At 31.0% G+C, this 72,089-nt stretch overlaps 3 protein-coding genes and 1 long non-coding RNA gene across 5 annotated transcripts in view; all 4 read left to right on the forward strand.

Moving 5' to 3' along the window:
• Window positions 1-7,839, forward strand: part of LOC114419028 (mitogen-activated protein kinase-binding protein 1) — a 15,405-nt gene extending 7,566 nt beyond the window's left edge. For both annotated transcript variants that reach the window (XM_028384605.1, XM_028384606.1), the window contains 15 exons: window positions 1-138; window positions 238-293; window positions 833-1,073; window positions 1,164-1,327; window positions 1,433-1,569; window positions 1,647-1,748; window positions 2,849-2,990; window positions 3,168-3,254; window positions 3,323-3,484; window positions 3,973-4,329; window positions 5,021-5,127; window positions 5,218-5,336; window positions 5,826-6,109; window positions 6,645-6,857; window positions 7,247-7,839. The exon at window positions 1-138 is cut by the window's left edge and continues 109 nt beyond it. In XM_028384605.1, the coding sequence (XP_028240406.1) occupies window positions 1-138; window positions 238-293; window positions 833-1,073; window positions 1,164-1,327; window positions 1,433-1,569; window positions 1,647-1,748; window positions 2,849-2,990; window positions 3,168-3,254; window positions 3,323-3,484; window positions 3,973-4,329; window positions 5,021-5,127; window positions 5,218-5,336; window positions 5,826-6,109; window positions 6,645-6,857; window positions 7,247-7,672 (2,735 nt within the window). In that variant the 3' untranslated portion in view covers window positions 7,673-7,839. The remainder of the gene's footprint in view (window positions 139-237; window positions 294-832; window positions 1,074-1,163; window positions 1,328-1,432; window positions 1,570-1,646; window positions 1,749-2,848; window positions 2,991-3,167; window positions 3,255-3,322; window positions 3,485-3,972; window positions 4,330-5,020; window positions 5,128-5,217; window positions 5,337-5,825; window positions 6,110-6,644; window positions 6,858-7,246) is intronic.
• Window positions 7,840-22,346: 14,507 nt separating this feature from the next.
• On the forward strand, window positions 22,347-22,997 carry LOC114420443 (protein OCTOPUS-like). The gene has a single exon (XM_028386336.1). It carries the CDS (start codon window positions 22,347-22,349, stop codon window positions 22,995-22,997), a length of 651 nt encoding a protein of 216 aa, XP_028242137.1.
• A 5,605-nt stretch (window positions 22,998-28,602) lies between these two features.
• On the forward strand, window positions 28,603-31,152 carry LOC114419029 (protein OCTOPUS-like). Its single transcript, XM_028384607.1, has one exon. The coding sequence runs from the start codon at window positions 28,860-28,862 to the stop codon at window positions 30,936-30,938; it is 2,079 nt and encodes a 692-aa protein (XP_028240408.1). The 5' UTR covers window positions 28,603-28,859; the 3' UTR covers window positions 30,939-31,152.
• Window positions 31,153-36,823: 5,671 nt separating this feature from the next.
• Window positions 36,824-46,053, forward strand: LOC114417758. The gene is made up of 3 exons (XR_003667907.1): window positions 36,824-37,096; window positions 39,357-39,465; window positions 45,753-46,053. It is a non-coding gene; the product is annotated as an uncharacterized LOC114417758 (long non-coding RNA).
• Window positions 46,054-72,089: the final 26,036 nt, after the last annotated feature.

Genomic DNA, 72,089 nt, shown 5'->3' on the forward strand with positions numbered 1-72,089 from the left:
TAGTATATTCAAAGACCAAAAAGTTTCAAGAAGAAAGCAATTCTGTTAGCCATACTATTGTCCCTGAACAGGATTTTGAACAGTTGCCTGCCCTGCCTGATGCAGTTGCCTGTCAGTTTTCAGCCTTAGAAAAGATTGGTGAGTGCTGAATCTTCAACTTGTCTTGTTAATTCACTTGATTGCATTTAACATAATCCTGTGTTGTGCATTGATGTATTCTCTATGTTTTCTCTACAGTGGTCATTTATGGAGATCATAGTCTCTACATCTATGACATACATGATGTGAATCGGGTAAATACTACATCTGATATGTTTTTCATTATGGTTGTTAGTAGCACATTTAACATGGTAAATATGTAAATAGTTGTTGCTAGAAATTAGGGATTCAATTACCACAATTTAGGGATTTGATCTATTCTTGTGTATTTATGATTGTTAGTAGCACATTTAACATGGTAAATATGTAAATAGTTGTTGCTAGAAATTAGGGATTCAATTACCCCACCTAGTGGGATAAGGCGTTGTTGTTGTTGTTGTTGTTGTTGTGTATTTATGACTGATTCTGTTGAACCTAGCCTAATTTGTGATTATAAGCGACTTGTGTGATCATCAACACAGAAATTCAGATATATTCCTTCTATAATGGTTTTTGTTTTTGATAAATTTGGTTAGCTATTCATAATAGATTAATGAAGTTGTTGCTACTCAAGTCTTTTGCTTGTAAATTACTGGATGTTGCAGCAAGCTTTATTCCTCATATTTTCTAGGCCATAAGGTGTTGTACAATTTTGTCAATGGTTAATGCGAAAACAAATGTCAATATTTTCCAGGTCACAAAGTGTTTTGTGCTAGTTTCACATTCCTCATGCATATGGGACATCAAGAATCTATGTTGTGAAAACATGCATGATCCATCTCATGCATGCACTGCTAGAGGTTGTTTGGGGGGAATTTCTTTTGCAACTTGCTCTGCTGATGGTACAGTTAGGATATGGGATATTGCTTTGCAATCTGATTTTTTAAAAGATGCTGAAGAGTTGAAGACTGAATTATTGAGTTCTTCATGTTTAGGTAACTCAAGATTGTTAAAAAAATTCTCAATTCTCCTCTTTTAAGTTATTTATTTCTCACAAGTTGCACTCTTCCTGTCTACTGTTGCAGTAACTGCTGGGACATTTGAACGTGATGCAGTTAAGGCAGATCTTACCAATCAAGAGTTTCGATCACTTGCTGTTAGTTCAGATGGAAATTATCTTGCTGCTGGTGATTGCAAAGGAAACCTTCATATATACAACCTTCATACATCAGATTACACATGTTTCCAGGTGAGTTTAGGCACCTGAGTTTATTTTAGAAATTACTGTGCCGTAAAACCATTTGAGGGTTCACAACATTTTTTATGGTAATTTATATCCTGCACTTTATTCCAGGGTGCTCATGATGCAGAGATTCTTACATTAAGCTTTACCTTGTCCACCCAAGATATATCTAAGGAAATTGCAAAAGACAATTACCTTCTTGCCTCAGGGGGACGAGATTGTATGATCCATCTCTATGATGTGAAAAGGTGTGCTTGTGCAATTTTTAAGGATAAACTAGTTGATTGGTTATGCATTTCAATGACTTTTTGATTGTATGTGGCAGAAATTTTGATCTCATTGACAGCATTGATGATCATTCGGGTGCAGTGACTTCTATCAAAATTAGCAGCAATGGTTGCAGGATCCTCAGTTGTAGTTCTGATAGGTATGCTAGTAGAGATTTGGCATTACAACATCAAACAAATTTTAAACAAAAAGGGAGTAAGGGGCTCTGTAGGTTTTGCTTAACAATTGAATAAGAGAAAACTGAAAAAATTTAAGGTTCTGGTTCTGTTTGGGAAGAAAATTTTAAATAAATCTAATTTAAGTATTACCAATCTCTTATGGAAAATGACTGGAATTAGGAAATACTGTCTAGCAGTGCCTTCCAATTAACAAGTATTACTGGAGTGGAGTCAAAATGTACTGGAAAGACAGTTATTGAAGCCAAAACAAATTTAATTGGTTTGTGTATCCCATTTGCTATATATTGGACCAATGCACACAACGTAAAGTTGTGTCTTGGTAATGAGTTGGTCATGGGTTTGAATTTGAAAATAATCTCTTTGCATATTCAAGGGTAAGACTGTGTACAATGACCCTCTCCCATACCTTTGCATAGCGAGGAACCTCCTGGCAATGGGGTATTTTAGTTTTGTTAGTTTTTTTAAGTTAGTAATGTGTGTGGTAGTCATAATTTCAAATTTTAAAATTTTAGCTGTATTTCTGTATGCAAATTACAAAGAACATTAGGATTGTAATTTTCAGTTGATCTGAAAGCTGATCCAGGCATCCAACCTCTTTAAAAATGAAGCTGAGAAAGACAGAGTGAAAAGTAGTTTTTGCACTCAAACATATGTTCATAAAGTTTCTATTGCAGCATACTCTACAAACTATAAAATATCATTTGCTTTTATCCTAATTTGTGTTTTTTAGGAAAAACCATTTGAACAATCAATTAATTCCTCGCTAATGTTGAATGTTGTTCTATGAAGCAGTTTTCATAGATGCCAAATGCAGACCTATAAAATCTGCAGTTTGAGATATCCTATGCTTTGCATGGAAATGGCAACTAATTTATTTAGAATAAGTAATTTTTTGTTAAGTTTTATCATTTGATGGTTATGTGCTTAATCTATGCGGCTGTCGCATTTCTGATTTTCAAATTACTTTATATAATACACTAGCCAGTGAACCCAACATTATTTGTATGACATTGTTGAATGCTTTCCTCTATGATTGACAATAACATAATTCTTCTTTCAGTTTCCTGGTGCTTCGTGATGTGGTGATAGCAGATAGTGGCTATAAATTTTTGCAGCAACATCGTCAAAGGGCTTTACAACGTGGAACTGTCTATGACATGGCTGTGGATCGGACATGTGAGACTGTTGTCACTGTTGGGCAGGTGAAGTAGATGTCTGTTAACAGTGAGACTCCTCAAAATTCAAGGGAGGGTTGCCTGTTCTGGAAGACCTTCCAAGTGAATTCTATAACAATTAGTCTGTGCACGTATCAATTTGATAAGATTATAATGGCATTTGACATGGCTGCTCAGAAACTAATATCATTATCATTCTCATAGGATAAGAAGATAAAGACGTTTGACATGGCTGCTCAGAAACTAATTAGGTCTTACAATCATGATAAAAATTTTGGAGAACCTATAAAGGTGAGCTTCATTATTAAAAAAGATTGTGGATGTCAACCTTCTCTACCAGGAGCTAATATTGTTAACAGGTTATAATGGATCCTAGCTGCACTTACGTGGTCTGCTCATTCTCTAACAAGTCCATATGCATGTATGACTTTATCACTGGAGAGATGGTTGCGAAGGCCACAGGGCATGCTGAAATTGTTACTGGTGTCATCTTCTTGCCTGATTGCAAGCATATAGTTTCGGTGAGCTTCTTTCATGCTTACTGTTTGTTTCTTCTACACAACTTTGGGTTAATATGCAGTTTTAAAGTGAATGCTTTATAATTTATTTATTTATTTTTATGAAGTTAGTTATGTACATATAACATTAATTTAAATATACCATATTAATTTACAGTTTTATTTTATATTTCATAAAATATTTGATCTTTTAACAAAAAATGGAAAGAGTTCAAAATTAAGTAGAAAACCTAAAACTAAGTGATTGCATAAAAATATATTTGTCTATAAAATAAAGATAGATTTATATATAAAAAAATCAAATAAACATCACCTTTTGTGTTATCTTATATTCATCAACTAGTCCAATGACTAATTTTACCAACCATTTCTAATTCAATAAGCTAGCCTAACAATTTTCAGCTAAAAATGTTGGCTTTTCATATTTTAGCTAATATTGTTGATGTCCTATCTTTTGTAATTAATATTTTGATTAACTTATCCATATTCAGGTGGACGGTAATGGTTGTGTTTTTGTATGGAAATTGCCTGCTCCATTGTCTGCTAGAATATTGGAGAGAATAATGGAAAAAAATAATCCATTGTCTCCAAGAAGTTCTGTTCAACGTCCGGCTTATAATTATCTATCGTTTTGCAAAGAAGAATGCCGACATTCCAAGATCAATCCTGAGGATGTTTGGTCACTAAGGAACAACAGCCAAAGTGGGGATGGAATGCTTTATCCTGAAAGCAGTCATAGTGAGGCTTCATCTTTTAAATTTAGTGTTTCAAGACTTCCCAAATGGGCTCAAGCAAAAGTGACCAGTTCCATTAATGTCAACAAGAATCTTAATTGCAATTCATTAGAGGTACATGTACTCTAATATTTTTTATTATTATTTCTTAGAAACTCTTGTATTTTAATCCTGAACCCCTACCCACAATAGTATTTTGAAGATTCAGAAGCTTGTTTATATCATATTGGAAAACTCTTTGGAATATGGAGATCCATACTTGAATAAAACTATATGTACTGGTCAGCATGTTGAAGAACAGATATATCTCCATCATTGAAGAGTACAGGTATTATTTTTGGTCAGAAACTGGTGTTTTAGTGGACGTTTCAGTTTCAGAATGTGCAAGAGTTGTCCAGGTTCCTTGTCATTTGTAGGAGAGAAAATCTAGTCACTGTCAAACTGTGTCTGGTAATTAAAGTTTCTGGTATTGGAGTGTTTACAAAATCTGCATCTGCATCTGCATCTGATGGTTATTGTTATCTTTCTGGTGTAACAAGATATTAAGCCCAAAGCCACATCTGTGGCTTACTTTTTTGGCTGAGAATCCATGGATGTCATGATGGCATTGCATGAGAGCACAGCCAACTCCAGTTGAAGCTTATCCTGTTAAAGTATCAAGGTTTCAAAAATTAGGAGTCTATTGTACTGGTGTCTATAACATAGGTGCTACAATACAACGCAAAAATCTCTTAGCTCTTAATTACAACATAATAGTGTTAGGATTTTATAAGTCAACTGTAATATCTTTTGCATTTATGATTAGGAGTATGCTCCTTCATCCCCTGAAGTTCAAATTCCATCCGATCATGCTTCTCCATTGCCTGATACTCTGAACTCTCAAGATTCTTCAAGGTTTGGAGGAACTTATAGGTGAGTCACAACTGTTGAATTTCAAATCTCAATCATGAACTTTTGGTGGTGGCATATCAGTTCTTTGCTCATTAAGTCACTAAATTTCAGCAACATTCCATTGGACAACCATTGGCACTCTATTTATACTGTTTGTATGGAAGCACTTTCCTCCCCAGAGATGCAGAATTTATGTGAGACAAAGTTTCCAGAGATTCCCTTGAGTCTAAGTAAGTTGAACCCTTGTTCTCACATAATTTTATTTTCTCAATTTTCATCTTTATTGATGATAGCACAGAAGACCAAATCTGTCAACCAAATTCCTTTCAAGTTTGGTTTGAAGAATATGATTTTGACGAAAACTAGTGTAACTAACAGAAATCTTCAGGCTATACACTATTTTCTGTGTGTACTTTTTAACGCACCTGGGTAATTGGTATTTGGTATTGCAAGCAAAGTGGCTGATGGAATATTTTGGAAACTCAACAAGATTGTCTGGTTGAACTGATTGGACCATGAATTAACTGTCTCTGGTTCAATCATATGGTTTAATCACAGTTGAATAAAAAATGTAACTGGTGAAATCAATCAAACCATGGAGGTCTTTCTGATTCAATCTGTGGTTTGGTTTTTAAAACCCCACAATTTCAATAAAAATAAATCCATGACATAAACATAAAAAAATATGCTCTAACCTTTTAAATAATGGCTTATTGTAGGACAACATAAGGCTGTGATTTGTGAGGACCAGAACTCCTTTGGGCCTAATAACCTTAGCAAGAATGAAAAGAGGGGTGTTGCTCCAGAACATGTTGGCTGTAACAATAATGATGTTTCTTGGTGTTCTGAAGAAGTTTCTGAGAGTAAAGCAGAGCAGTTGTATTTAAGTGAATCTGGAAGTGTGTCAGAAACAACTACTGAAGGCAATTTGGGAAGTCTACCATCTGAAGAAGACAGTGTCATGTTTAAGCAACATTTTGGTAGCTTATCAAATACACACAAGGTTAGTGTTGTATGCTCGGAAGTGTAAAGGAATTAAATAATGAGCAAGTCTTGTTTCTACAACTTTGAATTAATCTCATGATTTTGTTTGTCCTACTTTTCTTGGAAAAATTCCTGTAAGCTTGCTGCTGTGAAATTTAGAATATAATTTTCGCAATAAAGCTGATTTATGATGCTAATTTCATTCAAAAATAAATATTTTCTTTTGCTTCAAAAATGTACTAGAATAGTATTTTAGATGTCCTCGACCAATGGATCAGATGAGGACCTGACAGTATTGAACATGTCATGGATTCAAGAAAAGTTGATTATTAAAGTAGTAAAAACTAATTTCTTGCAAAAGTAGAAAGTCTTAATGAGGAAATGTGACAATTTATGGAAATTAAGATATACCTAGATGAGGCAGAATTGCTCCAAACTTAAGTTTTAAGGGAGTAAGATATCATATAATTGATGTAGGCGACAGTTACTTAGATTTTCTTGAGCTTGTAATTGTTCATTTTCTTAATCTTACCCAGATTTTTATATCTGTGCAGGAAAAGTCGAGGAATTCATTAGTTAGAAGGTTTTCTGCAAGATATACTGTGCAATGGGATTACCCAGGGGATTGCAAGAAACTTTTTAGCAGTCCTGTTGGGAATAAAAGTGGTAGAAAAAGCTCTGAGGATAAAGGTGCAACTCATACTGTATCAGAAGACAGATCCTTGCAGGTTAAGGAAACTGAGGAAGTGACACATTCTTCTGAACAGGTATGTATGAGGGCGACATACTTTAAAACTATGCCCTTCCTTTTGCAATCGAACATGATGAAAGCACTTTGTGAAGAATATTAGGTTTGGTAGTAAAAAGAAAGTTATTGTTCTTTCAATTATCCTTTATGGGGTCATGCTCCATTTAGCATTGAGTCCACACAATAACATAGTTCATAGGCATTTTAAGTTGCATAATAAATATACTAACATAAGCAGTAGTACTTTAAACCTGTTTCCTTATATGCATTCTGACTCATTAAGTAATCCTTTCTGTTTTAATACTTGATAATGGAATTTGAAAAACCTGTTAATATATTATGAAAAGTAGCGCCATCAATGACTTAACAGTTAACTCAAATATTTGCTGCTCAAAATGCCTATTGTAGGACATCAAGAATTCAGAACCTTGTTCTGCAGATTCAACATGTGAACTAACTAAATTTCCAGTCAAAGAAAATTCAGTTGATAAAGGGAGTGAACTGGGAGAAACCATAGCCGCGTGCAAGGAAGCATTCGGTAGCTTGGATGCAGCAGCTGCGAGTGTGCTGCAGTTATTTTTAAAATTGGAAAATGTTCACGGCAAAGAGGTCGCAACGGGAGCTGGAGCTCAATTTTTAGACGAGGCCACTGAGCTACTTCCCCTAGTTGTTAATAAAGTTAATGCTGTTGCTAGATTGGTGCAATGTAGGAAGAACAGTAAGTGTGAAACTAGTAGACCAAGTGTCCAAGAAATTGACCAGTTTGGTAGATTTGCCGCAGGCAGGTATGATACAATAATGGAAACACCAAAGGACGATACCAGCATTCATTAAATATATTTCATTTATTTTCTTTTCCAAAGTATAGAATGTTGCTTTGGTTAACAAGTCAGCATTCTACTTCAAGTGGATATGTTAATTATCAAACTGGAAATTATCACGGTGAGTAGCTTTTGTCACTTTTCAAATGAAATTTTACATGCTAACGGGGTTTGGTTCTAGCAGAAGGGTTTCGTTGGTCACCAATCCATGGTTCGAATTTTTATTGGGAGCTATATATTATATTTAATATTTAATCATGTGTTGAGCGGGGTTTTTTAAAGGAAGATCATTGTGAAGAATAATATAAAAAAGAAGGAAATTCTATAGATTCTGTTCCACCGTACAGGGGCAAGGTAGTACCTCAACAGTGCATTTTTTAATCCACTTAAAAGCAAGTTGAAGTCCATAAGTATTTATAGAAGAAAAAAATTAAAATGAAAAACAAATGTATTTTGAACTACTCAATCCAAGATACATTTATGTGTATTATGAATTGAGTAATTTGTAATACATATTTGTATTCTAAATTGAGTAATCTGTACTAAGTATTTGTTTTTGGATTGAGCAATATAGAATACAAATGTATTTTGGATTATTTAATCTGTAATTATGAAACCATAATTCCAAAATGTGAAGAGGCTGTGTTGGCAATGTAGAGGCACAAGGGAAAGGATTGGTGGCGGCAACGAGAACGGGTGTTGCGGTGAAGAGGAAGATAGAGAGAAGAAGAGAGTGAGCGAGGGGAGAAGGGGAAGATGGGGACATTAAAATTTTTGGAGGTGCATAAAGCAATTTCCGTATTGATGATGTCTATATGCTTTTGGGAATTTGGCCCACAATGTGAATAGGCCCTATCCCAACCCAGGAATTTCTCCATTCGAGGGCAGTGGCTTTTGCTTGTTGGACTTAGTTCCCAATTGCATAGCCCATACAATCCTCGATATATATAACTCGAGAAATGTTAACAGTAATTTTTTTAATGTCAGCAATACGTTATTTAACACATTTTTTGAACATTTTTTTTGATGAATTTATTAAAAAAATATAACATTTTGTGGGTCTCGTTATCCAATAAATTTTACTCATCATTTTGTATTTTTTAATAGATTTTAACAAATTATAGAGTATATTAGAATCAACGTAATAGAGAGTATGTTACAAGCCTTTCTCCATGTAACATCATGTATCAAACAAAACAAAATTGTGACCAAAAGAAAAAAGCAAACAAAACAAAGAGCCGCTAGAGCAAGAAAGTGATTGTCATACATTGAACATGGATTTAGTAAAGGATAGCAAACGATTTCATAAAATGAAGAAAGTTCTTCCCATTTATGTCACTTTATCTTTGATTTTCTTCGATTACCCGGGTCCTATATATATCATGCTTAGGAAGAAAGCCAAAAAAGAAAAAGAAAGAAAGTAAAAAAGTATACACTGAAGTCGCAAATTAAATTACCTTGATTTTTGCTAGTCCAATCATACCTTTTCTTTTCTTACAAAATGACTTGCATAATTATGCAAATTAAGTTACAATGCAGTTCTTATTTTCTTTTTGCCCTTTTGCTTTGAATACTTATACAGATTTTAAAAATTGTAGCAAAACTAATATTTAATTTACATTGTATGTGCTGCAAAATTCACGAGGAACACAAGTCTCAAGACAAGAAGCTGTGTGAAGCTTAATTTTAGCCGAATCACCTTGGTCTTTGATATGCTATATATATTTCTCCATGTGGAAACGCTTTATTGTAAATCCTTTCAAGTACATCTTCACCAGTCTCCCTCCACTTTATCACAAAAAAAGGAAAAGAGGCAGGACCAAAAGCAAAGATCATCTTTTCTTTTCCTTATCCTTTCAACTTTCAAAAACCAATTTCACTGATGATTTTCATGCAATTTGAATACAAAACTGAAATACAAGTATACTCCCTCCTTTGTTTATTTCATCTTACTCTTTTTCTCCCTCTCTCTTTTGCATTTTCAAGGTAAGCACTAAGTAATGTGGCACTTGTACACTTAAAATAATAGATATACCCTAATTGTTATTGGAATATTTTATAAATCCCTAGGAAAGTATCCCTAGATATCTCCCTGTTGGTATGCTCCCTTTGCCCCTCTTTGTCTTGCTTTAGTAACATGCCAAACTTTACATTCTCCATTGGGATTCCTTCACTCTATACATACATGTGCGTACAACTATATATATCCCCCTCAATACTCAAGGGCTATGATAAGTATGAATTCGTGGATTTGAGGATTAAGTGTGGGTTTGGAAATGAGGTGGACCGCGTTGAAAAAATCATGATAGCCTTAAAGATATTCTATGGTGTAGTGAAAAATCGTGGTTTTTTGGGATTTTACTATCGATCAAAACATATTGTAAGTGTATATTTAGATTTGAGTTGGGAGAGCTCAAAAATATTTTTACTTTCAAAATAACAAATTCTTCCGTTCTCATTTAATGCATTAGATTTCACAAAAGTGCTTTCCTAATTTTAATCAAAATTAACATAACCTAAGGCTCTAATGTGTTCCATGACAAGCCAAAGCAAACCTTCAAGTGTAGCCAAATTGGCCAAGAAATGCGCAATCATAGCCATTTGAGGCACTGCCTCAAGGGCCATATATAGGTGCTAAGGAAGTTGTCTAAAATCTTCAACTTTAATCAAACGATACAAAGACAATTAGTTTGAGGTAATTAGAGTTTGATGGATGCCATGTGGAGTAATTAGCGGCAAAAAAAGAGGGTTTATTTTCTATTATTATGTTACACATGCATTGGAAACTTTTCCATATACGAGTAACAAAAAGCATTATCGTGGTTTTAATATTATTATCAAGTAAATGCTCCCAAAATAATGCAACCCCCATCATAAGGGAGAAAATGGCAAAATAGCAAAGAGGTTTTGTAGACATGTTGGGTCCAAGATGGAGGCTTTGTTTAAAGTAGTCTATCATTCTCTGAATTGGTATTTTATTCATAAAACCAAAAGGCCTCTGATTTATATGTGATGTATATGTTTTGTGGGGTAAAGGACCCTCAATTAGATTGTCCTTTTGCATCCAAATTTCCTTTGTAATGATGAGTTTCTTCCTTTTCCCCTTCCTTTTTTTTCTTTCCGTTCACACATTTAGGCATGGATTTCTACAGTGATTTAATATTTTGTTTTGTTGTCAGAGAAAATACCCACAAAATAAGAAAAATGACTATTTCAGCTAGTGCTGTGCAACCAAGAAGGATAACCTTTATTTCAATTTTTATTTTAGTTTATTGAATTAAGAAGAATAAGTTTGTGCGTGTGAGAGCACAAACAGTTTGTTACTATGGACAATAATTATCCAAACGTATACATAGATTATAGACAACATTATTGAATATAATGACCTAGGTGAAGATTAGTGGAATCTGTAGATTGGATGCTGACGTCTATATCTACGCTATTCTATTGATTGGCAATATAGCAGCCATCAATTTCATATCGATGTATGTATGATTTTATAAGACATGCGAGCATATTTATACTTGAGGATGTAAACAAGTGGAGCCAAAAACAAGTTTTTTTTTTTTTTTGTGTGTGAATAAAAAAAGTAGGTTAAATTTGGAAAAAAAATGTTAAAACTTTCTTGTTTTGAAACAAAAAAGTTAAAACTTAATCCATTTATTTAAATGAGATAAATTTAAAATTTAAATTTGACTTGATTAAAACTTCTAATGTTTGGATCTAATTTGTTTACTCATTTGGGACTTGATTAATTTTTAAGTTTAATTTTTTCCCAAATTTAGAAATTAAATATTTTTAATTTGAAAAATAGTTAAATTATTTAATTTTTCTTATGATATATTTATAATGTAAACAAAATATTACTAGTATTTTTTAATCTTAAATTCTTTTCATTAAGACTACATCATCAACAAATAGGAACAATTAAAAATATTATATAAATTGTCTATACATTTGAGAAAGAAATAATTTTTTTATATAAAATTCAATATTTCACATAATGTTTCACATACTTTCAAATATATTACTGATTGATTTGTTAAAGCCCTTATGAAAGTATGTATTGAACTGGCCCTATTTGTACCCTCTTGTGGCTCTATTTTTCGTTTTCATGACTGTGATTGGAAGTGCCTCTTCATGACCTTAAAGCCATGTTTGAATAGTGGACAATCATAAAGTCCTTTTTCTTTGGTCGAAAACAATCATAAAATCCTTAAACATGTCCTTTTCTGCAATCACTTGCTTTCAAGAGCTCCCAAGGTTCTTCACCCAATTTTTGTTAAATGCTCAGGTAAAATATTTGGAAGTGTCGCTTTATGGAGCTCTCGATTGCTATATAGTCAAATCTCAATTACCAAGTTCTCAATTGAAGTGTCAGTGAGTTTTGGCTCCGTATATATTTGTGTGAATGTCCTTGACTTTTTTCTTTTCATTTCGGCCAAGAAAAAAAATATGGATTAAATTCTTGGGAAACTTATGGAGGTGATGGTACACTTTAATATGGATTAAAATTAAAAAGTATAATTTTCCAACAAAAGTTAATCTAGTAATTAGCAATAAAAGAGTTCATATCTTATATAAAAACATAAGAACGTAAAATCTAATTATCTTTTTTGAGTCTAGACTCTGGTGAAAGTCTTGGAAATCAATTTAACATTTTTTTTACCAAAACAAAAATAGTGTTATTTTGCTTTCCAATTCTGTTGTTGTGTTTATCTTTTTTGTTTTCTCAGTCTACTTGCTTTCTTTGTGTTTTTTTTTTTATCTACCAGAAAAGGGAAATAATAAGGATGAATATGTGGAAAGGTGTTGTGTTGTGTTTTTGAGTTGTAGAATGATATGTATAGTGGAGTAGTAGCAGTATAAGGGAGGAGCATAAACGCAGAGATACGACAAGCTTGAGGTTCTGTTGCTCAATCTGAACATATTTTAGTTTTATTTACACATTTGTAAATATTTTTAATTTTTTAAGGACAATTGTGGTTGTTAAATTCACACAATTTAACTTACAAAATTATTACAAGACAAATACATTAGGGAATTAAGTTTCTATCCTTTCTTATACATGATTAACTTTCTTAACTTCTTTTTATATTTATTAAAAATGAAAAGTTGGATTTTAATTTCTATGCATAGTTAGTGTAATTTTTTTTATTATTAACATTTTAAAAATTATATTACTTACGATTTTAAAAATAATTATTATAAAAATTAACAAATTTATTGTAAGGATCCTTAAAAAAAGTAATTAGAATGCAGTGTAATTTTTTTATACGATCAGTATATTTAAATTGTATTTCAATTTTTTTATATATTTTTAATTAAAATAAAATTAATGATTATATATATATATATATATATATATATATATATATATATTATTTCTTCATTTTTAAAAAAATTTATCAGTCGTTGATAAATATTTTTCAGAATCTCACTTTCAGAAGTAACATTAAGTTTTAAGTCAAGTCCAAAAGAAAAACAAAGTCATATTTAAATAAGCTACGGAGTCAATTAATTCTTAATGCATGCCCATCCTTGACAAAAAGTCAAAAACACAAGGGCCCGTCCAACTCTTTTTGGCTGATTTTTAATTTGGATGATTAAATTTACGGTGATTAATATTTAATAGGTTATTTTTCTCACATATATATCAATCACACGTGGTTATATATTGTAATGCCCAATTTTCGAGAAAAAAAGCAGTATGTGTTTGGATTAGAGTTTATAAACATAATTTAAGCACATTTGATTTTGAAATTTGATTTTGATTAAAAATAAGTTTAGATAAAAAAAAATTATTATATATATGTTTATTTGTTTAAAAGTGGTTTTAAAATTATGAATGTTGTTTGAAATTTTAGTAGATATATAATTAACAATATGTACTAATTTTATTATTAATTTATTAAAATAGCAATATAAAATAGAGTTATTTTTTATTCATTTTAGCAATAGGTATAAATGAAGTTTTACTTCATATAAAAGCAATAGAATCTTGTTTTCACATTGAGTGGTTGAAAGGAAGTTTAGAATTTATATTTAATTTTGTATCGAAATTATTGTAAAACAATGCACAAGTCAAATTTGAAGTAAGATAACTAATCCTTTTCGCAAAAAACCAAATCAAATATATCATTATTTAAAACATTTTCCGATAATATATATATATACACACACCATCTTCATTTATTCAAAAATGAAATTCAGCAAAAAAACAAAATTCAAATATGAAACTAGGAGTTTCATAAGTTTTCCTTATTTCATGCTAAATTTTGATCTTTGGAAACACATTTGAGACAAGTATTAGTTTTCCTAATTACACCAGTTAATATGAGAGGTTTTTTCTATAAAAAATAAAATGACAGTACGCCTTTAAATTGTTAACTAGAATTAGTATAACATGAACTAATTGGTCGAAAGTGCTGTTATTGCCTGAACGGCTAAAATGCTATACTTAGGTCCAATCAATGGCTCATAGCCTAAAACCTCCATTAATTAGCTGAAGTAGGACACTTGCTACTTTTGACTAGTAATTTATCTTACACTTATAACACACTATCCATGAGTCAATTGTTAGGCTACCCCATTATACTCTTCTACTTATTCCATGTGAATATTCTGAAGAATATCTTAATTAAATACAACTGTTTACCATTAATAAAAGGATAAATAATTATTTTCATATTTAAATATGTAAAATAATAATAAATTCATTCTGAAAAATGAAAATTTAAATTTTAGTCTCAAAAATAAAAAAAATGTGACAAATTTATTGATCTGTTAACTTTCATCTGTTATCATTAATGAAAGAGTGTATATGATATATTTAGAGATGAATTTGTCAACACTTTATACATTCAAGGACGAAAATAATTATTTACCCAAAATATAATTTAATCTTTATCTTACTCTTCTTTGTTGTTACAAACATAATATTACAATAAATATTTAAAAAATAGAAAAACAAATATAAAATAAAACAAACATAATAATAAGTGTTAACAGATGAATGAATTTATAATATCTTTTTCACTTTCAGAGATTAAAATTCAAATATTTTTTTTCAAAAATAAATTTATTAACACTTTATCCATTTAAAGATAAAAATATTATTTACCTTGATAATAAAAAGAGAGTGCATTTCATTCTCTAACATTGCATTAAAGATAACTTATGTAGGTGCTGTCACTGTGATTTAAGCCTAACGTAAGATCCAAATTCAACTTGCTATAAATGCTCAGATCATAGCTAGAGTACCTATATTTATAACATAAAGTATTGGCTACAGATAGATTTTATAGCCCATTAATTTTATTAATAATTAATTATAATTTTTATTGGGGAAAAAACATAAAAATTTGAAACCAAGTTAGGTTTTAAGTTTGGGGCAAGAAATCATTCCAACATTAAGCCTGAATAAAATACGGCTGACCTTTAATTCAATGTACGTATAGGCGATTAAATTTAATTATTAAAAAAAGAGGAAGAAGAAACTAGCTATGGAAGATCAACATGAAATGATAAATAACACTAGTAACCTTTGACACCAATCGATTCCTTGCAACCTAGTTTCATAACATCATTATTAATTATAATTATGTAGTGAATGTTATGGCATTATAAAGTACTATGTTACCACGGTAATTTTATCATTGTTTTGGAACTATCAAGGTTCTGACACCCTGTTCATTTTCCAGTTTTCTAAGCAAAGCTCAAAATATTGAAACATTGAGAATTTCAGTTGTTCTTTTCAATTAGAAAATGACAAAATCTTAAAGAAGTATGGGAAAGCTCATTCTCACTGTATAAAGGCTTTGGAGGGGACAGAACCATTAGTCTGCTACCGAATCTTCAGTTTCTCACTAAAAAACAGAAAACAAGATTAATAAATTTGGCTCTCCAAATCACGAAGAGTTATCTTCCTGTAATCTTTGTTTTGCATGCTTGAATAGTACTAATCAACCACTTTCCATGTCAAATTAATAAAAAATTAGCACACCAACCTCCAATGCGCACAAATTCTCTGAAAAAATTATCATACTATACTTTACTGTAAGATACTGTTTCCTTATGCCAATATATTATTTTCCTTAAAATAATGGCATCATTATTTAAAAATTGGCAGTATAAAATTCAATATTGTGTTAATTTGCTTATATGATTAATTAGAGTTATATAAGTTAAACTTCATACCTATTATTGTCCGATCTAATAGTGATGGAAGAACAAATAGATGAAAAAAAAGTGAAATCAAATTTGCAATTTGTTAAATATTTGTGTTGTGTTTCATGTTTCCGCTCTCGTTGAGCATTTTTTTAAGAATTAATTAGATAATTTTTCCCTTAAAATTATATACGAAAAATTTATTATGAAATAAATATACAAAATTTATTTTGAAAAGGGTTATCATTAGCATTCCGAGGAATCTACCCATTTTATATCAAGTAAATTATTTTTCTCTCACATAAAAAAGTAGGTTCATATTCTTAAAAGTAAGAGAACTCAGTTACTATCATGTTCTGTGACAGCTATTATTTGAAATTGAAAAGTTCCTGTGATATGAGAGATTATGTGCATATCATAAATGAATGATGATGAAAAAAAATTCTAAACTATATTCATAATACACATGGTCATGTACATAAGTAGTCAAACTACGAGTCTATTATTGCACACAAATATTTGGAGATGTAACGTTGGTACGTAGCTAGACTTTGATGTTTGAAAGGATTGTTTGAAATGGGAAGGAGGCAACAAAACATAAATATGCACCCCAATGAAAAAGTGAACATGTTGAAAACAATGGCTCTGTGTTCCTTAGTGGAGGATAGATGATAGAGAAGTGGTGGCAATTTTGAAAGATCAAAGTAAAGATGGGGCCACAGCCTAAAGGGAAGAATTTTTGTCCCAAAATATAATACTTATAATATCTATCCCACCAAATACTACAACACATGCATGCTCTATCCACTTTAGATATAGGAATTATCTTATTCGGATCAACCAACCAAATTAGCTATAATTAAGCATAGAAAGAAAGACAGACAAACCAAACCCCAACCTTGGGGTGTGACATGGTTTGAGAAAGACAAAAAAATATCACAGACTCGTTTTGTTTGGTGAAAATTGTTATTCTTTGTGGAAAAAGAAAGGGTATAACAAGGAAGGGGAGAGAGAGAGGACAGGTGAACACTTTACGCCTCATTCCATTCCACACGTACCAATCAATATATACTGTCTAATCTAATCAACGCACTAGATGCATACGTTGGCAATTACGTCTTTGGTCAGGCCAGTTTCCACTCTCACATATTTTTAATAAAGGATATTATTATTATTATAAAACATTAAATTTTTTATAGACCACCTTTAAATTAGTTTGCCAAACAATTGATGTTATCATAATAGCTTTGAAATCAGAAAGAATTTATTTTTTGTCTACTATCGTTACAACATCTTAATAATTTTAATTAATTAGAAATTATACTAGATATGATTTTAAAATATTTATTATTAAATTTTAATGAATTTATTATAATAATATTAATATAAAAAACTTTTATACTATTAATATAATTTAATTAAAGAATAAAATAAAATTTTAGTCCCTTATTAATAAATATTAAATCAAAATTCTATTTTAACCTTAATTAAATTCAATCTTATATATGTTTGGTTATTGTAAAATACATCTAATTTTTATAATTATAATGATATTTTTTTGAATTATTATTGAATTTTATTGAAATTGACATTAAAATAATAACTTATCATTACCATTGATACCAACATTACAATCATCATCATTATTGACATCATCATTATTACCATTACTCGATCATCATTACCATTATAAATGTCATTACTATTATCATTAGTGTCATAATCATTATTGTTATCGCATTATTGTTAATTATTATTATCATTGTTGCTATCAACACCAACATCTCCATTTCTCCAACATTGTTATTGCATCATAATCTTCAACACTATCATCACTACTACCACAACCACAAAATCATTATCACTAAGGTTGTCATCAATATTGGCATCACCATTAATGACACTAGCACCACCAACATGGTTGTCATAGATGTAACACACAAATTCACTCTTAAACTAATTTTGATAGAATATAAATCTTTTAAAATAAATTTATTTTGAAACTAAAACAAAAAATTTTAAACCAAAAACTAGTTATTTTAAAATTTTATAAAAACTTATAACTAAGCACCACTCTAAACAACCTAATATTTTTAGGACAAGAAAAATACTAGTGATTATCTCTTTGACACTATATTTCTAACATTTTTTTAATTGACTAAAATTTATTAAAAATCATCAATTTTTATAAAATTTTATTTCTAAATCAAGAGAGAATCATTAAATAAAAAATTTGACCTATACCAAAATTGATGAATTTAATAAATTCCAGTAAATCATAAAGAGTGATAGAAAGTGTTGCCAAGATTTTTCTTAACACAAATATAAGCCAACAAATCTTGTCAATTTTACATTAATGAATTTCTTCCGAATCAATTTTAAGGTTTTTAACCAAATAGATTTTTTTTGGGACAGATTAACCAAATAGTTTTGGAAGAGATAAATCACACGCAAACAAAAGAAAAAAAAAAGATTTTGGGTTTTTATGGGTGGAAACGATAGTACTTTAATGGAATTATTTTGGTTATAATTAAATTTTGGATTACAAAATATAAACTAATTTTAGCAATTCTAAACTTATATTAGTATATTTTTTTTGAGAGGATTAATATTTAGTATATTTATTATATACACCATTTCACAAAATTAATAAGAATGAACTGCTTACAAAATGTATACAAAACATGCACGTACGCACTTAATACCATACCTTTTTTTCTGATGCCAAAACCTGCCCCGAAGGGTCCTTTCTCTCTCTGGCCACCTTCTTATTCAATCAATATTCATTGGTTAAATAATGTGCCACGCGTGTGAGTGTAGAAAAGGGAGGGTCACACTTGCATACACGGAGAGAGAGAGAAGAGGATATTAATGAGAACCCGTGATACGCAACTGAAAGCAAATGGAAGGAGGTTGCATTGTGCATAGATTTAAGGTAGAAGCTGAAATGAGCAAATCACTGAAGAGTGAATTGAAGAGCCAGCACACACATAGAGAGAATAAAATATTATAATAAAAAAGATAGGTAGTAGCATAGCATAGGAAATTTGTGATGGTTGAATTAGAAGTGTGTGGTGTGGACCCATCACATGTACATGTCTGTGAATGGCATGGGATCAGAGTATGGCAGGGGTGGGTAAGTTTTGGTTTGGTGGTGTTTGTAACGTAAGACAGAGCAGAAGGTTGCAGTGAGTGTGTAGACAGAAATACAGTTGCTATTGCGTGGTCGGGTTTTTCTCGTGACATAGCCGCGGACTCTCGGAAACCTCATGCCATGCTCCCTCATCGATTAATAATTTTCTTTGGGGCACTTCACAAATCCTCCAAATTAGGTCACTTTTATGGTAAAGTGAGTTTTTAAAGTTTTACTTAGATGATGAGAATTTAATGGATATATATTTTTTGTGTAATTTTTTTTATAATTAACTAATTAAAAATCAGTTTCAGTTGAATTTTAAGGTAATTAACATTAAAATCAATAAATTTGTCATGTAGATTACTAGTTTGACATGATAGTTACGTGATAAACTATTTTTGGTTAAAAATAGTTTATTGTGCGATGCTAAGATCTTGGTACAGTTTTTTTGGCGATGCAAAATCTCTAAAGAAGAGTTTGAAAATTTGAAAAAAAAAAAGATGAAAGAGGTGCGATAAGCAAAGTAAACAACCCACAATATACAAATTAGTGCCCATTGAACCATGATCTATAACAGAATCTACAACTCAAGGTAAGCAAAATCACAAACCACCAAACACATGAATTAAAATCCAATGAATCAAAACCCCCATCACCAAAACAATACCATAATTGTCTTGCATGCATCCACTCCAATAGAGTACCCCATGAATCAAAACCCTCATCACCAAACCACTACCATAATCGTCTTGCACGCACGAAATCATTGTCTTCCCTCTTCCTCTATTCGCTCTTTTCTCTAATGAACTAATTATTGTTGTCGAACCACCACCATCTCCATTAACAGAAAAGATCCTTCCTCTCCCTTGCATGGCTTCTTCTCACTCTATAGCTTCCTTCTCCTCCTCTGGTTTAGATGCTTCTATCTCCCTAGTTGTCACCTTGCTTTCTTTCTTCCATTTCCACCCTGTGTTTGCCTTTTATGCATGATGTTGCCCGTGGAGCAAAAGGTTTTATGAGAGCATGCATTTTATATGTTCATTTTCCAAGAAAATAGAAAATAGCAGTTATAATATGTTTGATTAAGATTTTGAAAATATTTTAAAAAAGAAGCCCAAATCTGAAAAAAAAATGACGTTTTCAATATTTTCTCTAAAAATGAAAACGCTGTGACATGGTTTGTAATTTGAACCACTTCCTTTCTTTCTCTTTTTTCCACCCCTTACATTTGGGAATGCGACGACGTGAAGGAAAAGAAGAGGGAAATGCTCCATGTATAACTGCTTATAGCGACGATGCCACTGTAAACAGGTGGTATCAGTGTTGTGAGAGAGAATGGGTTGGTGAATGGTGATGGCAGGTGGCAATGGTTCGCGACAAAGATGACAATGGTTCGCGACAAAGATGACGAAGTTCAGATTTTAGACTATTTTCATAAAATAAAATACAAATAGAAAATTTTGTTTCAAACCAAATGCCACCTAGCATTTGTTTGAGAAGTAAGGTTAAGGATTGGGGTTTGAAAGGGTTTAAAGATCAAGGGTTTTAAAGATCAAGGATTTGGAAAGTTGCATTCCTTACTTGTTTTATTTTTTTGGCACTCTTTTTTATTTCTCACGAATAATTTGAAATTAAATAATACATTATGAAGTACATGCATGTAAATTCACAAGTCACCTTTCGAATTTGTGTTTCATATTTTACCACCTTATTAATTCTCATGACAAACTAATAGTCCATCTAGCAAATCATGTTGATACCAACATGGTTACCACATATGATACTTGACGAGAAATACTAATAACAATGATGAGCAATAGTTGAAGAATTAAAGTCAGTCAAAAAAATTGTTGATAGACTAAATTTTTTTACCTTTATATTAAATATTTTAAAATTATATTTATGATTATTTTTAATTCGTTGTGAGTGTAACTTTTTATATTAATAATGCATAAAAAAATTAACTATTTAAATATTAAAAAAAAGTTATGATAATTTTACTATTACAATTACAATTAAATATAAATAAATTTTACTTATAACTACATGTTTTAACTCATTTCAAACACCTTTATTAAAATTGTTAATTTTTTTTAAATTTATTTTAAAGGTCATTTATTGTCGTTCATTTTGTAATAAAAAAACAATAGCCACCAATTGATATATACACAATAGGAATTAATGAGATAATAATAGTTCATATACTTAACGTTACAAACATTTAATAACACAGTATATATATATATATATATATATATATATATATATATATATATATATATATATATATATATATATATATATATATATATATATATATATATGCCTTAGAATATCTTTTGTAATAAATGTTGATCTTCCTTTTAATAAAAAGTTACAAACAAGAAAAAAATACTAAAATATTCAGATACATCCGAAGAACAAAAGCCCCCAATGAAAAAAACTGTTAAAAAATCACTTAAAATCGAACCTTCTAGTTTCAATATGAATTTCAATAAAATGTTTAAAATTAAAATTAATTTAAAATTATATATAAATAGATTTTAATGATATATATACAGATAATTTTATTAGAAACAATTTAATTTAACTTTAAAACATTGCAAATTTTTAATTTAAATAATATTGAAATGAACTTAATCTTAGAAAAATAAGCACTGATTCTGTAAATTTTATTAGTTATTTATTTATTTTATATAAATTTAATTTTTATACATTATTAATATAAAATTTTAATTCTATCAAATCATTAGAAATTATTTTAAACACAGTTTTTAAATATTATTATAAAAACAATATTTTGAATACATAGTAATCCATAATAAATGATGCATGACTTTTTTTAGATTATTAATATATTTTACTCTAATATATTATTTTTTTATTACTATAATAAAGACAGCAATATAAAAAAGAATAAAATAATCTTTGTATCAATTAATACCCCTACAATACGTTTTTCTTTTCAATTTTATATTTTCCTCCACCCCCTTCTCTTTCAATCACTACACATTCTGAGTTTGTTGGAAGTAATTAAGCATTTCCTTTCTCTCCCTCTATCGATCACTCCTTTCTCTGTCAAACACACACAGACAAGGCCATGCCCATAATCGACTTTCATCTTTCTTTCCCGCAAAGTAATTAGCTCACATTCACACCCTCACACTTTCTTCTTCATAGCCACACTCTAAACCATAACACAACACCATGTTAAGAAAAACACTTATTTTAAGTTTTATATTTTTCTAGTATGATTATCTAAACTGTTTTTATTTAAAAAATAAATTTTATTTATTTATTTTAAAAAGAAAATTTTATTTATTGAATAATTTTTTTGATAAAAAAACTTATTTTAAAATTGTTTATTTTAATTTTAAACTTTATGGATCCTGGTCTCGAACCTCACCATCCCTCCGGTTATTGTGATCGCCACCCTGAGGAGCAATTCATCGGTTATTGCCCTGAATGTCTTTACGAAGAGCTCACAGTTCATGATGAAAACTCTTCCACCTCCACCCAAGTGGAGTCCCATGCAACTTCCTCCATCATTTCTTCCACCAAAGCTATTTTTCAACCTTTCACTGCCATGTGTGGACCCAATCGACCTTGCTCCTCCTCCTCCTTCCTCCTCATGCTTCGCCGCACAAAGTCTTTATTTGGCACCTTCAAATCGCAAAGAAAATCCAACAACTTTCCAACCCACAACACCTTATTGTCTCTCTTCAACCAAGATGATGAATACAAAATTCCCAGAGAGGAACCAGAAGTTGAAATGCTTAATCTCGCTTCATCTTCTTCTATCGTTCAAGAAGTTGAAGAAGATAGAGGAACAAGAGAAATCAAAGGAAATGAAATCATAGAGGAGGAATTAGAGGTGGAGGCAAAGGAGACACCAGAGGCAATGAAGGACACCATGGATTTGGGTTCGCAAGCGAACAAGAGTTATGGCCATGATTTGAAGGGAATATTTCAATTTGTTTCTTTGGTTTTCAAGAAAAAGCTTCAAAAAAATGGAGGCAGAAACAAAAGATGAAGAAGCATGGGTGAAACAACGTTGTTGTGGGGGTCGGGGACACTTTTTTGTGTGTGTAAATAATGCTTATATAGTCTTACTATGTTATCTTATGATTTGAAACTATAAAGCTTTGATTTTTAATATTTACTCGTGCTTTAAAGTTTAAAAATGGAACCTTGGAGCTAAGACCCCATTTTGAGACACTGGACAGTGAGGATGGACCCAAGTTGCTAGAAGCAAGTGTTAATCTTGGACATAAAATCCTAATATATCAAACAACCCTTCATCAAGAGAAAGTTTGGTTAAGAAAACTTAAGGAAAGTGCGAGTTTTGTCTAAGGCAATGGCTTGCACCAGATTTTTTGACCTTAGACAAATTTGTTAACTTAATTTTCATTATTAAAAGCCATTCTTAAATAATTAACAAGCTTACGAAAAAATTAAGTTGAAAAAAACATATCTAGACTAGTTTTGGTGCTCAATTTAAAAATCAGGTCAAGTCAAGTTAAAACGATAGTTTCAATATTTAATTAAATTAATTGATTTTATTCAAGAGAAATGTTAACGATATCCATAATCTATTTTTAAACCTCTCTATGATTGGTTGCAAACATCATTAGTACCATATTATAATTATTTTTTTATGGAAAGGGGAATTAATTACTATGTTGTTATATTGGATGTGGTTATTAAATATTTACTATATACTAAGTTGGCAATAAATGTTAAAAATATATAGCCATATCAATCATCATATGAAAACTTAAAGTTTAAGTAGTTACTAAAATAAAATAGATGTCATAATAATCTTTATATTTATAGCATATTATTGGTGCTGACATGTGTTGTTCAACAATCTCTACAAGATCAAACATAAACAAAGGTAATTTTCCTACACAATCGACTTTTCTTCTTTCTTGATTTCTATATAGTACACATCTCCATGTTATGCATGATAACATAATAATTGCAAATATATATTTTCATTAGAAAAATGAATACATAAAGTATAATTGCAAAATAAAATTTTTAATAACTAAATAGGCATAATTAATTAAGCACTTTTCCCTTTCTATTTGTGAGCTGAGTAAAAGTTGTGATAATGTGAAAGCTTTGTATCCAAATTTATGTTGTAATAAAATGCATGATTAAATTCCTAGCTTATTGGCGTTATAAAAAGCCTGAAGGCTTGACACTAAAAGATTACGTGAGTTAATGCTAGAATGCTAGTGAAAACAATTAGGTGATTTTTTTTAAATTACCAAAATGGATAAATTTTAAATTTATTAATTAAGTGGGTATAGACAAATCGTTGTTTTAAAGAACTTTGTTTTTAAAAAAATGATTTTGTACAAATTTTTTAAATCTAAATTAACAACAATTCCCATTAGGGACTTTATATATATATATATATATATATATATATATATATATATTTAAAAACAAAGTCGTTCTTTGAACAATAAATTTTATATAAAAAATAAAAAAGTTGAAGTCGTCTTTAAAGACACAACTTCTTATAATTTCAGTAAATAAAAAATAAAAAAATACTAAAGTCAATTTTATAAACATAACATCTTCAATTTATTTTAAAAGTGATAAAAATAAAACCATATTTTAAAACATGACTTCTTGATATAAAATCGTATTTTAAAGTATAACTTGTTCATGTCCCATACTAAATTCAAAATCGATCTACATCCATTTTGGCAATTTATTAAAAAAATACTCCTACTTAGTAGAAAAAAAACCAATTAGGCAGAAAAATTTCTATTCCCAAAAGTTGAAATGGATGAGTTTGGCATTAGGGAAACTAGAGTTTTATTTTTATGGATAAAGCATGTTTCCTTTTGAAGTCGAGGGATAGTGGAGAGGAGCTTGTGTTGTGGCCTTTCACATTATGCTTTGAGGGATATCATTTTTGTCTTTTAGGGGTGGGACTTGGTTTATTAATTTGTCTAGTCTTTATGGTCTCCTACGTACTCTGTCTTGCCAAATGTAAAAAGGCAGGCCAAGCTATAGCCAATCCCCACCTCATGTCCCATTCTTCAACCCAATCAGGGGAAAACATCTTTGACAAAACACAAAACACTTGACCAAAGCTATGGAAATTTCTGCAAATACATTTTAAATAGATAAATTAATTTTACAAGCATAAAAAATGATTTTAAATGAAATGAATTTTATATTAATTTTGAAATGATATAATTTATATTTAAACATTTTTATCATAAAAGCAAATCAGTAGTAAAACTTAAATAAATTTTTTTATCTAACTAATTAAAAAGTTATCTAAATTTTTTTTAACTCAAAATTAATTATGAAATCATAATTAATTCCTCAACATCAAATTAAAATATGTGAAAATTGACCTATAACAACATCTGAATTATATGGCTATATAAGCCGTTGAAAAATATATAGGTAATTTTAAGTAAAATCACAATTGTTAAAATATATTATTCAAAATAACTTATGTGTTTTTCAACTGAGGTTTATTTATCATGTCTTTATGTTTAATTAAGTAGTAGTACTTGCTATGATTTTGTTGTTAGAAGCTTATCATATACTCCAATACTAGTGACAACCATCTTAATCTCGCTAGAGTTAATCTTTTGAATGGTCTAGATCATGTGATTAAAGTCTTTTGAGTAATTAAATGCATCATTCTCCGTTTCACTTTAAAACTATTTTTGGTATGGTGTGAGGTGGGGCTTGGTTTATGTACCTTTGTGTTTGGGATACTGATGGAAGCACAGTTGTTTGCTTAAGAAGCAGAACCATGTGGGAGGGTTAATTGGGAGTCGTATGGAGAAAAAGAAAGCCGAAAAACAAAAAAGGAACTTGAAACAGGAAAAAGAAAAAGAGAAAAAGGAAAGTGAAAGATAGATTAAAAATATACGAGAAAAAGAAAGAGAGGGAGAGAGAGACAAGTGTGAGAAAAATAAGAAAATAAAGACTTTTTTCTTCTTCTTTTCTCTCACTCAAAATGTAGATAAGAGAAAAAGAAGAAGATAATTTCTACAAGTCGACTTTCAAATTTCTTAACAACGGAAAGGTACATAAATCATGTACAAAATTACTTAAAGTAATATTCATACAAAGGACAAGTTATACAAAGGAAAGTAATTGGTATTTAAAAAAGAAGAAAAATACCTTAAATGATAAGTAAATTTAGTATTTATTACATTATATGAATAAACTTGAGCTGCAATATATAAAAACATTACTATATAAAAACATCATTTTAAAAATTACTTCATAGGATAAAATTACTTAATGTAATTAACTTAGTGAGGATAATAGTATCATGTTTTTTTTAGGTCTCATAATAGTATCATATATGTTAAAATTTCATTGATTGAATCATAATATAAACTAAGAAAATCATCCAAAAAATCTATATATAACTTAAGTTTGACAAAATCAATATAAAAAAAAGGACCTGAATCATTCCAACCACTAAATTACAATCTAACCAGTTGGCCGGTTTAAGTAATACCTCTATGCTTGATATATAAAAAAAGAAGTTAGAACATGAATAGCTTCATCAAGTAAAATATACATACTCGTTACAAAAAAAGTAAATATACATACATTTTTTGCTGACATAAGGGAAAAAGCCCAAGGAAACAGAAAAAAACAAACCAGAACATAGGCAAATTGCCTACAACATCAGAAGCTAAACCAGCAGCAATACAAGGAAGAGGATCATCCAATATAACAATATGATGTCCTAACTGCAAGGCATCTTTAGCAAGTAGTAAACATACATACATTACACCAAAAAAGTATACGTACGTATATAATTGGTATAAATAGTCAATCTTAATTGGGTTTAAATTCTATTTACTGTCGATATAAAAAAAACTTAATTGTTGATTAATTAGAAATTATTGTTCATATAGTTTTTAAGAAAATTAATGTCAACAATTTTATCATGTATAACAATTTCTAATTTATTAACAATTAACTTTTATCAAGTAAACATACATACATTACACCAACAAAGTATACGTGTACGTATATAATTTCATAATACATCGTGTGGTTATTTTAGTTTTTTTTTAAAGTAATATATAACTTATTTTGAACTTTTTAAGAAAGTTTTTATAAATGAAATTATTTTTAAATTAAAAAAATTCGAAACTTCATTTAAACATTAAAAAATGAATTTAATTTAAATACAGTAATAATGTGAAGTTTTTTTACTACCATTTAATAATAAATTATTGTAAATGATACGCTTATTGATTTTATATAATTATTTTGAAAAATATTTTAATTAGTTGTAAGTGAAAAAAATCTTTACACCATCATCACATCACATAAAAATTAAAGGATACTTATTAACATTTTTTACAATTCATTTTTATTATATTTTTCTTCTTATATATATATATTTAAATTTCTCATTATATATTATATCATATCTATAACTTTCTCTCTCTATCTTTATTTTTTTTTTCTGTCCTTAATCCCATTCTATCACAAAATAGGATGAGCATTTGCAGTTTCTCAGAATTAAAATACTTTGTTTAGGAGAAGAATTAAAATACTTAAAGAGTAACATAAAAGTAAAGCTATGATAATTAATTTATTTTTTAATTAAATTATATATTTTAAGTTATTTGAAACTCTTTTATAATTAACACTAATTATTTATTTAAAATGTATTTTAAATGCCATTTATTTTCTTTAATTTTTCAATAAAAACAAAACTTAACGTGGCATATTAAAAGACATTAATAACTCACACTCAACGTGGCATACATTTAATAACACATTAACACTGGGTAAAAAGAATTACTAATATATAAGGCATACTTAAGAATATCTTAAGTAATAAATGTTGAGGTTCCTTTAATAATAGATACAGATCAGGAAAAACACTAAATATTCATATACATGGGAAGAAAAATCACCCAAGAAAATAACTGTAAATTCTCTAAAACTACGTAAAAGAAACTCTTTTAGTTTCATACATTTATTTTAGTGAAAAGTTTCTAGTCAAAATTAATTTGAACACTTTTTTCAAATTAATTTAATTAACTTTAAAATACTGCATATTTTTATTTAAATAATATTTTTTTGTCAAAAAAAAGCATTTTAATCTAATAAATATGAAACACCGACGTGATTGTATAGATTTCACTGTTAATTTTTTTTATATATTTTTATTATATTATGAGTTTAATTTCAATATATTATTATGAATATTTTACACTCTTGATAAAATAAAAACTATTTGAAACATAGGTTTTAAACTAAGCATTATAAATAAAAATATTTTTCATTACATAATAATTCATGTCTCATAATCAACAATGTAAATCTATAAATTTAACTTAAATTTATATTATATTTTTATTTCTATAATAATGATAATAATATTTAAAACAACTACTATAAAATTAATATTTATAAGAAATAAGTAACTCACAAATACTAATAATGTATAATTTTTTTGGTAACATAATTAACATATTTGACTTAAACTAAATTATACTATTATAATAAGTTTATTCCTATAATAATGACAGTAATATAATAAGGAATAAAATAATCCTTGTATTAATTAACACCCAGCAGTATACGTTTTTCTTTTTCCATTTTATATTTCCCTCACTCCCTCTCTCTTTCTCTCACTTCACTTTCTCTGTGTCCGTTGGAACCAAACAGGTCCCTTCTCTCTCTCACTCTTTCCCTTCGCTCCTTTCTCTGTCACACACACAAAACACTACTCTCTGTGTCTCCACACTCCATTTTTTCACTCTCAGAGTCACTGACCAAGAAACCCTCTACCTTGTTGTTTTTCTTATTCTTGTTAATTTGAGTGTAACATGACCACATTCTTAACTAAAATCTTATACTTTCATTCATGAATCCCACCACCCAACCTCCACCGTCGTTGCCGCCACCGCCGTTGCCTCCGCCGCAGCTCCAGCCCCACCGCCCCTCCACCTCCTGCGACCGCCACCCTCAAGAGAACTTCACCGGCTTCTGCCCTTCATGCCTCTGCGAGCGCCTCGCCGTGCTCGATCCCAACTCCTCCTCCACCTCCTCCGCTGCCCGCAAGCCGCCAACTTCCTCCACTGCCGCCGCAGCCCTTAAGGCCATCTTCCGCCCCTCCATTGCAGCCCGCAACCGCCCTCCCCCCTCCTCCTTCCTCCCGGAGCTCCGCCGCACAAAATCCTTCTCCGCCTCCAAAAACGAAGCCCTCTCCGGTTTCTTCGAACCACAGAGAAAATCCTGCGACGTCCGCGGCCGCAGCACACTCTTCTCCCTCTTCAACCAAGAAGCCGCCGTCGCCGTCGAGGTCGAAACCCGCCACAACCTCCCTTCATCTTCCGTCGTTCAGAAACCCGTCCTCGAGTCCGAAGAAGAAGAAGAAGAAGAAGAAGAAAACAACAACATTGTCGTTCACAACGTGAACGACAGCAACAACAACACTAGGGTTCCAGACACCAGCGTTCCAGACTCACTACAACCACAACCAGAAGCAACCAATAATACCTTCACCGAAAACAGAGTTTCGGTTTCAGAAATCGTAGAAGAGGAACCGGAGATAGTACTCGAACCCGAAGCTGACGTGGCAGCTGCAGAAGAAGACACACTGAAGGCGACGAAGGACCACATGGATCTGGATTCCTCCCAAACAAAGAAACCCTCCGGCGGCCGCGACTTGAAGGGCAGCTTCTGGTCCGCAGCTTCGGTCTTCAGCAAGAAGCTCCAGAAGTGGAGGCAGAAGCAGAAGAACAAAAAGCGCGAGCGAAACGGCGTCGTTGTGGGCTCCGGAACCCTCTTACCTGTCGAGAAACCGATCTCGCGGCAATTCCGCGAGACGCAGTCGGAGATCGCCGACTACGGCTTCGGGCGCCGCTCCTGCGACACCGATCCGCGGTTCTCGCTCGACGCTGCCCGAATGTCGTTCGATTTTGAAGAGCCGCGTGCTTCCTGGGACGGTTATTTGATGGCAAGGACGACATCATCGTTCGCGGCGGTTCCTCCGAGGATGCCTACTATGATTGAAGACGCGCCTGCGCCGGTTCAGGTTCTCAGAACCGATTCTCTTATCCCCGTGGAGGAGCCGGAATATGAGGACACTCTCATTCTCAATCTCAATCTTAATCCTAATCCTAATCTCCCTGGTGGTTCTGCTCAGACGAAGGAGTATTATTCCGACTCTTCGCGCAGAAGGAAGAGTCTTGATCGGTCTAGTTCTATTAGGAGAACTGCTGCTGCTGTTGTTGCTGAAATGGATGAGTTGAAGGCTGTTGCAAATGCTAGTGCTAATGCTAATGCTAATGCTAATGCGAGGGTTACTCCTGCTGCTTCTGCTGATTATGTGCATAATAATATTAATAATAATCCTTTGAGGGACTCCAATTTGAATTCGAATTCGAATTCAAATTTGTTGAGGGATGATGAGAAGGGGAGTTCTAAGAAGTCATCGAGCCGGTGGAGGGCGTGGAGTATATGGGGATTGATACACCGGAGGGGAAGTAAGGAGGAGGAGGGTGGAGGGAACGGGAATGGGAATGGGGTGGAGAGGTCGTATTCGGAGTCGTGGCAGGAGTATAGAGGAGGAGGAGGAGGGGAGAAGAATGGGGATGTTAGGGGTGGTGGTTTTAATCCTAAGTTGATGAGGAGTAATAGCAGTGTGAGTTGGAGGAATGGGCAGAGTATGATAGGTGGTGGTGGTGGAGGGTTTGGGAATGTGAGTATGAGGAAGAGTGATGTGCAAGGGAATGAACTTGGACTTGGGCTTGGTGGAAGGAAGGGGAGGGATGAGTTTGTTGGGTTGGAGAGGAACCGTAGTGCCAGGTATTCCTCGCCGAACAGCATCGATAACAATGGTCTCTTGAGGCTCTACTTGGGTGGCAGGAGAAACGGGTCCGGGAAAGGAAGGTCGAACCAGGCACATTCTATCGCCAGAAACGTACTTCGATTGTATTGAAAAATTGAAGGTGTTCTATGGTTTCATGATGTTAATTAGTTAGTTAACCTATGTATTCTTGATGGTTGGTTTACTTGGTTAATTGGTTGGAGTTGGTTAAAAGAACCTGCATATCTTTTTTCTTTTTACAGTCAATAGCATGGTTCTTTCTTCAGTTACTCCTAATAATAAACAAGGATTTTAATTTTTAAACATACATGATGATATTGTTATATTTATGTTGATCATGGCATTGGTTTTGTTCATGGTGTTGTGGTGTTTTCGTTTGTTGCCTGAAAAAAGGCTTGATTGATAGATATATGGCGCCAGTGGAATTGGTGCTTTGTATGCCTTTGGACACGGCGTGTTTTTCTTTTTCTGTCTTTATGCTGCAAAAGGGTGGCTGATTGGTGGTGTTGAGAGGGTTGGGGGGCTTATAATTTGGGAGCATTTTAACTTGAATTTTTGGCATGTTATGAATTCCTGCAAAAGTGGTAGCAAGGTGGGCTCGTGCCACCTGGTTTTGCTGCTTGTCATAAGATGTAGTGAGAGTACAACACGATAGCTTTTTCTTTTCCTTGATATCAATTACTCTAACTTTATTACATGTGAGTCACTACAGACCATGGTCCCAATGAAACGTTACATTACCTTTGTGTTGTATAGATACACCTATGTCCGTTCCATGCTGGTGTAATAGGAAAATTTGAAACTTTTAATATTTCCGTTGTTAAGAATTGTACAGAGCCACTTCTTCTGTATACCCTTTTTCTGCAGTGCTGTCAACTGATATTTTAGAGATTGTTTTGTTATTGAAACTGTTCAAAGAAGTTGAAATATTTTCAATGATATACACGGTGACTAATGGTTAAGGAAGTTTATGGACACGTTAATACATCTGCATAAAAAAGAGCAGGATTAACGACAAGACTAAATAGAAATAAGAATGCAAATAGGGTTGGTCTAGGCCTTTGTTTTTTATAAAAGTAAAAATTTGCACATTCTTTGTGTTAAAGCTATTGATTGACTTAAAACGAGAGGTATATTATTGCAACTAGCACCATCATTTGAAGCTTGGTATGCCTTTCCTTGATGTAGAGATTATTTGGTATAGAGAAAGGTGCTTAGCTCTATGTTCCCTTTTCCATACGTGTTACTATTATGAGTAATTATTCATCAGCTGCCTCGAAGTTTTACTTCAATTTGTCATTGTTATAGTGGATCCCTTGTTTCTTAAAGTTTAAGTCCAGAGTTTCATATCTATGAATGGATTACATCATATAACATGAACATATATTTTTATGAAAAGGGAAAGGTTGTGAGGGAAGGGAATGGCGGTTTCAGTCTAACATATATCCAAGTGAGGCTCTTGAACTTGTAAAAGTGTAAATACTTAAAAAGAAGATTTACTATCATGGCATTCTTGGTTTGGCATTATTCGTTTGTCGACGACCAAATTAAGTCAACTTTTGCATGTATTTGGAGCGTGAGGCATAGATAAGATAAACTTAATCTTGAATTTTGAGTATAATAGACTCTAAAGTTAAACTCTTAGAAGTCAAAAGGAGTGATTCTTGTACTTCTTTTCTTGGGAAATAAAAGATAGTGTATCTGCTAAAATGTGTATTTTTCTTGTTTCATTAGTCAACAAAGAAGCGGTATAATAAAAATGATGTACTAAAAGTATTATTGTTTTTCTTATTCAAAGTGTTTATTTGAATGGATAATAATTAAATCCAAATCCAATGAATATTTATAAAAATTACTCATAATCGATAGAGGTTTTTCTACTCATTAAATAAGACTAAATCTAGACTTCAGTAATTATTTCACAAAGTATATATTTGTTATGTTTATAACTAAAATGTAGAAAAAGATATTTGTAAATTGGGTTAGATGCTAGTACCATTGAGCATATAAGTTGGTTAACAGGAATTCTTTTGACTTAGTTGAAGGTCTTGGAGTTTGAGTACTTGAAAATGCAACCGCAATAAAAATTTAGAGTAATAACTTTGTTGTTCACAGTAATGCTATTTAGCTCGATTTAGTTGAATTATATGGTATCTGAATAATGACAGTTATAGATATTAAGAAATGAGTTAGATAATGTACCTTTTAGTAATTTTTTTGTTTTACTAACTTTGCATAAATAGTTCTAGTATTAAGATAACATTTTTGTTTTACTAATTTATAAAGAAAGACATTGAAATGATATTATATTTCATTTAATCAAAACATGATGGTCTAGATCTAGATATATAAGTACCCATTCAAGATACCTGTAGGCAACTAAAATTACAGTCCGAACAATTATGAATTTGAGGTACAAATATAGTATATTAACAAGTAACAGCTTTTCAAATCCTACCTAATAGGATCTCTATCTGTTTGCAGTGCAAATTATAGCTTCGCATCATATTAAGGGCGTGTTTGGGTGCAAATTTTTCTATAAGTATTTTTAGAAGAAAAAAATAAGAATAAAATAAAATAAAATAAATTTTTTTATTAGTTAATTTGTAGATGTCATCTCATCTTTTAAAAAAAATTATATTGGTGAACTTCTAAAAATTAACTCATGGAAAATTTATTTTTGTTTATGAAAAAATTCATCTAATTTTTTTTCTTCTTATTTTATTTTTTTAGAAATGCTTCAAAAGAAACTTACTCAAACAATCCCTAAATGTTTTGATTTAACTCTCCAAATTTTAATTAACATGAAAAACTTTAACATTTTATTTTAATAATTTTATTAAAACTGAATTAACATTGCCTGTTAAAACTGTCTGCTATAATTTGTTTTAGCTGTCACATATTAATCAAGGACATTTTAAATTTAATTACACTTTAAGTAAAAGAAAAACAATAAGTTCGTACCAAATTCAATCTTAATAGTAATTCTTGTTCGTTTCATAATAGCTTGGGTAGCTTTTTCTATCTTGGGTTTATAACTTGGGAGTGCCTTACGCGGCCAAACTTTGTCTTTGTTGTTAGGACAAACTTACGAAAAAATAAATAAGGAAATAGATGGGACCAAAGCATAGGGTTTTTGTTTTGAAGTACACACAAAACAAGATTTTGATGAAAAGAAACTGTAATTGAATTCGGTAGTGTAATGCTATAATTACCCACAGTTATTTCTGTAAAAAAAATAATTATCCGCAGTTATATATGAATAACAAAATAATTTGTTCCGTTAAAAAAAAAACAAAATAATTTGATTATTTTCATAAACAATGCATTATGTGGTATAAATTTTCTTCTTATAGTACATTTCATCATTATTTAATGTTTATTTTATTATTTTAAATTAAGATTTTTTCTTTAAGTTTTAGTTTTATTTTTTAAATCTCAATTATTTAAATTTCCGATTTAGTTCCTTTATACTTTCTAAATTTATTCTTCTCCTTATCATTTAAATAAATAATATGTTTTGCTATAATTTGAAATATTTTCTTTTAATTTATATTTTTAAATTTATTTAATTTAAAAAATATCTGCTAAGAGATTACGAAAAACGAGTAACTATCATGTTTGGTTCCTAAGATTAGCAAGATATAATGTCTCTTTAAATAAACTATATTTTCTTCATAAAATATTCTTTATACATTATTTTTAGTACTTTCGCTCATTTAAATTTCATCATTAAAATATTGTGCGTATCAATGTAGTTATTTTTTAAAATAATACATGAAACAAACATTTGCCAATTAAAAATTATAAAATAAACAAAATGCTAGGCATAAGAAAGATGTGTAATGATCAATATTCAATTAACGGTACACAAAATGGACAAAAAGAATAGAAGGGAAGAATGAAGGTCGATCTGTGCTCAAAATCTGTGGAGGTGAAGTTTTTCAAGTGAAACCTAGCTAGCAAAGCTGGGTAAGAAGTCCAAAACGGAAGCACTTTGAACCCTACAAAGCTCAAATCCCATCGGGTAGAGACAGAAATTATTAGAAGCTAATGATTGTTACTCAACAAACACATATAAGATCATTATATATTATCCCAGAGGGATTATATTGAAAGAATCAATCAAATTTATCCCATTTCAATTACCAAGTCTGAGAGATTTGTGCTTTCTCCCTTTTCAATACAGTTTGTAAAGATCCATTATCACCGAGTTTGCCGCAAAAGTCAAAAAAGCAAAGGGAAAAACATCTCAGCATGTTGCTATACGGTGGAGAAGATAAGAGATAATGAAAGTAAGTGATGCAAAAAAAAAAGGAGGCTCGTAACCCAATGCTTTGTCTATAACCTGACTAGGCCTCGATTTGGATTTTGGTTATTGGAGATGTAATCATTTGTTTTAAGGTAATTCTAACCCCCAAAATGTCTTTAATGTTTTGGGGGGTAAATTGATTTTTTGGTTGTTCCATATTAATTTTAAAAAATTAACTATGACATATTCAAATAATGCTAATATCTCAAGTGGTGGAACTTATTGCTACATATGAGAGTAATGTTTTTTTTTTTGTTGGTTTTTTTATGAATTGATCAAATAATGTTTATATTCCATAATAATACAATAATCTATCCAGTAAAACTTGTTGCCGTTTTATAATATTGTATAATTTGTTTTAACAACGGCCATCTGTTTTAAAATTGAATAAAATTATTAATTACTTCTCTTTTTCTTTTTGGTAATGGAAGAGAGAAAAGGGAAATTAATTGCAATCTCATAAAGGGCACGACTGCACGAGCATGGCATCTGCAGCGGTGGAAATTTTAATTAATCTACTAATTAATACTGAGACATGTGTCTATAATTTTTCTTTTGAAAGGTGGTTGACTATAAATCTTATCCTTTTTTACAAAATAAATTTTATCTTAAAACGTATGATATATCATGAGAAAATTATGCAATGTATTTGTTCGTGAACTGCTCAAGTTTTCCTGAAAGCAATATATATAGGTCAATCAGACTCAGGATTTAAGTTGAACCTTGATATTTTTTAATTTATTTTATGATGTTTATTACGCTACTAACTGCAGCAAATTTTCGCAATAGATTTTTTTTTTTGGTGTATACGCTAACAGAATTTGACTTAATTGATGTGCCTATCCAAATAGAATTTGCATTTGGTGTATACCCCAACACAATATAACATGTGTCTATCCAAATCTTTCGATACTACACAAAATCTAATTTGTCACTGCAATGAAGCTTATTAACCTCTACTGATGAAAAATGTTGCAACATAAAATAAGATTATAAGAATAAATCCTTTGTTTGAAGATATAAGTGATATCACTTTAATCATTGATACTGAGACCTTAATTTAAGTTTAATCTTTAAATATTATAGAAAGTGATGATAATTTATTCATTTAATTTTTTTACATAAATCGAATTATTCAATTATTAAATATGATCAAGTCACTTATTCATAAAAGAATTATTATTAATTTAAACTAACAATAACAAAAATTATACCAACTTAATTAGTTCTTACAGTTATTTTAAGTACGAAAAGAAGAATCTATAAAAAAAAGTACGAAAAGAACAATTACAATTTAATATTTTTTATGGTCGAGAAAACTAGTATTGTCTTAAAGCTAGAACTACTAAATTGACATATTTTCTTAAAAGTGATCGAGGTTTGTTCCAAAAAAACTAATGTTCGTCCTTACGAGTTTTTTTTTTTTTTTTTTTCCTTTTAACATGAAACATGTTAGAGCTATTGAGATCGTACAAGGCTCTCCCAAGACATTACACAAGTTATATTAATTAGGTCATATTCTTTTATTATACTTTTCCAAACACTATTTTTTTTTTTGCATTTTCTATTACATCAATTTTCTTATTACATGATTTGCTCTCTTTGCTTCCCATCTCTCTCTTTCTTGTATAAAAAAAATTGTATAAATTTAATTTCTCAAAAACTTATTGTTGTTTTATGCAGATACTTTTCATACGCCTGTTTCCTTGATTTGGAGCATTATATTGTGAGACGCCCTCAACTCAAGTAGCACTCCCATAGTATCAGATAATCCAACAACTGCATGACTTCAATTTCTCCCGTTATAATGTAGAGACCTCAGCATCAGTAACCAAGAATCTTAACCGAAGAGAGAGGAATCTGAGATCTTCAACGCACTATATGCCCCAAAACCTCCAAGGATTGCTAATGTTAACTTTCAGAACTATATAGGGATACCCTTTTGCTTCTCAATGAGGTACTGTTTTTATGCTACGTGCATTCCCTTTTTCAAAAGCTCAGAAGAAAAGCAGATACGCATTCCAATTCCCAGATTCTCTTTCTCTACTCTACTAAAGAGTTTCATATATTTTCTTTTTCAACTTCATGCACTGTGTGTGTATTAGCTATAGTAAGCAGCAGTGTTGATTCCTAATTTCACATGCATGCTATTTCATTATGTTGTCCATGGAACTATATTTATTTATTTATTTTTCAATTTACAATCCTAGCTACTAATTAAATCAGCTTAAATATTTGGCTTTTCATATGCTCTCTCTACTTCGTTTCTCTATGAATTAATAAATCAAATCAGCAGAAACATTTTTATTAAGGTTATTTGTTGTCAAGATAATTTTATATAATTTGTTGCTAAGATTATTTCATTGACAGTCTTACATAGATAGCTCTCTCAACATTTTCTTCGTTCAAAATTTGAACTTCTTATTGACTTGGCATACAGCTGCATCTAACTGAACAATTAAATCCTCCACAAGGTAACAAACCTAGATTTGAATCCCCTTAGAAGAGGTGTTTACATCACATTTAGTGCATGACCGTGTGAATATCCATGGGAAATAAAGACAAAAAAAAAAAGCCCAAACAATTGAGTTGCAATAACGGTTGCAGGGAATAGTACTCATTTGATTAATTTTTTTGGACTGATTTTGTGAAGTTAAAATGAAAACAAAATTAGAACCCGCTGTGCAGTACATAAAACGATACAATATAACGTAACGTAATAGAATGCTTGTAAGGATGTTGCATATTTTTTTTTATCCTTTTTATTATTGCTGATAATATTTGTATTGCTTTGTTATGGTTCTATATATTTGTCATTCTCAAGTTCGATCGCTGGTGGTCTGTGCTGACCCCATTCAATGCATACCAAAGCAACCTATTTATTTTAATTTTCCTTCTTCCAAATCAATGTGATCCAAGTATTTTTTTTTACAGTAGATCTTATATTCTTAGCTATAAAACCTAATTTTACATAGAATCTTACCAATTTAAACCTTTGAATCATATAACTATATTGACTTTAATTATTTGCATCTAATGATATCGTAAATATGTATAAAAAATAATAACATTATAATTAACTATTTCTTATTTTTGCACATGTACAAATGATAAGGAAAAAGATACATAAATACATCCGCACACTGCTAACACCCCTCCAACATCCTTTTTTTTTATTAATTTTTTTTGCTAAGTCATTACTGTTATAAAAAATAAAAGAAAATCTAAATTAAAAAAAATAAAAGAAAGAGAGAAAGAGAAACTCGGAAAGAGAAGGAGAGATTCATAGCGAGAGGAAGGAGAAAGAAGGTACCGTAAAGGAGAAAGGAACAAAGATGAGAAAGAGAAACACATGACCATCAAACAGAACTTCAACCGTAGTCTCGGCACCTTGCGTATAATTTTTCTATCTTAAAGTATATTTTAGCATGTCGCCATGGTTGGGATGTGATTTGGGATTTGGAAACCATGGATGTGCATTAGTCATTAATTAGCACAAGAAAGAAACCCTTTTTTTAAATAATAATTAATAATCATGCACATGAAATCCTGTTTATCTAGTGTGTTTGCATTTTTTTAAAAATAAACTGATAAAATTATTTGGTCTTTTAGAGGGTTTAAACAAGGGTATTGCTCATTTGTGTTCAAAATATTGCTCGAGCAATTTGTTTGTGAAGTTGTTTTGACCACTATTGCTCATTTGTGTTTGCATTGTTTGTGAAGTTGTTTTGACCACTAGAAGAGAAGATAGTTTGTTTTTTTTTTTTGTAGAGAAAATATATTCTTCAAGTTTTGTATATGGGTTGAAGGTCAATGTTGAATGATTTGAGCAAAAGTGCTATGTTTTTTTAATGCAACATTGATAGCTTGTTGATCTAAAACTTTTTAATTAGTGGATTGAAGTATGCTAGAACTATAATGCTTTTAGGTTCCAAGGGAAGGCTATATTGATATTTTTATGCTTAATTGTCTCATTTTCTTATTTGTGTCATTCAGTTTAGATGAAAAAAAAATCGTTTTTTTGTCATATCTTGGAAATGTAAAACTTAACTTTGTTACATTTGGTATTGATGCGTTGCATTTTACATCATTCATTCATAACATTTTATTCAGGAAATATTACATATTCTTACATTTAAGACTTATTTACCTTACATCTGAATTGTTTTTATTTCTTTTTGTAACCAATTACGCTTTTGGTATTTTCATGTTTTAAGGTTGTCTAGCTTTAGGACTTCAAATGGAGGAGAAAGATGGATGTTGATTCCACGGATTGAAGCTAGGAGCATAGGAATACACTTTAAGATTTGGTTATTACTTTGAGTGGTAAGTACCTCTTCTTCCTCTCTTAAATTTTATTTTTGTTTTTCTCATAAAATACTCATGTGAGCTCATGAAATAAAATTATTTTTAGGTTTTTAATTCTATTTGTGGTTGTTTTGGGGTTTTATCATAAGTTTGTTGTTGGAGCGGAGGAAACTTCCCCTTGAACCCTAAGCTCATTCTTTTCTCCTCCTTCTTCACAAAGTTCTCCTTTTGTTTCTATAGAGGTAAAAAAAATTAAATTCTTATTTTATGATGTGATTGATATTTTCAATATTGTTCTTTGACTTCAAATGTTACAAACTATCACCTTTTGTCCTTAAATATAAAACTATTTTTTTTAATTTTATTTGCCTCTTTTTATAAGATTCTTTTTAAGTTGTCTTTTACATTAATTATTTTTTGACCCAAATACCAGTAGTTACTTTATAAAAAAGGTTATTTATTAAGAAGATAAATACATTATCTCTCTTATAAGAATTCAATAAAAGACTAGCATACATTAATTAATTATGTGGGAAAATAATTAAGTGGAAAAAGAGAGTTTATGAATCTCAATAACTTGAAGGATAATTTTGACAAAATAACACAAATTGTTAACAAATTTAATTAATGCTACTAACTATATTAACCCACTTTCTTAAATGATGTGAATTAGATGGACTAAATTTTTTAAAAAGTCTTATATTTAAGGGCAAAAGTAGTATGTGTTTTTGAAATTCTTTGAATAATAAAAAAAATCACTTTTTAAAGCGCTATAAGAAAAAAATTAAATATAATTTATAAGGACTAAAAAATAATAATTTTGTAAGAATGGATTTTTTTTTATAAAAATAAAAATATCCTTAAAAATTATTTTAAATATTAAAAATAAGGAATTAGGATGAAAGATATATTACATGGGTCCCATCAAAAGATTTTCTCCCCTATAAGTTAGGAGTAAACTTGTCAAAAGAATAAATATGATTAGAAAACTACACACTAAGATTTTCTTCCAACTAGTCCGGGTTAATTTCATTCATTATTATGACATGTTTTTCTTCCTAAGAACTTATTGTTACATTAGTATAAATTGTAAAATAAAGCGTTTATTTGTTGTTAAGACATTATTTCCTCGGCTTCAAAATAAGTATCGTCATAGGTGATAAATATATAAAATAGAATAGTTATAAAAGATGATAAAGAGTAGTAATTTTACAAGAAGTAACTTTAATATTAATATTACATTATTGAAAAATTAAAATGATCTTATTAGGGGTATTAGTGGAAAAACTAATTAGTATTACATTGAAAAGCTAAATATGACACTTATTTTGGAATAGAGGAAGTAGGGGTGTAAATAAGTCAAACCGAATGGAGTATTAGAAATTTAGGCTCTAATTGTGAAAAAATAGATAGCTTAAGCTTGACTCATTTATTTAAACAAGCCTAATTTAAAGCTTAAGCTTGATTTGTTTAAAAAATTGAAGTTGAAGCTTGCCTGGTTTAACTTATTTATAATTTTTAAGAATTTAATTAGTATACAATAATGGCATTAAGATTTTTTATACCATCAATCAATCACAAAATGCCTCATCTTATTATGATTGGTTGACAATTTAGAAAACTTTACATAGGCCATGTTATGCAAAACTAGCTAAAAAGCTATTTGGATGCTGGAAAGCTAACTAGTAGTTGAAAGTTGAAAAAATAGCTTATTAAATTAGAAATATTCAATAAAATTAAATGTTGAAGTAACTCGAAAGTGTAAATGAAAAAAAGTAATAATATCATTATTTATTTCAAAAATGTCATAAGAAGATTAATAAATATATCGAGAATAAAAATAGAAGAAAATATAAAATTTAGAAGGTAGAAACTAGGGTGTGTTTGGTTTGCATTTTCATTTTCTGTTTTCATTTCCTGTTTTCATTTTCGGAAAACTGTTTTCATTTTCAAAAGATTAGAATTATGAAAACATGTTTGGTTTGACTTCTTGTTTTCTGTTTTCATGAAATAAAAATACTGAAAACTTATGATATATTGACTTCTTGTCTTTTTGTATTTTTAGATTTGCTTAAAATTACATTCATTGTCACCGCAATTTCATTTTACCCGAAATGAGGTTTCTGTTCTCAACTGAAAACACTGGAAATGAGAATTTATTGTTTTCATTTGCTGGTTGTTTCCTGTTTTCATTTTCACTGAAAATGTTTTCAGAAATCCAACCAAATAGATTTTCATCACCGTTTTCTGTTTTCAGTGAAAATGAAAATAGAAAACAACCAAACCAAACACCCCTTAAAGTTTTAAAAAAATACGACTTTAAGTAGCGTTTCAAGAAGCGATAGAAGCTAATAAAAAAATCTTGCTTACCAAACAACCAAATAAGTTTTTCGGTTAGTAAACACACTAGAAGCTAGTTAGAAATTATGACTATATTTAGTAAAACATTTCAGCTAATTTTTAACTTTTTTTATTAGCTAAAAAACTAATTTGGTTGTTCGATAAACAAGTTTTTTTAGTAACTTTGTGCTTTTAAAAATGTTACTTGAAGTAGCATTTTTTCAAAATGTTAGCTTCTAACTTTTTATATTTTCTTCCACATTTATCCTCAATATATTTATTAATTTCCTTGTTACTTTTTTTAAATAAATAATGATATTATTTTTTTTGTGATTTAAGCTTTTCAGCTACTTCAACAGATAATTTTACCACATACATATAATTTAACAAGGTAATTTTTTTAGCTTTCAGCTAACTTTTAAACTAGTTTTGTCAAATATAGTCATAGTATATAACAATTAAACTCATTTTTAAAAATTTTGAAAAAATATTTTTTAATTTATTCAATTTAATATTTAATAAAATATTTCAATACTAAATATCCTATATATATATAGACACACACACACTAATGCACACACATACAGTATGAGTGTATTAGCAACTCATTTGTGTCATTAAAAGAATATTATAATAATTTATATTTTATTTTAAAATAATCATTTCTCTCTCATCTTTCATCTTTATCAACATTAAATTTTGAAACATCTTCGTCTTTCCTCTGTCATTAAATTATGGGTAAATAGCCACTTTTGTCTCTTAATATGTAATTCGCTGAAAAATGCGTCATTGAAAGATAAATACAAAATTTAGTCATTGAAAGTATAAAAAGTGCAACAAATATGTCTTGTCGTTAACTTCCGTTCATCACCGTTAATAAAATAGCCTACGTGACACGGAGGGACAAATTTGTCACAAAAATGATTGCCAACGTGGATTGTCAGCATAAGGGCAAATTTGTCATAATATTTTTTTGACTTTTCGTCTTCCCACTCCACTGACAAATGCGTCCCTGGAAGATGAAAACGATGAAAACAAAAAATTTAGTCCTTGAAAGTATAAAAAGTACGACAAATATACCCGGACTTAACAATGAATTGTATAGGAGAGAAGCCATGGAAAAAGGGATTAAAAACCAGTAAAATACAGTTTAAGATTTGAACTCTTATATTTTGATTATCTATCTATTTATTCATCTATAAAATTGTTAATTAGTTTTTTAATTAATCAATACAACTATTTATTTTCCAAAATAAAATAAAATTCTTTAGCTTTATGATATAAAAAAATTAAGTTACCATTTAAAAAAAATGAAAGTCTTTTATTTCATGAAATTTGTTGTTTCTTCAATTAATTATTAATCTTTATTACGAAATTTGGCACAATATGTCAAATGGAATGTAAGGTCGCTGCAACCCCTAAATAAGCGAGAGATACAACTCTATGTCCTGAAGGCAAAGAATAAACCTCTGTATTAGTTTTTTTTTTGTTTTAAAGTTAACATCTATATTAGTTTGAGCATTATTGTATTTTTTATTTAAATTTATTTGAATTCTTTATTTGTTAGTAACTATTTTCATTTTATTCATATTATGTAAGTGTTGTCTCGAATGGAAGCACATAAGATTTATTTAAGGAATTCTTTCATATTTGAGGTATATATATATATATATATATATATATATATATATATATATATATATATATATATATATATATATATATATATATATATACGGACAGATAGGAAGTAAGAATGCAATATGATAAATGAAAATGAAAATATAAACTTGTAAAACAGATATCAAGGGCACACCGGAGACCAACTTACAAATCCCAGGTTTTCATAAACAAAAAAACCGAAGCGGCGACAGAGCCGCACAGGATCGGTAAAGAGAGAGAAGAGGGATGAAAAATAGAAATTTATTGAAACTTGAAAGAAGCACTTACAAAAGTTTTCTTTCAGAGCACCTCTCTTCTGAAACCTGAAAAATGGCCAAATGAAAGGGTGCCTCACAACATAGTTGAGGACTCCTTATATAGCTAAAAATCTGAGACCGGTAGTTGCCAGTAGTTTTGACCGGAACTATTTGACTGTTTGTTATAAGACAAGTAGTTTTGACCAGGACTTTAATGGCTATAGGACAGGTAGTATTGCCCAAAATTAATTACACATTAATTACAAACAGACGGTTTTGTGACCGAAATTAAATTTAATCTAAACAGATACCAAAACAATCATCCTCGTTTTGGTAAAAGGGGTCTTCTTCTTCTTCTTCAGCAGAACTTGTTTCTTCCTTCTTTGAGGATGAACCTTCATCTTCCTGCTGTAACATTTGCAAGACTTCCTTTAGATTTTTAGTTAGGATCTCCTTTGATTTCGATCCTGCTAAAAATGCTGCCAGATGAGACTTTTGGTACAAAAACACGGAAGTTTCTGGATCAGCTGCTTTGAGGAATTCTGGATGGGATTGGAACCAGAGTTTTACTTGTTCTGGATCTGCTTTGGATGAGTCAAATTATGTCCACCATTTTACAAATGCGTGTCTTTGTAGTGATGGATATTGGCTTGTCTTTTCAGTCTTGCTGTAACGATATTGCCATGAGAAGATCCATGACAGTGCAAAGCTTGAGAAGTACTTAAGATCTACTGGAATTCGTGATTCCTGCGAATTGTATTGTCTCTCAAATTGAGCAAATCCTTGTTGGACTGTTTCTGGGAATATCTCTGGTATTGGTCCAAAGAAGTCCCACCATTGTAAAATCCAATTTGGAAAATTGTAAATTGTATTGGTCTTGAAATATATCAGCCATGAATGCTTGAAGCGGGTATTTTGGTGCCAAAACACCTTAGTCCAAGCATCAACATAATCTCAATAGGTATAACCTACCGGATCAAATGGAACTGAAAATCTCTTTCCTTTGTTCAAGTCCGAACCAAAGTGTCTTGGTTGAATAACTTTTAGTATTTGGATTGTGGAGTGGGTGTTTAATGTTTGGTCTTTTGGGTCTTTGAAATGTTTGATAGATACTAAATTTGAATCTACCAAAATCAATTCATAAAAAGTTCTTGTCTTCAGGATGATCGTTGGTTTGTAGTGAAATCCTGATGGGAAAGCCTTGGCCGACGCCTTGAAGGGATTTTTGTCCCAAAATCCAGGTTCCATCTGCAAAACAGTTAAAAATTTATTTTTATAAATATAGTTTTTAGTTTGTTTGGCAGGTGGTGTTTGTGCTTTGGCTAAAGGTAGTTTCCCTTTAGGATTGGTAGCTGTTTTGGTCATTGATGCATTTTGGATCATTGTTTGTAAATTTGATTCAGAATCATCATCAGATTCTGAGGCAATGTCTGCCCAAGATTTTTTGATTATTTTTGGAAATTTGGTTAGACCCATGTCTTGAAGGGCCTGAAGGGTTTCAATTGTCCATGCATAGTCGACCGATGTTTGTTTGGCGGTTGCCGATTTGGGAGGTTCCTGAGTGGATGACTCAGGTTTGATTGAGGTAATCTGGGTTGATGGCCCTTCTAAATTGGTTTTCTGGGTGGATGACCCAGCCTGGGTTGATGACCCAGAAGAGGTTGATGATTTATTAGTGGTTGGCTCTGGAAGAGCCTGTCTGGGTCCTTTGCCTGTGCTTCGTCCTCCCCTTAGGGAGATTCCTGATGCCTTAGGAGGCATTACCACTTTTTTGTAAGAATTCACGGGTAAGGTAGTCAGGTAACGAGTTTGAGGTGCCCTTGATATATTCTATGTCAAAATCAAAGACACTTAGAATTGCTTGCCATCTTGCAAAAATTTGTTTTCAGGCAAGGTTTTTAACATCTTTTTGTAAAATATCTTTGGCTAATTTACAATCAACCCTGATTAAAAATTTTTGGTTTAATAAATCCGATTGAAACTTGGAAATGCACAAAACAATTGCTAAAACTTCCTTTTTAAAAGTTGAATATTTTAATTGTGCAGGATTCCAATGTTTTGATGTATATGCAATGACATGATCTTGGCCATGGACTCTTTGTTTGAGGATGCCACCATAACCTATGTCTGATGCATCAGTTTCGACAATTTTAAATGCCTGTGGAATAGGAAGATACATACATTTTATGGATTGGACTTTGAGTTTGATTTCTTTAACTGTTTGTGTATGGAGGTCAGACCAAAGAGGAAAATTTTTCTTCAGCCTATCATGTAATGGCTTGACAATATTGTTTAAATAGGGGACAAATTCTCCTACATAATTTAGACAACCTAGAAATCTTTGTAACTGGGTTTTGTTTAAGATTTGGTTGGGAAATTTGCTAGCAAACTCTATTGGCCTTTCTATTGGAATGATTGTACCTTGATATATATTGTGACCAAGGAATCGAGTTCGAGTTTGGAAAAGATTAATTTTTGATTTGAAGTCTGGAGATGTTTGAAATGTTGGTCAATGTTTTGGGAGAAGATTAAAACATCATATATGTAGACAATGGAATTTTTTGAATAGGGATTAAAAATATCATTCATGATTTTTTGAAATTCTGAAGGGGTATTCTTCAGTCCGAATGGCATCACATTCCATTCATATTGCCCGAAAGGTACATTAAACGCTGTTTTGTACCTATCTGATTCTTGGATTTGGATTTGCCAAAATTCAGATTTCATATCAAATTTTCAAAATATCTTTGCAGAATTTAATCTGTTAAGCAAATCTTTTTTGTTTGGAATAGGATACCTAATCCATTGTAATGTTTGGTTTAGTGGTTTGTAATTTATGACTAAGCGGGGTGTTCCACGCTCAAGCTCAGATTGTTTGTTGACATAAAAAGCCGCACATGACCATGGGATTTTGCTTTTCCAGATTAGGCCTTTTTCAAGAAAATCCTTGATTTCCTTTTGGCAATATTTAAGGAGTTCTTCGTTCATTTGGATTGGTCTGGCTTTTGTGGGAATTTTTTTTTCCCTAAAGTCTTTCTCATAAGGGAGATCAACAATATGTTTCTTTTTGTCCCAAAATGCATGTGACAAATCAGAACAGACAGTTGATTCAATATGATTTAATAAAGATTGAATTTTTTCTTTTACTTGGGGTTTTCCCAGTTGTATCTGAATATTATTAAAAGATATTTCTTCTTTTAAGAAGTTAATTTGATTAATTTTATTTTCTATAAGATTTATATTTCTGGAGATTGGTTTAGTAGAAAAATTAAATATAATTTTTCTTCCTAAATAATTTGTGGTTATTCCTTCATTAGATATTTGAATGGGAAACAAGGCTCTAATGAAGGGGGTTCCTAGGATCACTTCGTTCTTATGGTTTTTTACCACAAGAAAGTTTGTGTTAATCCTAAGACCTTGGTTCTCAACGATTGCATTTGATAGCTTAAAATTAATTTTTAATTTTGAGCCGTTTGCCGTACTTAATTTTTCTGAGGTTTTCTCAAAGAATTTTGTAGGAATTAATCCTTCTAAAATGCAGTTGGAATCAGTCCCTGTGTCAAATAGGGCCATTGTTTCTAAAACGAAATCATTAATAATTATTTTGATGTTTATGTAAAATTTTTGGATTTTAATCTTGTTTATTAATCCCACAAACATATCATTTTTTAAATTTTCTGGTTGGTTTTCTTCACTGTTGTTGGCACTTTCAGAATCACTATCTTCCTCAAGCTGAGAAAGAATGATCTGATGAATTTCTTGTTGTTGACGAAATTCTTTTACCTCTCTTTTTAGATTGTTTATCTCTGTTTGGAGATCTTGGATTGTCGTTGGTTTGGTTGAAGAATTTTCTAATCTTTTGAGTATGTTACTTACATCAAATGTATTATTCGTAATAAAATCCTTTTGTCTAGGTTTTACTTCTAATGTCTTTTTGAGCTTTTCCAGGAAAACCTTGTTTTCCTGGGGGTCAGGTATGGAATTGATTGCTTCAAACAAGAGATCTTGTTCTCTAGTTAGAGTATTGATCTGCCCATCATCATCATCTGTTGGTGATAGTTGGTCATCTTGTTGGATTAGGTTTAGGTTTTCATCAAAAATTACGGAGGATGAATTTCTGTTTCTTCTTCCTCTGAGGTTTCGATAAGCAAATTGTTTATTTGCTCTTCAATTTCTGGTTCTAAATTAAGGTTTATGAAATTCTTTCTTAATCTACAATATTTAATAATGTGGCCTTGTTTTTCACAATTGTAACATGTTATTTTTTATTTTATTTTTTGTTTAGGATATTCCATTTCTTTACTGGTTGAGAGTTTGTGTGAGTATCTCCTTCTTGTAAATCTCTTTTTATTGACCGGTTTATTCTCGTGGATTTCTTTTTTAGAGGATTGTTTCTTCTTTTGTTTTGGACAGGTCAGTAGACCAAATTGTTCACAGAAGGAACCTAAATCTTTCTTTGTTTGAGCCTTTTCTTGGGCTAATTGCCTCTGAATTTTGTCATCCTGACAAATCTTTGAGGCTACCTTTTGGACATAAGAAATCAATTGACCATAGCTTAAACTTCATATGGAATATCTCCATTGGCAGATTGACTACGGATTTTATCTCTAACCTTGTCCCCTAATGATCTGGGAAGACCGGCTAGAAATTTTTCTTTCCAAAAAGGTTGTTGACTATCTTCTCTGGTGTAAACCCTACTTAGGAAAGTATCTCTGTACCACCTAAAGTCTGCTAAGGTTCTACACTTAAGATTTGATAATAATTCTGCAGACCTATCTTTCCACAAGGATGGGTCTCCAATGAAATGTTGGGCTATTGTAAAAATTAATGTGTTAACAGCGTCGTCAGAAATCTCTTTATCATCGTCATTAGTAATGACTTTTCCATTGAGATCTGTTTTGACTGCGCTGTAAATTTTTGATTTTTCTTCATTCGTGAGATAATTATCCCACCATCCTTTCAATTGTCCGGAAAATCCTGCCACTAAAATGTCTATAATGGTTTCTTCCGAACATTCATGGGAGGTTTGGTAGACTGTAGCTACCATGGTCATATGTTGGAGTGCATTCATGATGTTATACTCTATTTGTGCATCTATGTTCCATTCATAGATGTTATTTGCACTAAAACTATTAAAATTATTTTCACCTCTTTCCTCTAATAGAGGGTTAGGGGCTGTTGGACGTTGATAATATAATTTAGAGGGTGTTTTCCAGTGTTTGGAATTAATTGGATTTATATTCTTTTCTGATACTGATCCTATCTCAGTTGCATTTTCTGAGTCTTGGTCACTATCTTCATTAATAACATTAATTAATTTTGAGGTACTTCTTGTTACCATTTTGGAAGTATTTTCCGAAGTTTGGGGAGTTTCTGGAATGACCTTAAGTAAACTACCAATTTTGTTTAGTAATTCACTATGGTTGTCACCTACTCCTTCAATTAAGGATTTAGTTTTTCTAAGTTCCCTAATTTTCCGTTTAGCTTTATCACTAACTTTGAAAGGTTTGAATGATGGTTTTTCAATGGGAATACTTGGCGAAACTTCCTCAGTTGATTTTTGTTTAGGAACTACCTTAGTTTTAATGGTTTCTCCTAAAACTTGTAAATATTTATTGGTATAATTTGCCTGTTCCATTAGGCTCTTAATATCTTTGGAGGTTACTTCCTCGTTGAAATCTTTTGTCTTGAATGGAATTGCCATGACTGGTTTATTGTTACTGTCTTTGACATTTGGTAGTTGATATTGTGTTGCGGGAGGTAATTCCGATTGGATTAACTCACCGTCCTTCATTTGCGAATTTGTTATGACATTTGTTGGTTGATCACCTATGATATTTTGTTTCCAAAAGTAATCTATATCCTTTCTGATTGTATAAGCATGAAACAAATAAAAAAAAGGACGTTAATTTTGACTTTTTCGACAAATTCGTAGAACTTGTCTTGGATCTGTTTTTTGTTTGTACCCTTGTAATGTTGGAAAAACCATCTCCTTTGGAGTTCATTCTCCAGAGAATAAAAATATTTCCTAAGGGTTTCCTTATCAATGCTAAAGTTGTCAGATAGCATCATAAGGTTCCATAGAAGAATAGGTTTAGGATTGGATCGACTTTTGGTCGTCCTCCTGTTCTTGGTTGTACGTTGTTCTAGGTATACTTGAAGTAGTATCTAATCCTTGGAGGTTTACAATAGGGAACTGGTTATGTGACTCAAATCTGGTTAGTTCTACTGGAATGGAAGGGGTTCTTACTAAAAAGGACCTTCTAGCTGATTGATATTCAGTCCTAGAGGCTTCTATTCTTGATGAAAATGAATTTCTTCTATTGAAGGTTATTTCTACCTTTCCTGAATTGTCTTGTTTGATTTTTTCAATAATTGGAGCGGGTTGGGGATAAGACGGTGTGGCCTTCTCCATGACCCATTTTTCGGGGAGAGTTACTTCATCCCATTTTTTTTTAAAGAAACATTGGCTTTTGTCATATCAGTGATAAATAAGGTTGTTTCTCCCTTTTGTGGATGCAATAGGACTCTAGATGCACAAGTATTCAAGACCTTGTACTGGATCCTATAGATCAAAGCTGTTGGGATTGATCCTTCTTTCATGTCAAGGCCATGAAAGTGGATATTTAAGAACAGAGAGTCAAGAATATTCTTGTCCATTAAACTCACTGTCTTAGTCGGATAACAATTGAAATATACTGGACCTTGTCCTAAACTGGTTTCGACTGTTCCAATTAAGGAGTCCTCAAATTTATTATGCCTAATATCTCTTAGACACATTAAAACTGTTGCATCTATGCCCATGTCAATTAAGGGCTTGATGGCTACTTGTACACAGCCGATGTGTAGATATTTATACTTACGGCTATGTTCATAAATTGAATTTTTTGAAAGTAAATGAAATTCTTCCCCTATATCTTGTCCTAGAGGAATATTGTTTTCTACTGTTTTGATTATGTAATCAAAGTTATGTTTGTCCTTAATTGTTTCAGGAACATATAGTTGATCCTGAGGGATTTCTGGAATGTTCCAGTCATCCATGTTTTGTACGATATCTTCGAATCGGACTTCCTTATCGAAGAGATTGTGTTTGGGGGCGACCTCGTGGGTTTGGTTATCTTGATCACTTAATAAATTGGAATTTCTTGGAGAAGATGATGAGGAAGAATTTGATCGAAAAGAGATATGGGAAAAAGAGCGCAATAGTCTAGACATGATTATAACATTCTCTAATATCTTTGCCTTCATTTGATTCCATAGAAATATTTCCATAAGGTCATATCCTACTGAACTCCATGGATCTGAGAATTTTTTTTTTACAGACAATATAGTTTGAACACTACTCCTATAGCCACCAGTATATTATATCTCAATATTTTATTTGAACAATACACCTTAGCCATACTACCCTTTCTCATCCACGGGACTTACTGCTATTGTATCATTCAACTAAAATATCAAACTGCTGTGCTTCCAGAAAATTTTGTTCAAACATATACTGTTTAAATTAAAATTACTGTACATAGTTCAGATCCATGAGTCTGGTAAACATATGCCCTTACGGACACTATTCCTACTTCCCCATCAGGCTTTGATACCAGAGATCAGCGGAATAGTGTCTGTAAGGGCATATGTTTACCGGACTCATGGATCTGAACTATGTACAATAATTTTAATTTAAATAGTATATGTTTGAACAATATTTTCTGGAAGCACAATAGTCTGATATTTTAGTTGAATGATATTGTAGCAGTAAGTCCCGTGGATGAGGAAGGGCAGTAAGGCTAAGGTGTATTGTTCAAATAAAATATTTAGATATAATATACTGGTGGCTATAGGAGTAGTGTTCAAACTATATTGTCTGTAAAAAAAAAAATTCTCAGATCCATGGAGTTCAGTAGCATATGACCTTATGGAAATATTTCTATGGAATCAAATGAAGGCAAAGATATTAGAGAATGTTATAATCATGTCTAGACTATTGGGCTCTTTTTCCCGTATCTCTTTTCGATCAAATTCTTCCTCATCATCTTCTTCAAGAAATTCTAATTTATTAAGTGATCAAGATAACCAGACCCACGAGGTCACCCCCAAACACAATCTCTTCGATGAGGAAGTCCGATTCGAAGATATCAATCAAAACATGGATGACTGGAACATTCCAGAAATCCCTCAGGATCAACATTATGTTCTTGAAACAATTAAGGACAAACACAACTTTGATTACATAATCAAAACAGTAGAAAACAATATTCCTCTAGGACAAGATATAGGAGAAGAATTTCATTTACTTTCAAAAAATTCAATTTATGAACATAGCCGTAAGTATAAATATCTACACATTGGCTGTGTCCAAGTAGCCATCAAGCCCTTAATTGACATGGGCATAGATGCAACAGTTTTAATGTGTCTAAGAGATATTAGGCATAATAAATTTTAGGACTCCTTAATTGGAACAGTCGAAACCAGTTTAGGACAAGGTCCAGTATATTTCAATTGCTATCCGAATAAGACAGTGAGTTTAATGGACAAGAATATTCTTGACTCTCTGTTCTTAAATATCAACTTTCATGGCCTTGACATGAAAGAAGGATCAATCCCAGCAACTTTGATCTATAGGATCCAATACAAGGTCTTGAATACTTGTGCATCTAGAGTCCTATTGCAACCACAAAAGGGAGAAACAATCTTATTTATCATTGATATGACAAAAGCCAATGTTTCTTTAAAAAGAATAATAAAATGGGATGAAATCACTCTCCCCGAAAAATGGGTCATGGAGAAGGTCACACCGTCTGATCCCCGACCCGTTCCAATTATTGAAAAAATCAAACAAGACAATTCAGGAAAGGTAGAAATAACCTTCAATAGAAGAAATTCATTTTCATCAAGAATAGAAGCCTCTAGGTCTGAATATCGATCAGCTAGAAGGTCCTTTTCAGTAAGAACCCGTTTCATTCCAGTAGGACTAACCAGATCTGAGTCACATAACCAGTTCCCTACTGTAAACCTCCAAGGATTAGATACTACTTCTAGTATACCTAGAACAACGAACAACCAAGAACATGAGGACGACCAAAAGTCGATCCAATCCCTAAGCTATTCTTCTATGGAACCTTATGATGTTATCTGACAACTTTAGCATTGATAAGGAAACCCTTAGGAAAGATTTTTATTCTCCGGGAATGAACTCCAAAGGAGATGGTTTTTCCAACATTACAAGGGTACAAACAGAAAAACGGATCCAAGACAAGTTCTACGAATTTGTCGAAAGAGTCAAAATTAACGTCCTTTTTTTTATTGGTTTCATGCTTATACCATCAGAAAGGATACAAATTACCCTTGGAAACAAGATAGCATAGGTGATCCAACAACAAATGTCATAACAAATTGGCAAATGAAGGACGGTTTGTTAATCCAATCGAAATTACCTCCCGCAACACAATATCAACTACCAAATGCCAAAGACAGTAACAATAAACCTGCCATGGCAATTCCATTCAAGACAAAAGATGTCAACGAGGAAGTAACCTCCAAAGATATTAAGAGCCTAATGGAACAGGCAAAATATACCAATAAATATTTACAAGTTTTAGGAGAAACCATTAAAACTAAGGTAGTTCCTAAACAAAAATCAACTGAGGAAGCTTCGCCAAGTATTCCCATTGAAAAACCATTATTCAAACCTTTCAAAGTTAGTGATAAAGCTAAACGGAAAATTAGGGAACTTAGAAAAACTAAATCCTTAATTGAAGGAGTAGGAGAAAACCATAGTGAATTACTAAACAAGATTGGTAGTTTACTTAAAGTCATTCCAGAAACTCCCCAAACATCGGAAAACACTTCCAAAATGGTAACAAGAAGTACCTCAAAATTAATTAATGTTATTAATGAAGATAGTGACCAAGAGTCAGAAAATGCAACTGAGATAGGATCAATATCAGAAAAGAATATAAATCCAATTAATTCCAAACACTGGAAAACACCCTCTAAATTATATTATCAACATCCAACTGCCCCTGACCTTCTATTAGAGGAAAGAGGTGAATTTTTTTTTAAGAGTTTTAGTGTAAATAACATCTATGAATGGAACATAGATGCGCAAATGAAGTATAACATCATGAATACACTCCAACATATGACCATGGTAGCTACAACCTACCAAACCTCCCATGAATGTTTGGAAGAAACCATTAAAGACATTTTAGTGGCAGGATTTTCCGGACAATTGAAAGGATGGTGGGATAATTATCTCACAAATGAAGAAAAATAAAAAATTTACAGTGCAGTCAAAACAGATCTCAATGGAAAAGTCATTACTAATGACGATGATATAGAGATTTCTGACGCTGTTAACACATTAATTTTTACAATAGCCCAACATTTCATTGGAGACCCATCCTTGTGGAAAGATAGGTCTGCAGAATTATTATCAAATCTTAAGTGTAGAACCTTAGCAGACTTTAGGTGGTACAGAGATACTTTCCTAAGTAGGGTTTACACCAGAGAAGATAGTCAACAACCTTTTTGGAAAGAAAAATTTCTAGCCGGTCTTCCCAGATCATTAGGGGACAAGGTTAGAGATAAAATCCGTAGTCAATATGCCAATGGAGATATTCCATATGAAAGTTTAAGCTATGGTCAATTGATTTCTTATGTCCAAAAGGTAGCCTTAAAGATTTGTCAGGATGACAAAATTCAGAGGCAATTAGCCAAAGAAAAGGCTCAATCAAAGGAAGATTTAGGTTCCTTCTGTGAACAATTTGGTCTACCGGCTTGTCCAAAACAAAATAAGAAACAATCCTCTAGAAAAGAAATCAATGAGAATAAACCGGTCAATAAAAAGAGATTTCCAAGAAGGAGATACTCACACAAACCCTCAACCAGTAAAGAAATGGAATATTCGAAACAAAAAAATAAAATAAAAAATAACATGTTACAATTGTGGAAAACAAGGCCACATTAGTAAATATTGTAGATTAAAAAAGAAGTGAAGAAACCTCAATAGAGTTTGCTAGCAAATTTCCCAACCAAATCTTAGACAAAACCCAGTTACAAAGATTTCTAGGTTGTCTAAATTATGTAGGAGAATTTGTCCCCTATTTAAACAATATTGTCAAGCCATTACATGATAGGCTGAAGAAAAATCTGCCTCTTTGGTCTGACCTCCATACACAAACAGTTAAAGAAATTAAACTCAAAGTCCAATCCATTAAATGTTTGTATCTTCCTATTCCACAGGCATTTAAAATTGTCGAAACTGATACATCAGACATAGGTTATGGTGGCATCCTCAAACAAAGAGTCCATGGCCAAGATCATGCCATTGCATATACATCAAAACATTGGAATCCTGCACAATTAAAATATTCAACTTTTAAAAGGGAAGTTTTAGCAATTGTTTTGTGCATTTCCAAGTTTCAATCGGATTTATTAAACCAAAAATTTCTAATCAGGGTTGATTGTAAATCAACCAAAGATATTTTACTAAAAGATGTTAAAAACCTTGCCTGAAAACAAATTTTTGCAAGATGGCAAGCAATTCTAACTGTCATTGATTTTGACATAGAATATATCAAGGGCACCTCAAACTCGTTACTTGACTACCTTACCCGTGAATTCTTACAGAAAAGTGGTAATGCCTCCTAAGGCATCAGGAATCTCCCTAAGGGGAGGACGAAGCACAGGCTAAGGACCCAGATTGGCTCTTCCATAGCCAACCACTAAGAAATCATCAACCTCTTCTGGGTCACCAACCCAGGCTGGGTCATCCACCCAGAAAACCAATTTAGAAGGGTCATCAACCCAGATTACCTCAATCAAACCTGAGCCATCCACTCAGGAATCTCCCAAACCAGCAACCGCCAAACAAACATTGGGCGACTATGCATGGCCAATTGAAACCCTTCAGGCCCTTCAAGACATGGGTCTAACAAAATTTCCAAAAATAATCAAAAAATCTTGGGCAGACATTGCCTCATAATCTGATGATGATTCTGAATCAAATTTACAAACAATGATCCAAAATGCATCAATGACCAAAACAACTACCAATCCTAAAGGGAAACTACCTTTAGCCAAAGCACAAACACCACCTACCAATCAAACTAACAACTATATTTACAAAAATAATTTTTTAACTGTTTTGCATATGGAACCTGAATTTTGGGACAAAAATCCCTTCAAGGCGACGACCAAGGCTTTCCCATCAGGATTTCACTACAAACCAACGACCATCCTGAAGACAAGAACTTTTTATGAATTGATTTTGGTAGATTCAAATTCAGTATCTATCAAATATTTCAAAGACCCAAAAAACCAAACATTTAACACCCACTCCACAATCCAAATACTAAAAGTTCTTCAACCAAGACACTTTGGTTTGGACTTGAACAAAGGAAAGAGGTTTTCAGTTCCATTTGATCCGGTAGGTTATACCTATTGGGATTATGTTGATGCTTGGACTAAGGTGTTTTGGCACCAAAATACTCGCTTCAAGCATTCATGGCTGATGTATTTCAAGACCAATACAATTTACAATTTTCCAAATTGGTTTTTACAATGGTGGGACTTCTTTGGACCAATTCCAAAGATATTCCCAGAAATAATCCAACAAGGATTTGCTCAATTTGAGAGACAATACAATTCGCAGGAATCACGAATTCCTGTAGATCTTAAGTACTTCTCAAGCTTTGCACTGTCATGGATCTTCTCATGGCAATATCGTTACAGCAAGACTGAAAAGACAAGCCAATATCCATCACTACAAAGACACACATTTGTAAAATGGTGGACACAATTTGACTCATCCAAAGCAGATCTAGAACAAGTGAAACTCTGGTTCCAATCCCATCCAGAATTCCTCAAAGCAGCTGATCCAAAAACTTCTTTGTTTTTGAACCAAAAGTCTCATTTGGCAGCATTTTTAGCAGGAACAAAATCAAAGGAGATCCTAACTAAAAATCTAAAGGAAGTATTGCAAATGTTACAGCAGGAAGAAGAAGGTTCATCCTCAAAGAAGGAAGAAACAAGTTCTGCTGAAGAAGAAGAAGAAGACCCCTTTTACCAAAACGAGGATGGTTGTTTTGGTATCTGTTTAGATTAAATTTAATTTCGGTCACAAAACCGTCTTTTTGTAATTAATGTGTAATTAATTTTGGACAATACTACTTGTCCTGTAGCCATTAAAGTCCCGGTCAAAACTACTTGTCTTGTAACAAACAGTTAAATAGTTCCGGTCAAAACTACCGAGAACTACTGGTCTCAGATTTTTGGCTATATAAGGAGTCCTCAACTATGTTGTGAGGCACCCTTTCATTTGGCCATTTTTTAGGTTTCTGAAGGGAGGTGCTCTGAAAGAAAACTTTTGTAAGCGCTTCTTTCAAGTTTCAATAAATTTCTATTTTTCATCCCTCTTCTCTCTCTTTACCGATCCTGTGCGGCTCTGTCGCCGCTTCGGTTTCTTTGTTTATGAAAACCTGAGATTTGTAAGCCGGTCTCCGGTGTGCCCTTGATATCTGTTTTTCAAGTTTATATTTTCATTTTCATTTATCATATTGCATTCTTACTTCCTATCTGTCCGTATATATATATATATATATATATATATATATATATATATATATATATATATATATATATATATATATATATATATAACTCAAATATGAAAGAATTCCTTAGATAAACCTTATGTGCTTCCATTCGAGACAACACTTACATAATATGAATAAAATGAAAATAGTTACTAACAAATAAAGAATCCAAATAAATTTAAATAAAAAATACAATAATGCTCAAACTAATATAGATGTTAACTTGAAAACAAAAAAAACTAATACAGAGGTTTATTCTTTGCCTTCAGGACGTAGAGTTGTACCTCTCACTGATTTAGGGGTTGCAGCGACCTTACATTCCATTAGTAATGACTTTTCTATTGAAATCCGTTTTGACTGTGCTGTAAATTTTTTATTTTTCTTCATTCGTGAGATAATTATCCCACCATCCTTTCAATTGTCCGGAAAATCCTTCCACTAAAATGCCTATAATGGTTTCTTTCGAACATTCATGGGAGGTTTGGTAGGCTGTAGCTACCATGATCATATGTTGGTGTGCATTCACGATGTTATACTCCATTTGTGCATCTATGTTCCATTCATGTGAATTTCTTCTATTGAAGGTTATTTCTACCTTTCCTGAATTGTCTTGTTTGATTTTTTCAATAATTGGAGTGGGTCGGGGATCAGACGGTGTGGCCTTCTCCATGTCCCATTTTTCGGGGAGAGTTACATCATCCTGTTTTATTATTCTTTTTAAAGAAACATTGGCTTTTGTTATATCAGTGATAAATAAGGTCGTTTCTCCCTTTTGTGGTTGCAATAGGACTCTAGATGCACAAGTATTCATGACCTTGTACTGGATCCTATAGATCAAAGCTGCTGGGATTGATCCTTCTTTCATGTCAAGGCCATGAAAGTTGATATTTAAGAACAGAGAGTCAAGAATATTCTTGTCCATTAAACTCACTGTCTTATTCGGATAACAATTGAAATATACTGGAGCTTGTCCTAAACTGGTTTCGACTGTTCCAATTAAGGAGTCCTCAAATTTATTATGCCTAATATCTCTTAGACACATTAAAACTGTTGCATCTATGCCCATGTCAATTAAGGGCTTGATGGCTACTTGTACATAACCGATGTGTAGATATTTATACTTACGACTATGTTCATAAATTGAATTTTTTGAAAGTAAATGAAATTCTTCCCCTATATCTTGTCCTAGAGGAATATTGTTTTCTACTATTTTGATTATGTAATCAAAGTTGTGTTTGTCCTTAATTGTTTCAGGAACATATAGTTGATCCTGAGGGATTTCTGGAATGTTCCAGTCATCCATGTTTTGATTGATATCTTCGAATCGGACTTCCTCATCGAAGAGATTGTGTTTGGGGGCAACCTCGTGGTTCTGGTTATCTTGATCACTTAATAAATTGGAATTTCTTGAAGAAGATGATGAGGAAGAATTTGATCGAAAAGAGATTTGGGAAAAAGAGCGCAATAGTCTAGACATGATTATAACATTCTCTAATATCTTTGCCTTCATTTGGTTCCATAGAAATATTTCCATAAGGTCATATGTTACTGAACTCCTTGGATCTGAGATTTTTTTTTTTACAGATAACTTAGTTTGAACTCTACTCCTATAGCCACCAGTATATTATGTCTCAATATTTTATTTGAATAATACACCTTAGCCTTACTGCCCTTTCTCATCCACGGGACTTACTGCTACAGTATCATTCAACTAAAATATCAGACTGCTGTGCTTTCAGAAAATATTGTTCAAACATATACTGTTTAAATTAAAATTACTGTACATAGTTTAGATCCGTGAGGCCGGTAAACATATGCCCTTACGGACACTATTCCTATTTCCCCCATCAAGCTCTGATACCAGAGATCAGCGGAATAGGACCAAACAGACAGATAGGAAGTAAGAATGCAATATGATAAATGGAAATGAAAATATAAACTTGTAAAACAGATATCAAGGGCACACCTATATATATATATATATATATATATATATATATATATATATATATATATATATATATATATATATACACATATATATAATAATGGAGGTACATATTTGAGATTTATCTAAGGAATTCTTTCATACAGATGGAATTCTTGAATCAGTATGAATCCAGTAGGACTAACCAGATCTGAGTCACACGACCAGTTCCCTACTGTAAACCTCGAAGGATTAGATACTACTTCCAGTATACCTAGAACAACTTACAATCAAGAGCAGGAGGACGACCAAAAGTCGATCCAATCCCCAACTTATTCTTCTATGGAACCTTATGATGTTATCTGCCAACTTTAGCATTGATAATGAAACCCTTAGGAATGACTTTTACTCACCGGAGAATGAACTTCAAAGGAGATGGTTTTTCCAACATTACAAGGGTGCAAACAGAAAATAGATCCAAGACAAGTTCTATGAATTTGTCGAAAAAGTCAAAATTAATGTCATTTTCTTTGATTGGTTCCATGCTTATACCATTAGAAAGGATATTGATTACCCATGGAAGCAAGACATCATAGGTGATCCAACAACAAATGCCATAACAAACTGGCAAAGGAAAGATGGGGAGTTAATCCAATCGAAATTACCTCCCGCAACACAATATCAACTACCAAATGTCAAAGACAGTAACAATAAGCTTGTCATGGCACTTCCATTCAAAACCAAAGATGTCAACGAGGAAGTAACCTCCAAAGAGATTAAGAGCCTAATGGAACAGGCAAATTACGCCAACAAATATTTACAAGTTTTAGGAGAAACCATTAAACCTAAGGTCGTTCGTAAACAAAAATCAGTTGAGGAAGCTTCGCCGAGCATTCCCATTGAAAAACCATTATTCAAACCTTTCAAAGTTAGTGATAAAGCTAAACGAAAAATTAGGGAACTTAGAAAAACTAAATCCTTAAATGAAGGAGTAGGAGACAACCATAGTGAATTACTAAACAAAATTGGTAGTTTACTTAAGGTCATTCTAGAAAGTCCCCAAACTTCGGAAAGTACTTCCAAAATGGTAACAAGAAGTACCTCAAAATTAATTTATGTTATTAATGAAGATAGTGACCAAAACTCAGAAAATGCAATTGAGATATGACCAGTATCATAAAAGAATATAAATCCAATTAATTCCAAACACTGGAAAACACCCTCTAAATTATATTATCAACGTCCAATTGCCCCTGACCTTCTATTAGAAGAAAGAGGTGAAAACAATTTTAAGAGTTTTAGTGCAAATAACATCTATGAATGGAACATAGATGCACAAACGGAGTATAACATCATGAATACACTCCAACATATGACCATGGTAGCTACAACCTACCAAACTTCCCATGAATGTTCGGAATAAACCATTATAGATATTTTAGTGGCACGATTTTGTGGACAATTAAAAGGTTGGTGGGATAATTATCTCACGAATGAAGAAAAATAAAAAATTGATGGCGCAGTTAAGACAAATCTCAATGGAAAAGTCATTACTAATGACGAAGATAAAGAGATTCCTGACGCTGTTAATACATTAATTTTTACAATAGCCCAACATTTCATTGGAGACCCATCTCTGTGGAAAGATAGGTTTGCAAAATTATTATCAAACCTTAAGTGTAGAACCTTAGCAGACTTTAGGCAGTACATGGATACTTTCCTAACTAGGGTTTACACTAGAGAAGATAGTCAACAACCTTTTTGGAAATAAAAATTTCTAGCCGGTCTTCCAAGATCCTTAGGAGACAAGGTTAGAGATAAAATTCGTAGTCAATCAGCTAATGGAGACATCCCATATGAAAGCTTAAGTTACGGTCAATTAATTTCTTATGTCCAAAAGGTAGCCTTAAAAATTTGTCAAGATGACAAAATTCAGAGGCAATTAGCCAAAGAAAAGGCTCAAACAAAGAAAGATTTAGGTTCTTTTTGCGAACAATTTGGTCTATCGGCCTGTCCAAAACAAAAGAAAAAACAAACTTCTAGGAAAGAAATCCATGAGAATAAACCAGTCAATAAAAAGAGATTTCCAGGAAGGAAATACTCGCACAAACCCTCAACCAGTAAAGAAATAGAAAATCATAGACAAAAAATAAAATAAAAAATAACATGCTACAATTGGGGAAAACAAGGCCACATTAGTAAATATTGTAGACTAAAAAAGAAGTTAAGAAACCTTAACTTAGAACCAGCTATTGAAGAGCAAATAAACAATTTTCTTATAGAAAACTCGGAGGAAGAAACATAAACTTCATCCTCCGTACTCTCCGATGAAAACCTCAACCTAATCCAACAAGATGACCAAGTATCGTCAACAAATGATGATGGGCAAATCAATACTCTAACAAGAGAACAAGATCTCTTGTTTGAAGCAATCAATTCTATACCTGACCCCCAGGAAAAGAAGGTTTTTCTGGAAAAACTCAAGAAAACATTAGAAGTAAAACGTAAACAAAAGGATTTTATTACAAATAATAAATTTGATGTAAGTAACATATTCAAAAGATTAGAGAACTCTTCAGCCAAACCAACAATAATCCAAGATCTCTAAACAGAGATAAATAATCTAAAAAGGGAAGTGAAAGAACTTCGTCAGCAACAAGAAATCCATCAGATCCTTCTTTCTCAACTTGTGTTAAATAATGATTCTGAAAGCGTTAACAACAATGAAGAAAACCAACCAGAAAATCTAGAAGATGATATGTTTATGGGATTAATCAACAAGATCAAAATCCAAAAATTTTACACAAACATAAAAATAATTATTAATGATTTCGTTTTAGATACTATGGCCCTATTTGACACAGGGGTTGATTCAAACTATATTTTAGAAGGATTAATTCCTACAAAATTCTTTGAAAAAACCTCAGAAAAACTCAACACCGGAAATGGATCTAAATTAAATATCAATTACAAACTATCTAATGCAATCATTGAAAATCAAGGCCTTAGGATTAACACAAACTTTCTTCTAGTAAAAAACCTCAAGAACGAAGTCATCCTAAGAACCCCCTTCATTAGAGCCCTATTTCCCATTCAAATATCTAATAAAGGAATAACTACAAATCATTTAGGAAAAAAAATTATATTTAATTTCTCTACCAAACCAATCTCCAAAAATATAAATCTTATAGAAAATAAGATTAACCAAATTAACTTCTTAAAAGAAGAAGTATCTTTTAATAATATTCAAATACAGCTGGAAAAACCCCAAATAAAAGAAAAAATTCAATCCTTGCTAAGCCATATTGAATCAACTGTCCGTTCTGACTTGCCACATGCATTTTGGGATAGAAAGAAACATATTGTCGATCTCCCTTATGAGAAAGACTTTAGGGAAAAACAAATTCCCACAAAAGCCAGGCTGATTCAAATGAATGAAGAACTCCTTTAATACTGTCAAAAGGAAATTAAGGATTTGCTCGATAAAGGCTTAATCCGGAAAAGCAAAAGCCCATGGTCTTGCATGACATTTTATGTCAATAAACAATCTAAACTTGAGTGTGAAACACCCCGCCTTGTCATAAACTACAAACCATTGAATCAAGCATTACAATGGATTAGGTATCTTATTCCAAACAAAAAAGATTTACTTAATAGATTAAATTCTGCAAAAATATTTTCAAAATTTGATATGAAATCTGGAAAATCCAAATCCAAGAATCAGATTGATACAAAACAGTGTTTACTGTACCTTTTGAGCAATACGAATTGAATGTAATGCCATTCGGACTGAAGAATGCCCCTTCCAAATTTCAAAAAATTATGAACAACATTTTCAATCCTTATTCAAAGTTTATCATTGTCTACATAGATGATGTCCTGATTTTCTCACAAAATATTGATCAACATTTTAAACACATACAAACTTTTATCAATATCATGACAAAATGGATTAGCAGTCTCTAATTCAAAAATCAATCTTTTCCAAACCCGAATTCTATTCCTTGGTCATAGCATATGTCAAGGTACAATCATTCCAATAGAAAGATCAATAGAATTTGCTAACAAATTCCCCAACCAAATCTTAGACAAAACCCAATTACAAAGATTTCTAGGTTGTCTAAATTATGTAGGAGAATTTGTTCCCTACTTAAACAATATTGTCAAACCATTACATGATAGGCTGAAGAAAAATCTGCCTCCTTGGTCTGATCTCCATACCCAAACAGTCAAAGAGATCAAGCTCAAAGTTCGATCTATAAAATGTCTGTATCTTCCCATTCCTCAGGCATTTATAATTGTCGAAACCGATGCATCAAACATAGGTTATGGTGGCATCCTCAAACAAAGAGTCCATGCCCTAGAACATGTCATTACATATACATCAAAGCATTGGAATTCTGCACAAGAAAAATATTCAACTGTTAAAAAAGAGGTTTTAGCAATTGTTATGTGCATTTCCAAATTTCAATCTGATTTACTACTAAATAATTTTTTTTAATAAGGGTTGATTGCAAATCAGCCAAAGACATTCTTCAAAAGGATGTTAAAAATCTTGCATCAAAACAAATTTTTGCCAGATGGCAAGCAATCTTGAGTGTCTTTGATTTTGAAATAAGAATACATCAAGGGCACCTCAAATTCTAGATTTTCTGGTTGGTTTTCTTCACTGTTGTTGACGCTTTCAGAATCACTATTTTCCTCAAGTTGAGAAAAAATGATCTGATGGATTTCTTGTTGCTGGCAAAGTTCTTTCACTTCCCTTTTTAGATTGTTTATCTCTGTTTAGAGATCTTGGATTATTGTTGGTTTGGCTGAAGAGTTCTCTAATCTTTTGAATATGTTACTTACGTCAAATTTATTATTTGTAATAAAATCCTTTTGTTTAGGTTTTACTTCTAATGTTTTCTTGAGTTTTTCCAGAAAAACCTTCTTTTCCTAGGGGTCAGGTATAGAATTGATTGCTTCAAACAAGAGATCTTGTTCTCTTGTTAGAGTATTGATTTTCCCATCATCATTTGTTGATGATAGTTGGTCATCTTGTTGGATTAGGTTGAGGTTTTCATTGGAGAGTACGAAGGATGAAGTTTTTGTTTCTTCCTCCAAGGTTTCTATAAGCAAATTGTTTATTTGCTCTTCAATAGCTGGTTCTAAGTTAAGGTTTCTTAACTTCTTTTTTAGTCTACAATATTTACTAATGTGGCCTTGTTTTCCCCAATTGTAGCATGTTATTTTTTATTTTATTTTTTGTCTAGGATTTTCTATTTCTTTACTGGTTAAGGGTTTGTGCGAGTATTTCCTTCTTTCAAATCTCTTTTTATTGACTGGTTTATTCTCATGGATTTCTTTCCTAGAAGTTTGTTTTTTCTTTTGTTTTGGACAGGCTGGTAGACCAAATTGTTCGCAGAAAGAACTTAAATATTTCTTTGTTTGAGCCTTTTCTTTGGCTAATTGCCTATGAATTTTGTCATCTTGACAAATTTTTAAGGCTACCTTTTGGACATAAGAAATTAATTGACCGTAACTTAAGCTTTCATATGGGATGTCTCCATTAGCTGATTGACTACGAATTTTATCTCTAACCTTGTCTCCTAATGATCTTGGAAGACCGGCTAGAAATTTTTCTTTCCAAAAAGGTTGTTGACTATCTTCTCTAATGTAAATCCTAGTTAGGAAAGTATTCATGTACCTCCAAAAGTTTGCTAAGGTTCTGCACTTAAGATTTGATAATAATTCTGCAGACCTATCTTTCCACAGAGATGGGTCTCCAATGAAATGTTGGGTTATTGTAAAAATTAATGTATTAACAGCGTCAGGAATCTCTTTATCTTCGTCAATAGTAATGACTTTTCAATTGAGATCTGTCTTAACTGCGCCGTAAATTTTTTATTTTTCTTCATTCGTGAGATAATTATCCCACCAACCTTTTAATTGTCCGCAAAATCCTGCCACTAAAATATCTATAATGGTTTCTTCCGAACATTCATGGGAAGTTTGGTAGGCTGTAGCTACCATGGTCATATGTTGGAGTGTATTCATGATGTTATACTCCGTTTGTGCATCTATGTTCCATTCATAGATGTTATTTGCACTAAAACTCTTAAAATTGTTTCACCTCTTTCTTCTAATGGAAGGTCAGGGGCAGTTGGACATTGATAATATAATTTAGAGGGTGTTTTCCAATGTTTGGAATTAATTGGATTTATATTCTTTTCTGATACTGATCCTATCTCAGTTGCATTTTCTGAGTTTTGGTCACTATCTTCATTAATAACATTAATTAATTTTGAGGTACTTCTTGTTACCATTTTGGAAGTATTTTCCGAAGTTTGGGGAGTTTCTGGAATGACCTTAAGTAAACTACCAATTTTGTTTAGTAATTCACTATGGTTGTCTCCTACTCCTTCATTTAAGGATTTAGTTTTTCTAAGTTCCCTAATTTTTCGTTTAGCTTTATCACTAACTTTGAAAGGTTTGAATAATGGTTTTTCAATGGGAATGCTCGGCGAAGCTTCCTCAACTGATTTTTGTTTAGGAACGACCTTAGTTTTAATGGTTTCTCCTAAAACTTGTAAATATTTGTTGGTGTAATTTGCCTGTTCCATTAGGCTCTTAATGTCTTTGGAGGTTACTTTCTCATTGACATCTTTGTTTTTGAATGGAACTGCCATGACAAGCTTATTGTTACTGTCTTTGACATTTGGTAGTTGATATTGTGTTGCGGGAGGTAATTCCGATTGGATTAACTCACCATCTTTCATTTGCTAGTTTGTTATGACATTTGTTGTTGGATCACCTATGATGTCTTGCTTCCATGGGTAATCTATATCCTTTCTGATGGTATAAGCATGGAACCAATCAAAGAAAATGACATTAATTTTGACTCTTTTGACAAATTCATAGAACTTGTCTTGGATCTATTTTCTGTTTGCACCCTTGTAATGTTGGAAAAACCATCTCCTTTGAAGTTCATTCTTTGGAGAGTAAAAGTATTTCCTAAGTGTTTCCTTATCAATGCTAAAGTTGGCAGATAACATCATAAGGTTCCATAGAAGAATAAGTTAGGGATTGGATCGACTTTTGGTCGTCCTCCTACTCTTGGTTGTAAGTTGTTCTAGGTATACTTGAAGTAGTATCTAATCCTTGGAGGTTTACAGTAGGGAACTAGTCGTGTGACTCAGATCTGGTTAGTCCTACTGGAATTGAACGGGTTCTAACCGAAAAAGACCTTCTGGCTGACTCATATTCAGACCTAGAGGCTTCTATTCTTGATGAAAAAGAATTTCTCCTATTGAAGGTTATTTCTATCTTGCCAGAGTTATCTTGCTTAATTTGCTCTATGGTAGAGCGGGTCGGGGAACAAACGGTGTGGCCTTATCCATAACCCATTTTTCGGGAAGAGTTACTTCATCCAATTTTATTGTTCTTGGGAGAGAAACGTTAGCCTTTGTCATATCAGTGATAAACAAAGTTGTCTCTCCTCTTTGAGGTTTTAACAGGATTCTAGACGAACAAGTATTCATGACCTTGTACTGAATCCTATAAATCAAAGCTGCTAGAATTGATCCTTCTTTCATGTCAAGGCCATGAAAGTGGATATTTAAAAACAGAGAGTCAAGAATGTTTCTATCCATCAGACTCACCGTTTTGTTTGGATAACAGTTGAAGTATACTGGACCTTGTCCTAAGCTTGTTTCTACTGTTCAAATTAAGGAATCTTCAAACTTGTTATGCTTAATATCTCTAAGGCACATTAAAACTGCAGCATCTATGCCCAAATCAATTAAGGGCTTGATGGCTACTTGGACACAACCGATATGTAAATACTTGTATTTACGACTATGTTCATAAATTGAATTTTTTGAAAGGAGATGAAATTCTTCCCCTATGTCCTGTCCTTGAGGAATATTATTTTCTATTGTTTTGATTATGTAATCAAAATTATGTTTGTCTTTAATTGTTTCAGGAACATACAGAGTATCCTGAGGGATTTCTGGAATGTTCCAGTCATCCATGTTTTGGTTTATATCTTCGAATCAGACTTTCTCATCGAAGAGATTGTGTTTTGGGGCAACCTCTTGTGTCTGGTTATCTTGTTCATTGAGTAAATTATTGTTTTTGGGTGAATTCATTGAAGAAGAGGATGAAGACGAGTTTGATCTAAAAGAAATGCGAGAGAAAGAACATAAAAGGTGAGACATATTGGATACATCCTCTAATATCATTGCCATCATATGGTTCCATATAAATGCATTTGTAAGCATATATGTAACTAAATTTCTTGGATCTGGATAAAATTTTAAGAATTTTTTTTTACGAACAATATAGTTTGAACATATCCCTATAGCCACCATTATATTATGTCTCAATATTTTATTTGAACAATACACGTTAGCCTTACTGCCATTTTCATCCACGGGACTTACTACTACAGTATCATTCAATTTAAAATATCTGACTACTATACTTCCTGAAATTATTGTTCAAACGTATACTGTTTAAATTAAAATAATTGTACATCGTCCAGATCCATGAACTTGGTTAACATATGCCCTTACGGATATTATTCCTACTTCCCCATCAGGCTCTGATACTAGAGATCAGCGGATAGGGATCAGTCGGACAAATGGGAAGTAAGAATGCAGTATGAATCGAAATATATATATATATATATATATATATATATATATATATATATATATATATATATATATATATATTATTGATTAAGGAAAAAAACTTATAATTCCACTTTAACCTTATCTAGTTTAAATTTTGTGAGATTTTTTTATAAAAAATAGTTGATTAAATTCTTTTTTTTTTAAAATAAATAAATAAATTTGGTCCCGCGACCGATTGTATTTTTTATACTCAAAACTCTCGACATATTATTTTCAATCTAAATATGAGGTCACTTAAGTTGGAATTGTGATATGGAATAATTTTAAATATTAAAAGTGAGAAATTTAGTAGAAATTTGATAAAATTAAAAGATAAAAGATAAAGTTTTTTAACAACAAAGATTAAGGTTTAACAAGAAAATCAAAATAATATATATATATATATATATATATATATATATATATATATATATATATATATGTATATATATATTAAAAGAAAATTAAAAAAATATATTGCATAAGTAGTAAACGAATAAGAACAGTAGATTATAAACACATAATAATAATAATAATAATAATAATAATAATAATAATAATAATAATAATAATAATAATAATAATAATTAGTCACAATGTATTATTAACGTCCGAATATATTTCTTGCACTTTTTATACTTTTAGGAACCAAATTTTGTATTTTCATCTTCAGGGACATATTTGTCAACAGAATAGAAAGACGAAAAGTAGAAAAAAAATTATTATGATAAATATGCCCCTATGTTGGCAATCCACGTTGTTGACAATTATTTTGGTGACAAATTTGTTCATCCGTGCCACATGGGCTATTTTATTAACGGTGACGAACAGAAGTTAATGGCAAGACATATTTGTCGTACTTTTTACACTTTCAGAGACTAAATTTTGTATTTTCATCTTTTAGGGACGCATTTGTCAGCTAATTATACATTGAGGGACAAAAATGACTATTTACCCTTAAATTATCAATCTCTCTTCTCTCTCATCTATCACCATAATATAACTGTATTATGAAATTTTGTATTATATATATAGTATTTTTTATAATTTCAGAAACACAGTAAACATAAATAAATCAAATTAATATGGAATGATTAATTTTTTTATAAAATATACAAGAAACATACAATTGAATATAAAGACATATAAAAAATGATAATGTAAATTTTTTTAAAGAAATGATTATTTTTTTAACAAATTAATAAAAAATAATTGTTTGATTAACATTTAAAAAATGTTCTTCATAAAAAAATTATTATGAGACAAGAACATTATAAATTGTTTCATTAAAAGTACAAAAACAACATAATTTATCATTATTTTTAGCTATAAATTATTTTTTGGAAAATAGTTATTTTTTCAAATTCATTTAAATATAATAAACATGATTATTTTTTAAATAAATTTGAATTAGTCACACTTATTATTTTTTAAACAAATATGTAATCTAATGTAGTTATTATGAAAGAAAAAAGATGATTGATAATTTAATGTTTACCAGGCAAGAAATATGAGGTTGTTTGAAAATTTAATGGGGATAGAGATGAAAAGGGGAGAAAGAAATAATTATTTTAAAATTGAATTATAAATTGCTATAATATCTATAAATTAAACTTGACGACACAAAGAAATTCAATAGTTTTTTTGTTCAAATATTTATAGTGTTGCACTCGTATTAAAAAAAATTATGTGTATGCATTAGCATTTACACACACAATTAAACACATGAGCTTAAATTAAGTTTAAATAGTTTACAAGTAGCTTGACTCATTTATCCTTCCAGAAGGTGGCGGTAATGAGTTAAAACTAAGATTATGACATATTTTTCTTCACTTTTCATACTTTAAGGATAGGCACATATTACATTGTTATTTTAAACCCTAAAACTAAGGAATGAGTATGGAAAATAAATTACATGAATCCCATCAAAAGATATTTTTCTTAAAACTATATAGAAAACTCAATAAACGAATAAATCGTGAGAAAAACACAAACTATATTTAATTTCTACAATTTAAGTTAAAATTTATCAATTGGATAAGTATAATAGGAAAGCTACCAAAACTTATTGTTACATTTCTCTATAAAAACACTTCTTGTTTCATAATTGTAGAATAAAAGGTTAATTTTAATCCTTATTATGAGATTAGTAAATTAGAAAAAAAAATTATGACATATTGCATAATTATTTTAAACTATGAAAATGATGAGGGTAAAAAATAAATTACATGAGTCTCATTAAAAGATTTTTTGGTCGAATTTGATTCTGGGAACAAATATCAACATGTGCATGAGTGTAATAACTTGAGTCTGAGTCACAATATTATTTACATCAGGTGGACATATAGCTTATATTTAACAGAAAAATTAACAGAGTTAAAAGGAAAATTTTAAGAATTTCAAGATATTAAATGTAGTGAAATTATTTTTGAAGGTCTAAAATTAATGAGTCAATATTTGAAGGGTAAAAGTAATATTTAACCTATATAGAGTGAAATCCATTTTTAGCACGACCCCACACGACAAGCAAAAAATTTAATGTCTTTATTTTAATGAATAAAATTAATAAATTAGAGAGTAAAAACAACGAGAATAGTAATTGAGACATTAATAATTTTCATTAGCATTGTTGATTAATAAATTTCATATAACACTATTTGTACTTATTTAGTTAATTTTAGAAATTTAATATCTTATTTCTTTTTAATTTTTGAGAAAGTTTTAAAAATAAATAACATATTTTAAGTTTAAAGATTTCTAAAGTTGTATGTAATACTTCATCGTAAACATTTATATATAAATTTTATCTAAATACGTTGATATATTTTATAAAAAAATGTTAGTTGTTAATTTATTCATTTTTATTAGTGGAAAAATTTGAGTTCACAAATTCTGGTCCTTCGCCAAATATATTGATATTATAGATGTAATTTTTTATAGTATCATTTAATAATAAATTGCCATATTTAAAACTATTAAATTTTATAAAAAAATTCTTGAAAAGTCATAAAAATATTATTTTTAATTGATTAACAGTGTAAATTTGTTTCTTTAACATTGCATGAAAAGTAAACTCTTTAATTAAAGATTAAAATAAATAGTAAAGTTATAATTATTTCAATTACAATAATTTTTTTGGTGAACACAATTACAATTGAATTTAAGTATATGTTATCCTTTTTGTCTAACAATAATTATCGTATAGAAAAAACAAGTCTCTAAATAATTATTATTTTAGCTTTTTAATGTAATAATATTAATTATTTTTTTCACTTATATCCCTTATAATACTTCCTTTGTTCCTATAAGACCAAACTTTTTTAAAGTTGTTTGTTCGTTTATATAAAATCCAATACATTATGTTTTTTTATTAATTATTTATTGACTAAAATAATCATAATTAAATAGGAGAGAAGTTATATTGACATGTATTTAGAAGAGTGAGAAAAAAATATTAATGAGAATGATATTTTTGAAAGACAAATAAAACATTGATTAAGAAACTAAAATAATTTTTTTATTGGAATGCATAAAATTATATTACCCATGACTTTTTTTTAATGGTTTTCTATGATCTCTATAGTAAATACTTCATCTTTTTAGTTTCTTAACCAATACTCTAAGGACATTGATTGGTAAGATCTTTTTTTGGAAAAATATATAAATTTAGAACAAATTTGTTGCTATCAACTAATTAAACACTTTTCGTAATGATAGTGAATTACGTAAATAAATTTTATAAATAAGAATAAAGGTAGTATTGATGATGAGCAATAAAAATAAATAAATTAGTGATAATAAGATTAATTTTGTAAAATTTTTATTTTCTTTCTTTCATTTATTAATTATTAATTTTTATTTGTGTAAAATAATTTAGAATGATAATTATAATCAGATAGGAAATTCTTATAATTATATATTTCAACTTAATTCAAACACATTTATTAACATTAATTGATCCTTTATTTAAAATTATTTTAAATTCTATTTATTATGGTTTAATTTTTTAATAAAAAAGTCAAACTATCCATTTATATGTAATATGCATTGATAAAAAATTAAAAAATCTCATTTTTTTTTACTATAATAATACCAATAATACAATAATGAATAAAATAGTCTTTGTATTAATTAATATCTTGAATTATATTTTTCTTTTACATTATATATTTTACTCACTTTATTTAAATGATATATTATA

Source organism: Glycine soja, chromosome 7 (genome assembly GCF_004193775.1).
Source record: "Glycine soja cultivar W05 chromosome 7, ASM419377v2, whole genome shotgun sequence".
Classification (NCBI taxonomy): Eukaryota; Viridiplantae; Streptophyta; class Magnoliopsida; order Fabales; family Fabaceae; genus Glycine; species Glycine soja.

Bases quoted from the DNA above. Each gene is read 5' to 3' on its own strand.
- LOC114419029 (XM_028384607.1), top strand. From the start codon at position 28,860: ATGAATCCCACCACCCAACCTCCACCGTCGTTGCCGCCACCGCCGTTG.
- LOC114420443 (XM_028386336.1), top strand. From the start codon at position 22,347: ATGGATCCTGGTCTCGAACCTCACCATCCCTCCGGTTATTGTGATCGC.